Source organism: Sciurus carolinensis, chromosome 10 (assembly GCF_902686445.1).
Source record: "Sciurus carolinensis chromosome 10, mSciCar1.2, whole genome shotgun sequence".
NCBI lineage: Eukaryota > Metazoa > Chordata > Mammalia > Rodentia > Sciuridae > Sciurus > Sciurus carolinensis.
In genome coordinates, this window is record NC_062222.1 from 7392268 (window position 1) to 7464356 (window position 72089).

Consider the following 72089-nt stretch of genomic DNA (forward strand, 5'->3'; position numbering starts at 1 on the left):
CTATTTAAAAACATTATTTATGTATACAGGACAGCAGAGTGGCACGATAGAATGGTGGACCCCTAAAAACTGATTTCTGCACAGAAACAAGTAAAAACAAAATCCTCACCATGACTCAGGTGAGCTAAATTTCAGAGACCACTTCAGGCAGCTCGGTCCACAGCCCTTCTTTCCTTATGGCGTTGAAGACCGACCAGCTGGACAGAGGCATCCATTACTTACTGGTGGGATAATGACTCCCCGACAAAACAGGTACTAATCCTTGGAAACGGTGAACATGTTAGGTTACGTGCCAAAGGGGAATTAAGATTCAGAGGAGATGAATATCACGACCACATGGCCTTCGGTTGGGTAGGCTAGCCTGGATTTTCAGGGTGGACCCAGTGTAAATACAGGCCCTTCAAAGTAAAAGAAGAAAGTGTCACTGTGTGGCGATGTGGGAAAGGCTCTGCTGGCCATTGCTGCTTTTCAAGTTGGAAGAGGTCATGAACTGAAGAATGGAGACTGCTTCTAGAAGCTAGAAAGACCAGACAATGGTTTCTCCCATGGAGCCTCAGGAAGGAAGGCACCCTGGGGGCACCTTGATAGTAGCTCATTGAGAATCGTAACTGTGAAATAATAGATTTTTGTTGTTTTATTTCAATTTCTTATGACTGCAGCAAGAAACTTACAATATAGAGTCTCATTCCTACTCCCAAAGACCCTCCGGGATCTGGTCCCACCCAGTCTTCCCTGCTGCGCCTCCCGAGAGTCTCCAGCAGGGGCTCCCGCCCTCTCCACACTGCACTGGGCTCACTCCTGCACCCGTTATTCCCCCTCTGCGGGTCTCTCTGATGGGGGAAGATGGAGATGCTTCTGGACTCCCTCTCAGGTAGTTTACACTGACTAGTGGAGGAGACACAGAAGTGGTTACAAGCAGCCCACCACACGCTGTGACTGAGGTAGACTTAGGGCACTGAGGAGGGAAGAGCAGGAAGGCCTGCTGCTTAGTGGGCTGGGCACAGGCCTGAGGTGGGGTTCAGGTAAGACTGAGAGGAGGGTGCTGGGGTCGGCTGGCGAACGATGAGTTTACCGGGCAGCAGAGGGGCGGGCGAGGCTATTTCAGGCAGACAGCAGCTAGTGCAGAGGAGAGAGGCGTTAAGATATGTTTTATGCAGGGATCACACGTTTTCTGACATCATGATGGGTGGGTAAGGGGAGCAGGAGAAGAAATGAGGCAGAAAGACAGGCAATCACGTGGTTTTATGGTCATGCTGAGGGGTTGGTGGGTTAGTGGGCGGCCCGGAACTGCAAGGGAAGAGAGCGCTTCCCTTGGGAGAGGTCCTCTGTTTTCACAGGGAGACAGATGGGAAAGAGTTGAAGCTAAAGGCAGAAAGCGAACAGTGGTGAGGCCATGTTCTAGGGAGAATTTGGGGGAGAATTAGCAGAAAGGAGGCCGTAGAGCTGGTGACGAGGCAAGTGTTGGTGCCACTCTGCGATGACAACGTTGATTTTGTGAGGAAAATCAGCGGTGTGGTTTAATGTTGAATGTGAAGTGCTCAGAGAATAGGAAGGTGAACTTGCCCAGCAGGCAGGTGGTACCAGTCTGAAGGATCTGCCTGGAGACAATTTTGGAGTCATAGTGTCTGTGTGATGTGCAAAACGAGAAAGAGGGCACCATCATGTAAATATGTAGGATGGGAATAAGTGGCTCAGGGAATTTTCAGAGACCCAGAGACAGAGGTGTCCCTGCCTCTCAGTCAGCTTGGGCTACTATAGCAAAAACACCACAGACGGTGGCTGAGGCAATGGAATGTGCCTCTCATGGTTCTGGAGCCCAAAAGCCTGGATCAAGGTGTCGGCCTACGTGGTTGGTGTCTGGCGAGGGTCATCCTGCTGGTCTGCAGATGGCGTCTTCTTGTGTCACATGACAGAGAGCAGAAAGGAAACAAGTCTCAGTGTCTCTTCTTTTAAGGACACCAACCCCATTTCAGTGGGCTCTACCCTCACGACCTGACCGCCTCCTACCTTCTTATACCATCGCATGGGGGTTAGGATTTCAATGTGTAGATTTTGGGGAGGTGTTCAGTCCACAGTGCCCAGGAAGAAGGAGGGTGGCAGGGCATTTCGACAGCTTGGAAAGCCACCCAGAAGCCAGGCAGATGACAAATGTGTTGGTTACATTGAGTGGCCTTGCTGCAGGAGCTTGGTTGAGGTCATGGGAGGAGGAGTCAGAGCTGAGAGGACCCAAAGAAGTGGGGAGGCCCAGGCTGGACTGTGGGAAGTCAAGGTAGAGAGCTGTGGCCAGTGGACCTGTCTGTGGAGAGTGCTGAGGGGGAGGAGAGGGAGGAGGAGCTCCAGGAGGAGGGACAAGGAGGAAGGCAGTGGATGACCCAGGACAGGAAGAGAATTAGCTTAGGATGAGAGGAGGATCCCCACTGAGACGTGATGTGGGCAGTTCATGTGTTGGGAGGAAGAGTTGGGTGTAACAGGGTGAAAGAATTTGTAACCAAGGGTGGTCCTGTAGGAATTGTGGGTCATTTTCAGGGGCACAGGTTTGGGGGAGGAGGCCCAGCAGCCAAGATGACTCTAGGGTTTGGTCCCCAGGCTGAGAAGGAAAGCAAGGTGGGGGTCACTGGAGTCGGGAAGTCAAGGGTTTGGAGTTTCAGGTAGCTCAAGGGATGTTTATTTTGCCCACACTGATGGCAACACTGGAGTGGAGAGGAAATTGGTGAGTTAGGTGCGGGTGGTCTCAGGGCTGCATTCAGATGGGGTCTTGTTCACTTCTGTGGTCCCTCTCAGTAAGGGTGACTGAGGACAACCCCAGCCTGTAGCCTGCTTTGCTCACTGACTTCTCTAACAGTGAGGCCGCAAAGAATGAAGAAGACTCGTTGCCTGCGACTCCCCGACTGGTGTGGGAGATGCAAACTCTGCACTGCTTGTACTTTTCCATGGAGAAAAAACATTGCGGACTGGTAGACAGTCTCTGTTGGCCGTTGCACTGAAAACTTGCTTTATTTCAAAACTAATTTCTACCTGTTGGGAGGTGAGAGCAGAATTTTGGAAAGGTGGAATTGTTGAAGGTAAGCTTGAGAACTTTGTTCCAATATGACCAAAAGAGAGAAAACTCTTTCATTTAATGAACTCTATATTAACTGCCTGGGGCTTGCCTAGAGGTACACACCTGGAATCCCAGCTTCTCAGTAGGCTGAGGCAGGAGGATCACAGGTTCAAGGTCAGCCTGGACAACTCAGCAAGACCCTGTCTCAAAATAAAAAATAACTGAGGGTCTAGCTCAGTGGTAAAGCATCCCTGGGTTCAATCCCTAGCATCAAAAATGAACAAATGAACAACAAACTTCCTGTGGTTTCTGCAATAAATTTCTATAAACTTGCTGCCTTAAAATAACACTGTGCTGTCACAGTTCTGGATCAGAAATCCCAAATCAAGGTGCCAATGGGGCTGTGCTCACTTTGAAGGTTCCAGAAGGATCCTTCCTTGCCTGCTCCCTTTTGATGACTGCCACGTCTGTGTAGACTTCTCTGTTTGTGTCTTCACCTTTCCTGTTTCTTATAAGGACAACTGTCATTTGGGACTCACCTGGATGATCCAGGGTGGGCTTACTGCAGGATTCTTAACTTGATTATACACAGTTTCTGGATGGGCATACCTTTTGGGTGGGGCAACCATTCAACCTACTACATACCCCCAAAGTCTTAATGCTTTTATATTTTTGATCAATGAATAAGAATACTTCTGCAAAAAACATTCGAAAATTTTTTTCTGAACACCTTTCCCTCTCCTATGAACAAGTGAACTCTGGGCTCTGTGATTAGGTTGGGGCTTTCCTAGATCTCATGCTCAGAAAATAGGTGTGATTATAAATGACAGTAATTTGGTAATGTCTAGGGTCTTCAGCAGCAGGCTTCATCTACTGATTTGGTTTGTCTCTACTTAGGAAGCTTGAAGGAAAAATCCTGAGGACAAAAATATCCAAGGTCTCTTAAATTTCAATGATGACCTAGGCTTAGGCCATAAATCTGAGAAAGGCTTTAAGATCTTTGCTTTACTTTTGGAAACAATAGTTGACAAGATGTAGCAAAAGTTACAGAATAAAGATGGCAGCATGACCCAAAAGTCAGAGAAGGAGCCCTGGCAACACTGCTCCGGGGACACCAATGTAGCTGGGCCAATGCAGCAGTCCCTGGATGGTTGTGTATGTGGACAGACCAAAGGGACTGGGGCAAGCAAGCGATTCCAACAGAACACGCCGATTGCAGCTGAGCGTACTGCTTCTTCAACACTCCTGTAGACTAACAAATATTTAATTAGAGCAACAAGACACCAAAGCCATTTCCTATTCATGATATTACAAAAATCTGCTTCTCTTCCCTTCAACTAATAATTCCGTTTAGGATTCTCAAATGTATCTATCGCTAGGCACTAGGTCTCATGTTTACTAGAGTCTCATATTGAAGCTGCTTACAGGACACTTATCTTTAGAAATTCTGCCCTCACATCCATGTATACATGTCCAAAACCAAATTAATTTTACCCAGGAACCTCAACAACCTCCCCACAACTCAGGTTCTGGTACCGATGTTACTTGTTGGTGATGGTGTAGTCCCCGAGATTTCCCAAATTGAAAGCGAGTTACAGCAGAAAAAAGTCTGGGGTTGCCGTGGAGATTTGGGATTTTGGATTTCACCACTCGGATAATGTCAGCGAACTCACACACACTTCAGCATCTGTTTGCTTATGGGCAAAACTGAGGGCCTGGCTTCGAGCTGGGTGACTCAGTTGTTACTCAGCCACGGAGGAGGCCTCTACCACCTGTGGGTCCTGAGCAGAGCCCAGCGAGTGTCGCCAGGCAGCCCCAGGTCCTGATGTCCTGGGCGGCTTCGCTCACCACACCTGCTGCGCTCATCTCTCTCCACCCCCGTGGATTCCGTGCCCGCCTGTCCCTCCCTCGGCCCCTCTTCTCTCTCTTGCACTGAGGTCGCTGGGCCAGGTGGTGCCACAGCCTCCTTGTCTCCCAGCAGCCTCCCCCCCGTGGGGCCCTGCTGCACGGTCCTCTCGCCAGGGCCTCCCCCGGAATCCAGTGCTTCCTGTTGCTTCTTATAAGTCACGTCCCACCGTTTCGGATCTCCGTCAAGGTCTTCGGCAACCCGTTCCCATCTTCGTGGGGTGCGTTCTGTTTTCTGCAAGAAGCCCACCTTTGTTCACCCAGTCTCCTATTCTCCCCTCTCCCAGGCTGCACTTGCTGGGCTCCCTCCTGGGCCACTTTCCAGGGGATGCAAGTCCCTCCCTCATGCCCTGTTCATCTTCCAGGCCCCCTCAGCCTGTATTTCCCATGTTTTGGACACGTGGCTGCAGAGTCCCATAGCATCCTCGCTTGCTAAATATGTAGGTCTTACAGCTTCTGCACACTTGGGAGTTCTTTAAGAGCAGAACTAGCCTGAGTCCTGGAGCCACAGCAGAGGTCGAGACCATGAACTCCTGTGTCTAGCTGCCCATGTTCTTAACACGCTGTGTGACCATGGGTGAGTTACTTATCCTCTCTGAACTTCCATTTCATTATTTGCAAAATCGGGACATCACTCTTACCTGCCTGTTACTCACCAGTTAATGTGAATAGTTACTAATTTCTCTTGAGTGAGGTATGCACAGGTGTTGGTATGTCGTATGTTCAAGAAGTGTCAACTATTGTTATTTCATTGGATTATTCTGCAAATTAAATGAGATAAATCATATAAAACTCCCAGTGAGTTACCTGACCTTTAAAAAGCATCAAGTTATCGTTATTTTATTTAACAGATGAGAAGGATTGTTGGAAAAGAAAATGGCCACAGTGATAACCACTGTCAAAATATTTAAAATTCACAAGCTGGCACTCTAGTGACTCTATTTTTAGGGTTGGAGACATTGAGTGTCTTGACAAGGTCACACAACTAGAAACGAAGGGAACACCCAGACGACCTGGCAGCAGCAGGCTTGCCATTTATAAACTGTTGCTCCTGTGCTTCTGGCCCGGGGCCAGCCCGCTTCAGGGGATTCAGATCTGGAGGTGAAAGCCAGCGTGGGATTTGGCTTCCTCCGTCCTGATTCCCGTCCTGGCTTTGCCACTTACCTGGGCAGGACATTTGATCCTCAGAGCTTGCGTTTCCTTGTCTGCGAGATGGGGACAGCAATACCTCCCCGTAATGATGGCGGTCGCAACCGATCAGGTAACTTAAGTAGGGCTCCCAGCCCAGGCCTGGCCTTGGGTGGGTATTCAATACCTCTTACTCTCCGGCCTCTTCCCCTCGAAAACGTGAGCTACAGGCTGTATCTCTTAGTGCCTTTGGTGAGTCTGTGGTATGGATTAAAACTCACGCAGTGACCAGAGGGGCGGCCTGCAGGGGGTCACCGGTAGCCACACGTGGCTGGCAGTCAGGACTCGCCAACACCTGGCTCGGCTTGTCAGAGCCCCTGTCCACCGGCTCTTCCCTCTGATGGAGTTCTTTATCGGGTTGTGACCGGACCTGACAGGGAGAGGCTTTGCCGAGCAGGGGGCTGTGTGGAGACGTCGGGCTGTGAGTGGCCTGCCTGAGGGCTGGCGGGAGCAGGGTCGCTGGGGCTGAGCAGGCCGCCCGGAGCCCCTGGAGGCACATGTGCCTCTGACAAGCGCCTGCAGGGCTTTTCTGAAGATGGTTTCACTCCAGGGTGGGGACTGAGGTGGTGGGATTCAACCCCTGGCTGGAAACAGCGGGGATAACTTGGTGAGAAGCAACCATACCACCAACGACATTGATGAAGCCAGCGTCCAGGAATCCTGGAGAGCAACGTCCTTTCCACACGTGCAGATTCCTGAGCAGGCAGGAGTGACAGGGCCCTTCTGGGGCCAGCGAGGGCCGTGCCTGCTCCTCCTCCTGTTGAAAATTTAATCACGGTGTGTGGCCTTTCACGGTGTGGCTGCCCCCACCCCTTGAGGTCTCTGCTCTCTCTGAAGGACAGCTGCTGGCCGTGGCTTCTTGGGTTTCCACGTGCTTTCCTGTCCCATTTCCCATCTGCGCTCCTGTTGCAGGGACACCTTGTGACAGAAGTCTCTCCCAGTTCATGGGATTAATTTAAGAATAGGATTATTTCCTAGATCTGTGCTGCTTGATTATTTGTATCCACATATTTGAAATACTCCACAGTGGATCTTCAAGAGTGAAACCCCCTTAATAGCTATGTGAGAAGACCATGGGGAATTTTATCAGAGAGACTGAGCAAGGGGGACCCCACAGTAGGGCAGTATGAGTTCAAATTTGACTGTGCCACCTATTAGCTCTGAGTCTCGGGAAGTCACCAATCAGTCTGGGCTCACAGAATTGTCAAGCGATGATGGGAGATGATACAAGGCCATAACACAAACCTCTCAATCAGTGTCAGCTATTTCAATCATTGTTTATATCTTTTTTTTTTTGCGTGGTGCTGAGGATTGAACCCAGGGCCTAGTGCATGCAAGGCAAGCACTCCACCAACTGAGCTACATCCCCAGCCCCACGTGTCAGCTATTTTAATCCTTGTTTATATCAATGTTATATGGGTGTGCAAGTTTGGACTTTCTGAAATAGACATGAGATACCATTTAAAAAGCCCCTAGGGCTGGGGTTGTGGCTCAGTGTTCGAGTGCTTGCCTAGCATGCATGAGGCACTGGGTTTGAGCCCCAGCACCGCATAAAAATAAATATATAAAGTAAAGGTGTTGTGTCCATCTACAACTAAAAACCAACAAAAACACCAAGAGAGGAGCCTACGAAGGCCTGGGCACTCAGAAGGCCTGGCCTCCTGTGGCTTCTGCTGGGCAGTTTGCAAAGGCAGATACAGCATTGTAGCAGGAACTTGTGAGGAAGAGAGGAACCTTGTTCACCTCAAGGGGACTCCTGACTTCAGAAGTGAGACTGGGCGAAACTTGCCTCGCCCGGGGAGCAACAAACCCAAGGAGGCTCTCAGAGGCCACAGAGCATACTTCCAATTGGCTCCCATTAACAGGGTGTGAAGAACCTGGAAAAGGTCTTGTTGGGATTCAGTCCCCTGATAGAAAGTGACCCTTCCTGAGGAAGCGCAGGACGGGTGTATTTGAGCACAAAGCTGAGTGTGGCAGCATTGTCCAGGACCTGGGAAGGGGCAGGCGCCATGCCCAACCCTGGTGAGCGTCCCCAGCAAGAGGCTGAAAGGAGCGTCTCAGACCTCGTCCCTCCCTCTGACCCCAAACAGGGAAGCCTGTCACCCGGTTGGGGCGTCAGCAGCTCAGAAAGAATCAGTTGGTGTAGAGCCTCCCCTGAGAAGAGGCCGGAAGGGCCAGGGTGCCAAGGTCCTTGAGCCGCGCCATCCACCTGACCCCCTCTGGGAGTCAGATGACCTGAGTCACGGTCATTACTTTTGCAAAGACACATGCTTTGTTGGCTTTAAAATAAATGAAATGTGGAGCTGGACAGCTGTGTCCTTCGGGACTGTGGACAGAAGCCAAGATGGGCAGGGCTGGGCAGCTCCTTGGGCACACATTGATCCTGCTGGCTTCAGTGGACCATGCTGAGGTGAGAGGGTGCCAGGCCTCCTGCAGCACCTGAAGGGCTCCGGGACCGCGGGACTCGCTGCGACAGGTGTTAGTTACTCTGTGTGGGCAAGTTAACTTCCCGTAAGTGCTTCTGTGAGCCTGTAAAAATGGTGACGGCAACATTTACATCAGTGTTCGTGATATTCAGTTATCTGATGGGGACCAGCATAATGCTTGCCAAAAAAAAAAAAAAAAAAAAAAAAAAAGATGCACTTCCGGGGCTTCCCTGCTGTTAGGGCCCCCACCCTCAGGACACAGCTAGGACACGGCTCTCCAGGGATCCATTCCCAGGTAGGACAGCAATAGCATTTACTAAGTGCTTTCCACATGCCAGCGAGACCAGCTGCTGCCACCTCCTCTGGTTCACTCTGCACGGGAAGCCCACCAGGCAATCGTATCCGCCCCACTCACAGGTAAGGAAAACGAAGCGGAGGCAGTTTGGTAGCTTGCCCACGTTGGCAGAGCTGAGGGGATCAGAGCCCCTTTCTGTGGTGGCCTGTTCTGGGGCAGGCTTGGCCAGTCACAGTACTGTGACAAAGCGCACATGGCAGTCGAGGACGCCAGACACGGCCTTCTCCTGTCCTGCGGGGACCACTGTGTGGCTGGGGTCAAGCGAGCACTGAAGAGAGAAGATGCTATGATTTGGGCGTCGGGTGGGATTAGAGATTTGTGGACATGAGGCATGGACTCCTGGGCAAGGAAGTGGGCTTTTCAGGGACCGGCAAAGAGCTGCGTTCTGCAGCTTTATCGTTATTATTACTACTGTTTTATTTTTTTGCAGTACGAGGGATTGAACTCAGGAGCACTCTATCAATCAGCTACATCCCCAGCACTTTTTATTTTATTTTGAGACAGGGTCTCTCTATGTAGCACAGGCTGGCCTCAAACTTGGGATCCTCCTGCCTTGGCTTCCCAAGTCGCTGGGATTATAGGTGTGCCCCCCTGTGTCTGGCTGCATTCGGTGGCAGCATGGTCAAGGTGAAGGGTATGCTGAGCGAAGGCCACTGGGGAACCGTCCACAAGCACAGAAGTAGTAGCTACCGTGTGGCTAGAAAGGTGGGGCAGGTGACGTTGTGCGGTTCTTCATTTTTCAATTCATCACCGTGACTTGTTAACGGGGAGACACTGTTGTTGATGGAATCTCATCTACACCCTCAGGCACAAGAGCTGGGCATTTAGATGAAATGCTTTTAATTCTCTTGCGGGTGTTTGAAAAATCTTTTGAAGGGTCTCTGCTTCTCCCTGTGTGTTCTCCATGAGAGTCCAAGAACTCAGCGAGGCTGGTCCACTTGATCCCTGTGGCCTGAACTTGTCACAGTCGCCACAAAGTAGTTGCTTTTATTGCAAAATCTCCCTTAAAGTTTTCCTATACTTTTAGCCTCTAGTTTGAGGAAAGAGTCTGGGCTTATTCTTTATTTCCGAATTAGAGATGATCATGGTTGTGTTCCTCGATACCAAGGAAGTTCCTAATCAGACGGTAGGTCACCCCCTTCCTAGGCCTGATGCCATGCCAGAGAAGGACAGGATCTGAAGGAAGTGAGCCACAGTCTGGTACTCAGGGATGTTTACATGTAAATGAAAGAAGAAAAAAAAAATCCAGAACACTACTAGCTGAGATTAATTGCTGTTTTAAGGGTTAAGATCACATCTAGCAAAATGGAGTCAGTTGAAACACTTTATGTGGAAACCCATGACATTTCACTGGCAAAATTATTTCAACATTTACAGGTATAAACTTTTGACTTTGGATATCAACCCAACTGAATTTTAGGAACTGAGAATGATGATTAGTTACCATTTCACCAGAGTCTGAAATGTTTAGGAGAGATAAAACAGGCCTCTGTTAAAACTGAACACATTTACTAGTAGATTAGATGAGGGGATAAATAATACATAATAAAAGCAGTAACTGAACCCGATCCATGATACAGAGGAGCAAACAGTGCTGGTTTGCTTCGGCACCACCCAGAGGAGTCAGCTGCTGTCTTTGGACTCAGGAAAAAACATTTAAAACAAGATCGTTGGAAGTCCACCATTCACCAGGCATTTGCTAACTTATATATGTCTTTTTTTAAAAAAAAAAAATTATTTGTATATGGACACAATACCTTTATTTTGTTTATTTACTTTTTTTATGTGGTGCCAGGGATTGAACCCAGTGCCTCATGCATGCTAGGCAAGCTCTCTACCACTGAGCTGCAAGCCAGCCCTATATATGTCTTATCCTTTGGTTCTTATTGTAAACCCATGAGGTAGGTATTATTATAACTGGTATTTGAACCCTGAGGAAATTATGGTTCATAGAGGTAAATACACTTGCCCAAGGTTACATCAACAAGGTTAATCAACAAACCCAGAATTCCAAGCCTTCAGTCTCTGACTTCAAAGCTAATATTTTTGACCAATTCTCCCCTATGTTTTGTGGTAGTTGGGGCTTGTTGCTTGCAGCAAACCTCAAACACCTGATCCGAGAGGATGAATGGCGAGCTTGGATGTCACTCCTCTGGGGCGAGTGAAGCTGCCTCTCTGGTCATTGTCAGCCCCTTTGCCTGCATCCCATGGCCACAGTTCAAGGCTGACATCTTGAACTCAGCCAGGTGCAGTGGACCGAGGGGCCCTGGCTCCAGAACTGGAACCCAGAGAGAGACTGTGGCTGCTTGGCCAACCGTCTCTGCCTGTGCGCTCTGGTCTTCCGACTCAGCTGGATGATGTCTGCAGCCAGAAGTGCTTCTCAGCCTCCGGTATGTCTTAATTCAGTGGAGAATTTCACAAGCATCCGAGTTAGAGGCAGCATCAACGCGTCTCGGAATCGATCCCTCTGTGACGCGCCTGCCTGGTTCATCTACTTGAGGCGTCTGTGGATTAAGCACTGTTGCAGAATTTTGAAATTATTTTTTTCATTCTGTATCCCGACCTCACCCCACCCGCCCTTTGATTCCTCCATTGTACCCTTTAAGGTCCTTCTCGTTGGCTCCCTCTTGTTACGGCCTTCTTTCCTGGCAACCTCTAAGGAATGGTGTGGAGTGATTTTGTTGGCACCATCTCAACACCCAGGGCCCTGAGCAGATTTCTTCATGGCTCCTTGAGTGGAGACGTGCCGGAAATGCTAAATATACCATGCGGGTATTTGGGCTTCCCATGAACACACTTCAAACCAGCAGTCCCCGAACTCGGTGGTTCACACTGGTGTTCAGGCCTGAATACAAATCAGACCGCCATGTTCTTCCAAAGGTGTCAGCATTCATGAAAGTTGAATATGAGTGAGCTACTCTTATTTTTATAATTTCATTTAAATAATATAATTTATTATCATAAATTTACATGTTACTCTACTGCAAATTAAGCTATACCAGGCTTAGCTCCAAGCACAAAGTATACCCCTTATGAATATTATTCTTTTCATAGAGACTCCTAGGAAGGACATAGATTATATTTAAATATTTTAAGAAGTCATTTATTTTCAGGGAATTTGGGAACTTGACCACCGGGAGTGTCCTGCCTTCCCCCAAGCCTGCAGAGCAGGTGAGGCTGAGCTAGTTGGGTGATTCGACTTCCTCATAGTGGCCAGGTCTTTGCTGAGGACTTCCAGCAGCAGGCCCCGTGGTGTGTCCAGGCAGTGGGGACAGTGGAACTGGACTCAGAGCCCTGCCTTCACAGTGGCATGTGTCCCACCTACTGCAGAGACCAGGTGTCCAGACGTAAGGCCACTCAGCAGAGGACAGAGGGAAAAGGTCTTCTCACAGCGTGACTGATTTGATTCGGGAGAGAGATTAATGAAGGCGACAGAGCCTGCTGACACCCTGGCTGCTCCGGGACTCCTGGGCCACCCGCCAGGAGCGACCTTTGACTCTGAGCTGGGTGCCAACACCCAGAGGGCCACAAGAGGGTGCTGTCCTCCTCCCAGGTTGTGGCTCTTTGAAATGCAGCTCCTCACACTTGGTAGAACGTGCTTCCTGGGCCCTGGGAAAGGCGGTCCTTTCAGCGGGGGGCACAGGGGCTTGGTGCCAGGTGAGAGGCGGCCTGAGAGGTGTGCTTCCTATTTCTGTCCCTGTGTGCGGAATGTCTCCGCTGAACTGCAAGCTCTGGGACGTGATCTTGCCTTTCTGCTCATATCTCTTTCCTGTGACCGGCTGACTGTCAGGAGTTCCTAAGTAAATATTCCTGATTTTAAAGAACCCATCTTGACTTCAAGTCCTCGCTCAGAGGCCTCCAGTGGTGCGCCCGTCAGAGCCATCGGGCCAGCCTGCCCTGACACGCTCCTTCAGAGGTCTGGGGGGGGCCGGGGTGTGATTCTGGGAAGCGCTTGTGTTGCTCTGACTTGAGAGCTGCAGGCCAGCTGTTCCCGTCCAGCACACGGCTGCCTGGTGTCCCTCCGCTGGCTGTCAGTGGCTGGTGGGCAGGAGGCGCATGCCCGTGTCCTGGCCTGCCGCAGAGATCCCTTCCACGTGACCAGCCTGCTTCCCCCTTCCTGTTCCTCTTCTCTTGGGCATCCCTCCTGTCAGCCAGGCCCAGAGGACGATGGACGTCCCCAGAGACACCTTCCTGGGCCATGCAGCACAACAAGGAGAGCTGGGTTTCCACCCACAGGTTGCCCCTTCTGCAGGTGGGCACGCAGGGACCACCACGCTCACACGGAGATGACGACTCAGATGCACAAGGATGCTACCACGGAGAGCCCCCCAAACTTGGGGTGGGGCTTTCTCTTAACAACAGAGGCCAATAACAGATTGCCTCCTGAGAAAGCCTGTTGTCCAGATTTTTGAGCAGGACACTCCAGGGTACTGTGATGATTATGGAGAGAACAGCATTTGATAAAGATGGATCCTTTTAGGGCTGGGGATGTCGCTCGGGGGCAGAGCACTTGCCTAGCATGTGCGAGGCCCTGAGTTTGATCCCCAGCACCTGAAAGGAAAGTCCTTTTGTTTGGGGGCTTGGCAGTGCAGGAGCGGTGTAGGTGCACACAGCTGGGCCCTTGGGGTCAAGGGTCTCTGAGCAGAGCCCGAGAGTGCATCTCATCCGGGGTGAGTGTGGACAGGTCTGTTAACCTCTTTGAGTCTTAATTTTCTCATTGACCGTGCTGGAGATTAACATCCACTTCATGGGCTATACGCAGACTTGGGTTCAGTCGTTGCAACGTCGTCAGCGTATTTTCAATGTCAATAGAAGAAAGAGCTTTTGAAACTTGTATTTGAAACTCTGTTTCAGGATGTGGCAGAGGAAGTTATTTTGCTCATCATGTCCTCACCATTGGAAGGGTTCTCACTTGGTCTTTCTGATGGACATAGTGGTTTGTGTAACTCACTGCTGGTGAGGCCGGAGCCCAGCCCGGGGTCCACGGGCATCAAGTATGTGCATCGCCATGAGTACCGGGCTGGCCTCACGTGTGGCTCTGTTTAAACACTTGCTGTTTAAAAAAATTTACTCGCACTTTTCATTTATGTTTTATGTAGTAAATATTCTTGTCAGTTGTTTCTTGATCTTCCTGAGATTAAAAGTAATTTCTGAGACAGAATAAAAGAAAAAATACATTTGTTATTACATAACTGGGCAAGCATGTTAAAAAGCAGGTCCCTCCGTGCCTGGCTGGTTGGTAGTCAGCACATAGTGTAAAGGTCAGCTTTACATAAACAAGTCTCATCATCCTCTGTGAATCCGAGCTGAGCCTCATGGGTCCTATTAGAAGGGTGTGGTAAAGTGATTCTCATCGCAGACAAGTTTCCCAACCTGAAAGGTGTTCTTGCTTAGGTAACAATCAGGTGCAATTTTAAAATAAGCTGCAGGCCCACTAGGTTCAATTTCTGCACGGAACTCCCTAACCTCAGCCCAAAATAACCTAAAACTTGTTCTAGTCTTTGCACGAGTTTCTCAAAGCACATCAGGGGGACTTACTCTTTGCCAGCCACGCATGGTGATATCTTGCTTTTTCGCCTTTTCAATTCCTTCCGCTCTGGGTGGTGCCACTGGCCAGGCTGCTTGGGTCAGAGGCTCCTGTTTTCTCACGCCTCTCTGGATTTCTTTCTCACAACCCACTCTCTGATTCTCTATCATAAAAGATTTATGAACCAGGCTGACAAAGACAATTCTTCTGCTGTGGGTGGGTTGGGAATTCTCACATGTTAATAAATCTTCTCTGTCATCTAGGAAATAAAAAGGGACGATCGTGGTGGAGGAGAATTCTGGAACGTGGCCTTGCCTCAGGAATAAGCGTGGGCTGTGGGGTTTGAAGGGGACGTGTTGGGCAGTGTTTCCAGAGCTTTCTTCTTCTGCTCCTGCCTCTACCCACATGTCCCTTGCCCCAGGGTATGGGATTTGTGACCTCCATAACCTGGAGGGAGAGTCGCCAGGCCCTCGTATCAGACAGGCTGAGGGTGTCGGTGCTAGTCAGGGAACAGCTGGGGGAGCCAAGGACCCTTCCTGCTCTTGGTTTCGTGAGGTGTTGGAATGACCACAGCACCACACCACCGTCCTCAGTGTGACCTAAGGAGGAGACAAACAGATTCCTTATAGCCAATTTCCTGCTGGAAAATGGAAGTTTCCATTTACTGAGTTATGTCCTTGCTCCAAGAAATCCAGTAAGTAGTATGCTTATTTACTGCTAACCCTTATGCTTATACATGTGACACCAACTTCAGGGTCTCTGATCAAGCCTCTGGTGTAAGGATCACAGTTGAAGAGAATCAGAAATAGGTAGAGACTAGGTCAGAAGATTGAGTCACAGAAATATTGACCCAGTACCAGGGGTTAATTAATAGGATCATTTGAATTGAACTTATGGATTTTCCTTCTCACTTTATATTCTTTTCTTCAGTGAATATTTATTGAGTGCCTGCTACTTGTGAGTTCTGCTAAGTGCTGGGAACATTACGATGATAAGGCATTGGCCTCTGCCACCCAGAAACCGTGTCCTAGATAGCAAGGGAGATGGATATGTACAAAGGATGATTGGAGCACAGCATACCCAGTGCCACTGTTGGGGTAAACCAGAATACGATAGGAGCCTGAAGAGGGACTGCAGAGTCAGGGAGGGGATCCCTGGGGCCAGGATTATGCTTAAGAAGGAGTTTTCTCGTTTGCTGGGGTTACATTTACCAGGTTTTAGTTTGATCACACTGCCTCATAAGTATCAGAAAACATCTTCTGGCCAAATATGGTCTTAGCATTTGGTCTTTTGGTTCTGCAATTAATGACAGACCACGGTAGCATCCCTGGAATGTTCTTCTGAGCTGAAGAATGTAAAAGATGTCATACAGAGTCAGAAGCACACCACACCCCTGGGGCTTAGCAGATAAGTGCTCTGATTTGTTAATAAGTTATGGGGATTCTCACTTGGGTTGCCTAGTTTTGCCTTTTTGTGCTAATAACACCCTGTAAAATACACAGTAGTTTTGGGAAAGATGATCATTTTGAAATGTTCATGTAGAATCTCCAAGTCAGGCTGAATGGACAGATGTTGCTGTCACCAGGGAGCATTGGCAGTGACTTGGAGTGACTTAGCACATGGTGGAAGTCCCTCCAAGCATGAGTGAATTTTTTGGACAGAGCTTTAAGCCGGGGGCAGCCCACTCACCACCAGGAAGGGTGACCTGGTGGCACCATCTCTGTGGCTTGCGCCAGCTCTGAAACACATTTCTTTCCAGTTTTTAGAAATAAACTCTGATTTAGAGCTTTGTATTTCTTTCTTAGTGTTTGTTATAAAAGTGACCGTTAAATACAAGGTTTTAGTGACTCAAACAGTTGGAGGCCACAGTTGGGCTGACAGCTTTAGTAGAGTTTTATTTGCAATTTTTTTCCCCAGCCTGGTTTCAGCTTAGATTGTAATAATCATAACAAAGCTCCTCCCTGCCCTTAGTCGAAGCATTTTGCAGACTCGAGGTCTTTTTGAGACTGTTCGTGACAGAATCCCATGCCATTTTAGAGTTTCCCTGTTCCGTGGTGCGTGGCATTTTATGGGTCTTCGTTTCCTGCAGCATTTCAAAAAGCATTCTCTAGGGCACTAGAAAGATCTCTGGGAAGGACACAGCCCTGTCACTTCCATGGATGTGGCTCTCATGGGCTAGTTCAGGATTGGCGTTGGAGTCTTGTCATCTGGGTTTATTTTCCAGCTTAGTTATTCGCTAGCTGTGTGACCTTAGTCACTGCAGTGCACATTTCTATGTTACATTTTCCTCAGCTGAAGAGGGGACAATGGCAGTGCCCACCTCAAAGGGTGGTTAGACAGATCAACCAGTTAGAAGACTTGAAGCACCTCAAAGAGCCCTTTGTCCTGGCAAGGGCTTAATGAATGTTGGCTGCTCTTATTATCTTATGAGTTCACAAAGTCACCTAGCATAATCGAGGAAACCAAATGATCTAGTGGCCATAAAGTAATCCCACGTGGGTTGGTCTGTGGGTTTGTGCTTTTCAGTGGTGGGTAGAGGGTCTAAAACGCTGGGCAACCAACTCCATCAGTAGCAATGCAGAATGATGCTTTGCTAGAGACAGTGGGAGGTGGTGCAGCTCGGCTGTTTAGAGTCTTGGTTTGCAGTGAATCTCACCAAAGCAGCTCTGCTACTTACATGGCCTCTTTGAGCCTCAGTTCTTTCATCTGTAAAATGGAGCAAATTCCTTGTGAGACCATTCGAAGTACAATGTATATTAATTTTTTTGAAAACATACTGAACACTCAAAGCACTGTAGAGGGTGAATGGAGGAGAGGTTGATTAGGGTTAGGGTTAGGCCTTTTCTTTTATGGCTTGCTCTCTGGTACAAGTGACAGGGACTGGAGTTTTTCCTGGGCAGCAGGCATCCGGCAGAAAAGGGGAACACTCAGTCCCTTTTCAATTTAAGAATGTCGGGAGAAGTTACACAACCCAGAAGGACTAAGGGCAATTTGCTGTTGTCAGTATTATAAACACACATTGCGGGTGGACAGCTGAGTTCAGATGAGTCACTCTGGAGCTGCCCCGTCTTGCGCAGATGGGGTGACCTCAGCTTAGGAAAAGACCCGGTTTTTCTACTTACTGCTGGAAATAGTGGTGGTGGCCGTGCTATCCCAGGGTTTGTTCACTCTTACAAGGTTCTCAGACTGTAAACTCAGGAGGAAGACTTGCCTAAAGGGCTCCTGCCAAACCTCATCCCCAATAGATCCAGGGGCCTGCATGCAACGGGCTCTCTAGCTCCTTCCCATGCTGGTACTTAGAAGGCGAAGCTTTAAGGACAAAGTCAATGAGGATGGCAGAGAGAAATGTCCCTGAAAAAGTCCGTTGTCCCCTGCACTGGCCTTGTTCCTAGTGTGACGGTTTGCTCCTGAAAAGGCAGGAGCAAAAAAGCCAGTTCTGCTTTATTCGGAGCCAAAACACTGCTTAATAACCTGTGTTAATTGTTTCTCACAACACTGCATGGGGGACTTAATGTTAATTCCATTTGACAGAAGAGAAGTCAGGACACAAGGGAGATTTCTTTAGGGGTGCAATGTGGTTTGGTGCAAGCGTGAGTTATGGGCAAACATTACACAGGTCCTTCAATTTGTCCCCAGCCATCTGGGTATTGCTAAACACATCTGTTCCTTCTCCTGGAGAGGATGCTCCAGTGTCACCACATGATTTAAATTACGTCAAGAGAGGGGCTCCATTTGTCCACCTCTCTGGTTTGCAGGAACGGCTCAGGGGAGCCTTGGTTTCCGTGAGTGGCATTCATTCAGGGCTTGGGTTTTTAATTCTGAATTTTGATTTGCATTTGCCTGGGGTGGTATTCTGCCAGGGCCTTCCCAGTCTGTTCTCTGCTGCTTTGCTCCTGAAGATTTACAGCTAATGAAGGGATAAAGAAAGGTCACTGCGAGAGGCGGCAGCATGTGCTCGTGACTCACTGGCGGGCCTGGTTTGGAGCCAGTTTGGGTGGAACGCTTGCTTGACTGGCTGCTGGGCCTGTTTTCACGTGGCTCTCAGCCATGGCCCTGTAGGAAGCAGTTTCTCGCCTGTTCCTGGGCAGAGGGAGGGCCTGCTCTTCTGCCTGTCTCCTGCTGTTGTGGACTCGGGTCAATGCAATGGAGCCTGTTGGCTGTTTGATGAAGAATTCAACAGTCAGGTGCTCATCAGCTTAGGAGACCCTGGCTAGGCCAGTCCTGGGAGCAGCTGGGTTTAGAGACCAACCACAGCTACTGGTTGTGTGGCTATTGGGGGTGTATTAGCATCAGGGCAGGAAGAAGGTCAGGTGAGACTGCCCTGGCAGGGCCGAGCTTAGCTCAGCTCTGTTGGCGTTTGGGATTGGGTGGTTGACTGCTGTGCTGTTAGCATCGTCCCTGGCCTCTGCCACTAGAGGTTAGTAGCCTTCCTACCCTGCTTAGCTCTGGTGGAGACCGCTGTGGTGTGGGTGGGTCCCAGGCCTGGGGCTGTGCAGTGTTAAGAAGACCCATGCTCCATCATGGGTCCTCGTCCTCATTGCTAGCGGTTACTGAGCACTTACTATGTGGTGGATCCTCCCTTTTGCATTCATCATCTAAACATACAACAACGCTAAGATGCAGAAACTGGGATTGCTCCCATTTTATGGATAAGCAAACAGAGGTTCACAAAAGTTACTTGCCTATGGTCACACAGCACTGAGCATGAGGCACCCCTTCCCCACCCTGTTGCCACGTGGACTGGAGCCCTAATGCAGGGATCTTGCAGAAAGGCTGAGGTGCAGTCCTGTGGGCTCTCCGCTGAGCCGGAGGCAAGGCCCTCCCTTCAGGACTGGGATTCAGGGATCTAACAACAAGCCTGGTGGAGATGGTTAGGGTCGCAGATGAATGCGAATGCCAGGCAGATGGTTCAGATGAGATGCTCACTGCAGGGGGTCAAAGGTAAACCTTCACCCAGGCTGCCTGTCATGACAGCAGAACCCTGAGGTGCGACCCCTGCCGTGAGCCCAGACGTGCCTTTTCGCTTCTGCACACGCAGCCCCTCTGGCTGGTCTCCACCCAGCTCCCATCCGTCCCCGAGGACCAGCCTCTCTGGGGCAGCATTCCCGCTTCTTCCATCGACACCCAGCGGCCTGGGGCCAGGTGTGCCTGAGCTCTGAGTGGACGGAAATGACCAGACACCGACGATCACCAATCACCTCTGGCACGTGATGTGATCTCTGGCGTGTGTGAAGGACTTTGTGGGCACTGACGATTCTGAGCTGAAGCCTGTGGGCAGAGCTCACCCAGGGGATGTGTGCCCAGCAATAGCTGCACTTTTCAAAGGAAGGGTCAGGGTGTCTCGTGTGGTTTCCTCAGTTAATAAGGGCGCCAGGCAGAGGCCAGGAAGATATTTCCTGAAACCCAATTGACAATCTCTAGTGGGGCTTTTTTCCCACAAGTGTGGTAGGACGGATTTCCGAATGCATGGTTATTTGGGAGTCTGGCCGTCATCTAGAACCAATGGACTTGAATTTGAAAAGTGGCCCAACAGCCAGCATTAGCTTCAGTGACGTGGACGTCTTTCTCCACGTTCAATTCATTAGCAATCCAAGCCATGTGCAGGGTGACGCCTGGGAGGTACTTGGCAAAAGAGAAAAACTCCAGCCGAGTCGTGAGGGGCCTGCTTGGGTCCTGTGGCAGTCGGGGTCCTGCTGCTCACATGCCTGAGAGTCACTGATGTCCCATTGAGCTCCTCAGGGTGACATTTGATTCAGCACAGTCACTGGGCAGGCTTAAGCATCTCCAGGAGTCTGTGGCACTGTCTCTGTGACTCCCTCTTGCCCTCTCGGGGGGTCTGCCCTTTCTTGAGGATATTGTGGTTGATACTTGTTAGTTCAGTGACTTGTCGTTGGAACATCAGAAAACAGCAAGGCTTCTCATGGGGAATTCTTGCCTTTGCTCACTCTGCTTCTACCTTGGCCTTGTTTTACTTTCAATATTACAAAATAATATGTGCTCACTGAAGGCAAATAAGACAATGTGAAAATACCACAAAGAAAAGGGAAAAAAATCACCTTGTACTCTCACAACGCAGATGCAGCCACCGTTAACACTTGGACTCCTTGTGTTTTTGTTTTGCTTTTAACAAAAAGAGGGGCCGAGGAAATCGTCAGAGGCATGTGGCACTTTCTTAGTAGAATTCTCAAAATGATGCTTTAAGAAAATCTTTTGATTCCCTGGCAAATAGGAATCATCATTGATAACCCTCGATGATAGGCATGGTTTTGGAAATCTAGTCAGAAATGCCATATTTCCTTCTTGCTGATGAAGGGTCCACCCAGAAGAGAGAGCGCACGCACGCGTGTGTGTGCGTGTGTCTGTGTGCGCGCCTGCCAGCCAGCATATGTAAATGGACTCTCTGTGTCTCCTGAAAAAGAAATTCTGTCGCTGGATTTGCTGACTCACTGCCAAGCTCTGCTGCTAGCAAGGAGCAGATTCTAAGTTATTCGAGCCAAACATTTGGCCCTCATGGTTTATTGGCTACTGTGACAGACTTCTCCTCACACCTCACCTCCTCGCTGGCGTGTGGACATATCAAGAATTTTGTTCATTTTGCCTCTTGATCTCCTCCTGTTTCTTTCCATTCCTCTTTAACAATTAATCCCAGCACTAGCCCAGCTCCCTGATGCACAATGTCAGGAACAGCCAGAGGCTTCCCTCCTGAGGTCGCTGCAGGAACCCAGGTCTCCAGTATGCCTGGCTCCTGGGGAGGGGTCCTAGGGACGGAGTGCCGCCCACCCTTGCAGGTTCACGGTCACTCAGAATAGCCCCCTGTTCCTCTTCCATGCCCAAGGTCAGACCACGACGGACAACTAACCTAGAGCTTTGTGGCACCCTGGGGGGACAAGGGAGGGGTGCTGAGGAAGAGCTGTGCTGTCACTGGAGAATTCCCTGCCATCCGGGTCAAAGACGGTTTGGCACAGACTGGTATGACCAGGAAGGCCATTTCTTCCAAGATGCATCACAGGGTGGTAATTCCAAAAAGTCAAAAAGAGACGTGTTTAACTCTAACTGGCAAAAACTAGGCACAGGAGGGGATGCCGTCTGCAGCCTGAAAGGATCACAAAGCAGGAAGGAGACTGGACCGGCCCCGGGCGTGGCAGGAAGAACTGGTTTTCCAGCTTTGCAGTATCTTCCCATGTCTGCTCCCAGGGTTTGGGGTACGCCATTTGAAAAGTCTGCAAGGGACTAAGTTAAGAGAAGGCCATGGATTATTAGACCTATGATCACATGGTCACCCATTTAAACCCTATGGCAGCCCCTTTTTTTAGTGGAATTTTCAAAATGATGCTTTAAGGCAAATAGACCTTGATAATTCCCAGTGATATACATGGTTTTGGAAATCTAGTAAGAAAAAAGGAGCAATCTCTCTTGCTTCACAGATGTGAAAACAGAAAGACTTTAAGAAGCTTACCCAAGGTCACATAGCTGGCAAGCTGCAGGGGCAGGATGCGGGCCAGGAAAGGGTTGAGGCTTTGGGAACCTTACTCTCTGCCCTGAATCCTCCTGCACTGAAAGTGGTCATAGTTCTCTGAATTATGGTCAGAACTCTGCTAATAACTGGCTGCCTTATCTCAGACAAGTTACATTACCTTTCTGGGCTTGAATTTCATCATTTAGGGGAAAATTCCTATAACTCTATAGATGTGTTCTTGCTGTTCCCTGCCCACTCCTACAATTCTTGGAATCTTGGATTCTGGATAGAGAATTGCAATTTGCTTCAGAGGAAACCCAGACTGGATTTCGCATCTAGTTCTTCTTTTAGACTTGATCACTTTCTCTGCAGGGGACTATTGCAGGGTCTCTTCTACAGGCAGAGACACCCCCTTGGGGCAGCTGATTCCACTGCGGGGTAAGTTACACTTAATGATAACCAGAATTTCATTGTGGTCTTCCCATGAGAGATTTAAGACGGGACAATTCAGGGATATGGAGACATTCTTCAATGTTTCCAGAAAAAAAATATTGATCCATAGAGAAGAGACATGTTTAAAAGGACACAGAATACTGTTTGAAGGACTTAGCACCAGGTCGGCCGAGGGAAACACCCTTTCCAACTGACCCACCACGTGCTCCCAGCAAGTCATTTGGCCATAGAGTCTTCTGTTTCCTTGTCATGGTAAGACCTGAAGAATCACCTTAACCCTCTGCAGAGATACCTTCTGGTGATCTCCTCAACCTTGGGAGGTGAGGTGTCTCGGCACGTCCTCTGTCAGTTTGCTGGAGTCCCGTGTCCCTGCCCCCTGCTGATGCAGCAGTAGCTTTCTGGTCCACCTTGGTGACCCAGCCTGACCAGCCAGCACTCGGGAAGCCTGGGTGTGCAGAGCAGCTGCAGGTGGGAAGGCCGCCGCTGGCCTGGGCGGCACTGAGCGGCACCGTCTCTCACAGTTTGCCTCATCCAATGACAGGCTCTTCTGAGGTTGAGCTCTGTGACATGGTGATGGCACGTGGGGGCTGGAGCAGTGCGGGGACCGTGCTGACTTGTCATTGTTAGAGCCACTGTGTGAAGCCGGTTCCCCTCTGGGTGTTGCGGTGAACTTGGGAACAACTTTCTGATTCTCTATCTCTCAGGGCAGAATGCGTCCCTTTCCTCTTGACCCCACGGATAGGTAACCAGTACTCACAGCCACATGTTCTAGTCTTCAGAAAGAAGCATTAGCACCTCAGTCTCCTCTCTCGGTCCTTTACAAGGCCTCTGTTTTCTGGTGTTTGCTCCTTTCACCCCACGACTCATTCTCGCACCTACTTGGACCCTTATGGGGGTCTCCCAGGTTCCACTTTCATTAAATGACATCATTCATTCCGTACATTTTAATCCAGTTCCTCTTCTGGCCCAGGCAATGGACCCAGGAAGGGAGCAGATCTCTGTCCTGACATTGGAGAAGCTCAGCGCAGACATGGCACTGACGCAAGGGGCAGAAGATGATGCCAGAGGGGAGACGGAGTCCCCCACGTCACACAGAGAAGCCTAAATTTTATGTTGTGAGCAGAAGGAACATCATGCAAGAGATTTATGTATTTGTTTTTCCACAACAAACAGATTCCCATGAGAGCCGCATCCTTGATGAAGTTAAGGTAGGAAGTAGTTCAGCACAAAGGTGTGGTCAGCCCCAGTTCTGGGTTGTGCTCTGTAGGGGATGCTGGGGACAAAGAGGGACAAAGCCTGGCTCTGGCTCCCTGTGAGGAGACTGGACTACACGTGATGCAGGACGACATGGATGACCGACACCAGCAGAAGTTTATTCTTCAAGCCAAAAGAAGGTTTTATGCAGCAGGACCATTTTTTTAAAAAATTAAGTAAAAATAGCCCTGCCTTGGTGTGGAGGGTAAACTTGCTGTTGACTTTAATTTCCATTCAGTGTCAGTCGCCATCATTATGAGGCTGATTGTCATCAATTTTGCTGCTTTAATCGTGTGACCTCACACTTTGGGAAATCCTACCTAACTAGTTTCTAGTTTCTGGGATTCGATAGCCAGCACCCACTTGGACAGATGGATCCAAATGATGCTACCAAGAGAAAAGTCAGTTGGTGCCTGGCCAGGTTCGTTTTACATACCTAGAGTTCTTGCCCATTTCCAAACGTCCTGGGTAGATGTCGATTATTTGGAGATGGTCCAACTCAGACTTCTCAGGAATAAAAAAAACGTTGTTATAATTAAAATCTTTCGGGCCCAAGTTACCTTTTGCCAATAATTCACTTGTGATTTATACTTGGAGACATATATAATATCAAATTCCCTAAGTGGGGAGGGAGAGGGCAGGGCAGAGAAACAGCTCTGTTGTAAGGATCAGTTGTCAGAATATTGCTGACTTCATAAGCCACTCCGGCTTTTTTCCAGGCAACAGTTGATCTATTTATAGCCTTGTAATTCGGTTACCTATCACTTAGCTTATGTGTGAGTCACCCGTGAAATATATGCACAGAGACCAAATGTACTAATTACCAAGGCAGAGTGCAGGTGGGAGGCCTCTGTTAAGACCCCTGTTTAACAACAGTGGCAAATTGTTGGGAAAGGATCATTTATCATTAAGTGACACTAAGACTCATGGCAAAGCTCTGGAGCCTGGTTGAGAGAGCTGTTCAGCTCTGCGCCTCTCCCGCAGCCACGGCCTTCCAGTGTGACTGACAGCGTGTTTCCTGGAGGGGGCTGCGGGTGGCAGGGCGGGGTGTCGGTGGGTGGGAAGGATTTGCCATCCGGAGGGGGAGTAGCTCTTGGGCTCGCTGAGCTGAGTCATTTGTGGTAACTTAATTTTCCTTCAGAAGTGACATTCTGACATAGCTGTCAGAAATGACTTTTTATTAATTTATTTTTTTAACTCCACATTCCCCCCACCCCGGAATGATTTTTCATTCCAGACTGAGCCTGGTGAAATCTTGTCCGTCTCACAAAACTCATCTCAAAAAACATCTTCCCTATGGAAACTCAGGCCCTCAGTTTTCTTTCAAGCAGACATTAGCATACTAAATCCAAATGGAAGGAATTCTATTTAGGAGTAAGAGAAGCTTCAAGTTAAAACTGAGTGCACAGTCCTGGGTTACATTTAAGGCCGTCTCCCTCAGGAGGCCTGAAACTTTCTCCTGTGAACTGTGAAGTGCGGTTTCACCTCGCAGGAAGCGGAAGGAATTGGTTCTTTCAGGTATAAGATGACATATTTTCCTCTCCCTATGCTGATCCTTAAACAGGAAGGAAAGAGAATAAAAAAGCAAAAGAAAAGAAAAAAGAGGCAGGTGTTGGAGAACTTTTTAAAGCAAAGTAAGTCCTCAAGAGCTACCTAGGGGCCTGGAAAGGGAGGTTGCTCTGCTCTGAATTTGTTTGAGCATTTCATCTCTCGACTTAGCTGTCTGAGTGGACCGTTTCACCTAAGGAAACCTACCTTCAATGTGTCTTGGCAGCAAAGAAGCCCAAAGGCAGGTTAATTGCTCAATTACACACAGGCGGCCATAGCCTCTGAAAGAAGCTCAACACGAAATAACAATTCCCTGCTGTTAAAAGACTCACTCCAAATCCCCTTTTGGAAGTGGAATGGCTAAGTATACCCTGACCTGAGCAGAGGAGAAGCCCCCTTGGCCTTGGACACTCTTGTGGAGCTGGAGTCATCCTGGGACACAGGGAGGGTGAAGTCCCTGCAGCCTGTGCTGAGCGTGGAGGTCGGCAGGTTGGGGTACCCGTGATTCAGAGGGAGAACACTGGGAGAGATCCGGAAACATGGCCACTGTCTGACTTCAGTGCTCTTGGACTGGAAAGACTCAGCCACATCCAACTAATTGCCCCACCGTTCCTCCCCAACACAGTCCTCCGCTGTGCAGAGATTTCCTTGGAGTCTTAATGGCTGAAATTGAGCTGTCATTCATTATTCATCCAACAAACCGTTTCAGGTGCATATAAATTCTGAGTACTGAGTAGGTGTGAAAACAGAAGTAAGATTCATCTCCACCACCGCGATCCCATCCAGGCTAGTATGGCGTGGCTTGCTCTTGGGGAGCTCACAGAGGATCCTAGGGCTTCCCAGCAGTTCTTTCAGAACTACACTCATATCATTTAAAAAGGGGTTTCAAAGGATTTAGGTAAGTCATGAGCATGGCTTAAAACATCAAGCAGTGTGGAAGGGCTTATGCTAAAAAGTGTCAATAAGATGTCCCACTCCTCACTTATTAGAAGTTCCCACCTGAAGCCATTTCTGCTTTTAGTTCTTCTGGAAGGAACACCTTTGTCCCTGAAAACATGCTCCCTATGGATTCTGGATTCATCCACTATAGACACTCTACATTGCAGCCCAGCTGTGGCAGATAGAGAATTCACTCATTCACCATCTTCTTTGTAATATAATTATATCACTATTTTTAGTTCTCCTAATGGTTATTTTTGTTACTCAAAATAATATGCTTTCACCTCTCTTTTTCAATTGACTATTGACATAATCTCTTGACCATCCACTTAGTAAGATGAGGATATTGATATTTTCATCTTCCTGACACTTTTTTCTATACCTCCTTCACCCTCTAGCTTCTCTCAGATGTAATTTTGCTTTCACGATGTCAAGGCTGATGATATTTACACTCTGTTCTGTAACAAAATTATTCTCAAAAGTCATTTAAAATGATCCATTGTAGGATTTTCTGAGGACTTCAAGCCCAGTGAATCATCATTTCCGGAAAGAGCCCCTCTGAATTTTGGAACAATAGTCTGGCCTCTTTCCTACAGATTGTGGTTCCTCAAAGGTTATTGATGATAGTTCTGAGCTCAAGCCCAGAGATCCCTTTATACCTTGCATTAGAATGTGTCTGGCTCAGGGTTTGGAGTTAAAGTTGATTGATGATGGTCTTTTACTCTCTTCTCTCCCCGTCTTCTTAGCCCTATTTTCTTCCTGAGGTTCTTATCTGGCCACTCTTGGGGCCACCCTTGATCAAGAAGAATCCTGCCACTTCCTTTTACTGTTTTTTCCCTTCTTTTGGTGCTGTGCACACTTCCATTGGAGTGACTTTCCCTTCCTGTCTCATCTTGTCTGAATAGGACTTCAGATATTCCACATCCCACTCCTCAGTTCTTTCTTGCGAAAGCGAAGGTTCAAATTAATTGTATGAAAAATTGGAGTTTGGGTTTTCTATCTTTCTGGATTCGCACCATGAAAATAATTACACTATCAAAAAAACCCCTTTTTGATGCACAAAGTAGTTTTCCTACACTACCCCATTTAAAACTTGCAACACTTGAATTCAGAGAGGTTAAACAGCTTGACTAGATCACAGCCAATACGTGATAGTGTCAACCCATCCTTCAGAACTGGGACTCTCTTCCTTTCCACTAATACATGCTGTTGACACAAGTTCTCATCATCCAGAACTTTCTGTAAGTAACCAAATCACACTTGCTATAATATGAACCAATTTCTTTTTGCTCTATATTTGATTGATTAAAGAAGGCTACTCTATCACCCTTAAAGGGTTATTTCAAAATGGTAGATTGACCTCATACAGAGTTGGAATCATAGGAACCTAAGAAGAAACTACTAAAGAAATTGGTAAGTTTCAGAAGAGGCTTAAATTACAAGATCACATTTTTCATTTCCAAGAAAAGTGTGTATGTGTGTGTGTGTGTGTGTGTGTGTGTGTGTGTGTGTGCGGTCCATGAGCCTGAGGTGAACAAGAGAGCCCACTGGCTATTCCTTCTTCCATTTCTATCCAACATGGGAAATCTTTTCAACCTAAAGTAGAAAACTACAGTGAAGAACATAGAACTGCAAATCTGGTCACTCTGAGGTAAGCTAAGTTCCTGGAGGAAATAAAAAATACACTTCTGTTTCTGCTCTTGGATTTCCTACATGGTATCTTCTCTCCCTGGTTTTCAGTGGCCTGTTCTTCCTTGGGCTGACCAGGTGTATGATCTGAAAATGGACTGGGACTCTGACCAGGGAAGAAGTTTCTAGAATTAGTAGCAGGATCTGGTCAGGACTCATGCTGGGTATGGTCAGAGTGGCTGACAGGTGCAAAGTTCGGGAACAAGAAGACTTGGGAATTGGGGCCCTAACCTGGAGATAGGAGAAATGTCCCCAAACCTCTTGAAATAAATCAGTCCCTTTTATTAGGAAGCAGCTCAAATTTACACTTCAAATGCCAAATGGGAACCTGTTTGTTTGAGGACCTGGGTTCTTCCATTGGTTTGACTGTCCAGCGAGGGACACCTCTCTCCTGTCAGACTCCCTTGGTGCTTCGTCATTGGATAATTCTGGGCTAAGTGTGTCCATGTGTCTTTGAGGAGCTCAGGTCTGCGTGTCGCCTGAACTTGGAGCAGGCAGCTGACCTGGGATCCTTGTGCTTTTCTTAGTTGTAGTTTTCCGGACCGGAAATGTTTCAGTCCCTGGATTGAATGAGCCTGGGCAGAATCCTGAGGCTGAGCTTTGACGGCTCTGACTCTTCTCCATAGAAAGAAAGCAAGTTCTCTGGGCCAAAATCAACAGGCTTTAGGTCATAATTGACTTTGTGAATTCCAGGAACAAGATTTAATCAGCTTTTTTGAAATTAGGATTTTTGTCAAGTTGTACCGGATGAAGAAAACATCAAAAATGTGCATACTCAGGTAGAATCACTGTGGACCGAATGTTGATAGATGGATTCACTTATTCTGTTCAATAGATATTTATTGAAGGCCTGATACTGGAAATGGAGGTAATAAGAAGAAATAAGGTATTTTTTTCTTTTCTGAAAAGGCCCACAGGAGCTGAGGAGGCATCTCATTTACCATGGAGCTTGTGCTAAGTACTCTGGATGATTCGCTTTACTTTAGCTCTACAGTCAGTCTCCAGTATGTTCCTATATGGTGGTCTAAACTGAAATCTCTTAAAATGACCAATCTGATATGCTGATTGTCAGTTTGTTCCTTTAGGCTAACATCACAGTGTATGGGTGTTATGGTTTAGATATGAGGTGTCCCCCAAAAGCTCATGTATGAAAAAATGTAAGAATTTTCAGAGATGAAATAATTAGATTAAAAGAACTGTAACCTAATCAGTGGACTAACTGGGAGTTAAGGGTAGGCAGGTAGGGTGCGGCTGGAGGAAGCAGGTCACGGGGGTGGGGGTGATTTTCAAGTTGATATTTTGTCTTTGGTGAGTAGAGCACTCTCTCTGCTTCCTGGCTACCACATCCTGAGCTGCTTTCCTTCAACACTCCCTTCTGCCATGATGTTCTGCATCACCTCAGACCCAGCGCAGTAGTCTGCCAGTGGTGGTCTTGAACCTCTGAAACTGTGAGCCAAAATAAACTCTTCCTCCTCTAAGTTGCTCTTGTCAGGTATTTTGATCACAGTGACACAAAAGCTGACTAACACAATGGGTGTCTTGATCTATGTCAAAAACAAACCAAGTGTCCCATATCCCAAAAGGGACTAAAATTGGGTGACTTGTGTTCCCCACATCGGCTTAGAAGCTACTGATGCTGAATATTGTTAAATTTGAAGTGCGAAAAATTTCAGCTTACAATTCAATCAGCCAATCTTAATTTCTGCTGGAAGAACTCGATTCTAAAGATATTCTAAAGATATATTTTCTAAAGATAGAATATCCCTTTCTGGAAAAACTCTACTCTTTATTAACATCAGTGTTTCACAGGTGACCAATAAATTGTTTTAAGTTTGTTCCTATTTCACATAGGTTACTGAATAAATATTTATTTTGAGATGTGAGATGTGCCCATTTCTTATTGGAAGCCCAAATAAGAGTTCAGTGTGTGTTTGTGGGTGTGTTGTGGTGGTAAGGGTGGGGGCATCCTCATTGCCAGTGCATCAGTATAACTCCTTATTCATTATTATTCACTTGGTTCCTCTTACAATATGAATAGAAGAGGAAAAACATTTATAGATCACTTAAAACATTTTACTAGAAGAAAGGGAACAAATTAGCCCACTTGAATCACTAGCTTTGCAGAGGAGAATGAGCAGAAGATATATTTAATCTTTCATCAAAGACTTTATTTGAAATTACTAATATGCAGTTCCACTCAGAACAGCGCTAAATGAGTTATTAGAACATTTAAACAAGATCATCATTGTTTTTATTAGCAGCGTTATTCCTTACTCCTTTTGTTAGAGAAACACCCTGCCGTGTGTGCAGATCTGTTTAATTGCAATGCTTTTATATTTTCCCTCAAATGTAGTTGACTTATTTTATAAATATTTCAAGTACATAATTGCTATTTTGCTTTAATGAAAATCACAAATGTATTTCGATAATCTAAGGGGTTAGAATACATTTGCTCCTGTGTCAGGCTTCTGGAAAAGGTAAGTATGACTTCCTGACTGTCTTGACAGTGACCCTGGGAGAGGGTCCCTCACCTCCACAATCTCCTCTTGTAATGAAAACTTGGTGTTAGGCAGACGGGCTTCCAGCCCAGTTCTTCTGTTTACTAGGTGGATTAACTTAGACAAATCCTTTACATTCTTTGAGCTTCTGGAATGTTTTATGGAATTTATTGAGTGTAATGATTTTAAACTTGTCAGACTGATATGAAAATAAATAGATAATATTAAGCACTTAACAGAGGACCAAATAGTAAGCACTCAGTAAATGTTAGTTTCCCTGTGGTTGACTACTTGTAATTGATAGGCTAGGTTTGCCAAGGAGGTTCTTAAAATTCTGATCTCAGTTGTCAGTAATGATTCATCTGCTTTGGTACTTAGGTTAAGAGACCCTGGTTTTAATCAAGGACCAATCCCTCTCTGCTATGCCAAAGCATAGCACATCCATCCACATCCATCCTCATCTGTGTGGCTTCAGAGTGATTACAACGGCAAACGTGAAGAAACTGCATTCATCCAGGATGAAGGAAGGAGAGCAGATGTGGAATCCAGCCAGGGCGTGGCTAAGGGTGCCAGGGACTCTGCATGAGGTGAACTGACTGGGAAACAGGAAGAGCTGGTGTCTTAACCTGGGTGGGGTCTTGGTGGAGGTGTGAGGTGGCCCAGGGACCACAGGACACTGTCTTTCCTAGTGGCTCAGAGGCAGCTCTATGTATCTGCAAAGACTCCGTCCCATAGCCAGAGGCTGATATTTTTGAGGAGATGCTGAGATGCTGGGGATGTAGCTCAGTGGTACCTCACCTGCTTACGGTGCTCGAGGCCCTGGGTGCAACCCCCAAACTCCACCACCCTCCAAAAAGAAAAGAACTGGGAAATTATCCATGTTTTTTTTTTTTTTTTTTTTTTTTTTATCACTTAACCCTGCAGCTCTTACTCAGTGCTCACTAACAGTTTGAAATGGAACTGGTCGCTTTAGTTGATGGCACCGTCAGGTGACTTCCCTGACAGATACATCTTTCTTAAGTTCTGTGCTAGGAAGGATGAACTGGCACGAGCTCATATGGCTTTCATGTGATGCAGTCCTGCAGGCTCAGGAGTGACCTTGCATCAGATGCATGGCTTTGAAAATGTGGGATGCACACACTTTCCCTGGTACGGTGGCCCAGAGAATGAGCAGGATTTACACGGTCACTGTTGTCTCATGCTACTTTCCTGGGCCAATTTTCAGCCTAACTTGGAAGCCAAATCTTGACTGTCTAGCTATCATTTCTGAGGTCTGGAGACACCAAAGGCCAGCCTGGGGATTTCTGCAATTTGGGGTGAGTTTATGGGATCTCAGGCCCTCCTGGGTGGAGATGGACGTCCTATACTTCTCACAGAGTCCAGACCACTGTCTTTGCCCCACGATAGTTGCTCAACGTGGATCCACTTTTTGGAGGAAGACAGGTTTCCTTGGGATGACTTTTTTATATCTGACACTGTGCTTGTGGACAGTGGTGCTCTGCATTGTTACTGTTATCATCACCATCACTGAAATCATCACCAAACAGGAAACAGCTCTTCAGCACTGTCCCAGGGGTTGCACAGAGAAAGGGCAGTAACCAGTTCCTCACTGACTCTTTGTTCCTGTCACACAGTAGAGGCACACAAAACCGTCAAACGACGATTCCTGAAAGGTGGATGTGAACAGTGAAATCAGCAAAAAGGCTGTAAGACTGGAGGGCACATTTTATACCCCTATTTCTCTATTCTATCAAAGCAGTTTCCTGACACTCCCATCCCACACCTGAAAGAACTGCTTTTCTCCAGTTTGAGAACGGAGTGCATTTTGTATCTCAGTGCTACTACTTGGATCTATGAAGCTGAGCACAGGACGTAGCACAGCGGTGATGTTAAGATTTTGGCTTCCTTGGAATTTAGAGAGAAGAATTCTTCCTAATTCTAGACACAGATCGATGTCCAGCACCTGCTCTTCCTCTGGGTCTGGAACACCCACTGAAACCAGGAGGAGTGGGGGTGAGTGTGGGAACAGGGGAACGGGGGCCTTTGTCTGTTAATTTGAATTTCATTCTGTCATTCCACTCTGAAGATGATTCTGAAAAATGAATGCATTTGTAAGGCTTTTCATAACCATATTTCTCTCCTGATCATCATGATGAGGTCATTGATTAAGGGCCAGGCACCTGCAGCTTCTGTCACAAAACCCCAAACAGTTTTGCTGTCCCCTCTGACTGCACGGAGATGCTGACTGGTGAGCTCAGGGCACCCACTGCTCACTTCCCCTGCCTTGTCGGTTGATTTAAATTCATGCTGAAAACTCAGAGTAAAGTTGAAACTAGTATTCTAAATCATTAAAGTCATTCTCCAGATAAGGAACAGTAAGTCAGCTTTCCCTTTATTGGTCTATTCCCAAGGAGGGTTTTTATGGTCAAAATGTCACAGTTGTGTTTTTCATCTGTTCTCTCCTTCCATCCTGGTATCCTGGGATTGTCATTCACTGCAGCCTGAAGATCTTGAATACGTTCATTCTCTCCATTGTATTTACTGTGAAATTGTTCCATATCTCTTGGGATTAGGTCCAGCCCCTGCCTGCGGAGCTGAGGAAAGGCCACACCAGGCAGGGTCACAGGTCAGACCGGAGTGTAGACCCTGGGAAGTTTTAACGAGGCAGGGGGCAAATTGCCCACCTCACAAAGCCTTTGTTTCTTCATGTGAGAATGAGAATCATAGGAGAACTGCCTTCTAGGTTGGTCATGGAGGTTAAAACAATCCTGGGACACTAAAAGTGCTTCAGCAGATGGTATTTTACTGTCACGATAAAGAGAAAATAGTCCCCAACATCCAGGAGCTGGATGACCACGTAGAGGGTGCTCTGTTGAAACAAATACTTCACAGGAGATTCAAGATGGCCAGCTAGAGGAAGCTGCATTCCTAGGTGCTCTGTGACTTGGGATTCATCAGCAGGAGAACTCCTACTCAGACAGGTGGATGAAAGAGGGATCTCACTAAAACTCCATATTGAACTGTCAGAGTAGAATGAATCAGACGTGACATTCCTGTGTTCATATGTGACTACGTGACCGGTGTAACTCCACGTCACGTACAATCACAAGAATGGGAAGTTATGCTTTGTGCATATATGGTATGTCAAAACACGTTCTACAGTCATGTGTAACTAAGAAGAACAAATAAAAAAACACTGGACTGTCAGAGTGTCTTAGAGACCCAGAAATTTGGACACATTAAACAAAGAAGAAAGAGTACATTGCAGCTGAGTTGGTTGCCGTAGTGGTAGTGGCACAGCTTCAGCACAGAGGGAGGGAGAACACAGAGAGAAACACAATGGATAGATCTGGCATGGCAAAGCCTGTGGATCAGAAAAGCAGCTTGAGTTCAGCTTATTCAGAAGCTGCACTGTGCACTGGTGCTTGAAAAGTGCTCTGTGTTTCTCAATGGGTTGAGGAGAGCTGAGGTGAAGCCATCTTGAAGTGGCCACACTGCAGTTGCTGCTATGGACGCAGGAGGTCACTGCAAACATTGCTATACTGTCTTGGCAAGCTCCTACCAAGTGACCTAGGGTGTACCTAAAACATGAGTGAAACAGGCACAAAGATTGCACCTGGGGAGATTCAAGTTGGAAAGTGTGGGGGAGCCCAATTTGCTTCTCCTTTGAGTCAGCTCACATGAACAGCTGCAGAGGGTCTGGAGTCTGAAGAGACAGGTGTGAACACACTCATGGACTAAGCCTGGGAAGGCTGCGTTTGTGCACAGCAGATTGTGTGTGGATGATTGACTCGCCTGCCCCATGAGTAGAATTCTTGGAAGGCTCTGAGATCCAGACTCCTGACTGAGATGGACAACTGCCAGGGCCTAGGGGTGTGCTGATCAAATCTCTCCACAGCAGAAACCACCCAATGAAGCCCTGAGTCCTGATTAGACCCGGGTCCCAGGCTCCAGAGCTCCACTCACAGAACTCTGCAGCAGTCCCGTCCTGGGAGTGCAGTGATCTGGTCTGTGCAGACAAAGCTCTAACTGAAAGTACATCCCATTTCATCCTCCTTCATATTGGTGGGAAGGGAAGCTGAGAGCTGTCTTCGGTCTTAGGCTGCTACAACTGGCAGTTTGGTGAGCAGCACAAATTGAGGCTATGCTCTCAATGCACAGCCCAAGAAGAAATGGAAGAAAGGACAGTTGCATGCAGTGACCATCCATTCTCGTCAACTGTTTTAACCATAACCATCTCAGTGGAGACGATTCTTTCGTTTTTCATTAAGAATTTTTTTCCATTTTTATTTTTGCTGTTCTTGCTGTTTTCATTTCTTTGTGGAACATATACATATACATATTTGCTTATTTTTTTCTCATTTTAAATGTACATATTTTTCCTTGCCTTGTCTTTTGAAGATTAAGATTTTTGGGCTTGTTAATTTTGGCTTTCTTTTGTTTTTATGGTTTGTTCTCTTGTTTCTCTTTCTCTCATTTCTTCTCCCACTAGTAGCCAAATTCTCTTGTTCTCCCTTCTTCTCTTCCTTTACTTTGTTTTTCCTATTTTTTTCCTCTTTATAACCATCATCTGCTATGTCTCTTTTGCATTCTCTCTGCTCACATTTTGAACATTGTAAATTCTCTTCTATCTTCCTATTACATTCTCTTTTCTCTTAATGAACTGTATTTTTATTGTTTTTAGAACTAATTGGTTTATATAACTCCTGTCCCCACCGTTTATGCTATTGCTATTACTACTGCTGTGGATGACATAGTCAACACCTATTGTTTTTTTCAATGCCAGTTCTAGTTCATGGTTTTTTATTATTTTTGCTGTTGGAAATTGCTGACCTTACCATTCCTGTTTATGTGGTAAAAATTAAAGTTGTAGACATCATAGTAAGAACTGTGTATTTATTTTGAGATTGTACATTGTTTGAACTCGCTGTTGCTATTGTTTGTTTCCCTAATTTCTGTGAGGTGCTTGGAACCTACAGTGGACTACAAGTTCACAGGGTAGAGACTCTGCTGTTGAACTAGACTCAGTCAAAAGATGGTTCGCCTTGCTCCACACACAAATTAATGACACTAAAACTTTAGCTATGCTTTAATACAAAGAACAGACGAGACAAAAATCCAAACTAACAACAAAGTTCCATGTAGGAATAGCTAGAGTGAGTCATCAGGTCCCGTTCATGGGCATCTACTGCTACAACAAAAACAGAATTTACACAAAGGCTCTGGATACCACACCTGTGGGGAGGGGTGTCTCAATATAGATCATTCTAGGACAGTTTGGCAAGAGAGGACTTGCCAAACGAGTCCAAACATAAGAGTGAAAACATAAGACCAAACATAAGAGTGAAAGAAAAATCCATACCAATGGATGCATAAAACCCAACAGAATAATACATAAAACGAGGTAACATGACACCTTCTGAAGTTTATAATTAACCAGCAACTCACCTGAAATATCTACCAAAAGAAATTGAAGTAAATGAAATATTGGATAAAGAATTCAAAAGAATAATTGTAAAAATGATCAATGAATTCCAAGAGAACACAGAAAAACAACTGAATGGATTAATGAGGTTACTACAGGATATGAATGAGAAATTCAATAAGAAGATAGAGATATTGACAGAGAATTAAACAAATCTTGGAAATGAAAGATATATATATTTATAAAATAAAAAGATCAGTTGAAAATCTCTCTGATAAGAGTAGATGATGATGAAGACAGAATCTCAGAGCTGGAAAACAAAGTGGCCAACCTTTAACATTTGGAGAGTATTAATGAAAAGAAAATAAGTTCCCATGACCAGAATACACAGAACTCTGGGACGACATTAGGAGATCAAATTTTAAAATACTGAAATTGAGGAGGGTTGGGAGATACAAGAAAATGGCACAGATAACCTCTTCAGGGAAATAATAACAGATAAATTTCCAAACCTTGAAAATGAGATGAGCATCCAGATACAGGAAAAATTCAAAATCCCAAATAAACAAGATCAAAAGAAACTCTCCATGACACATTATAATTAAAATGCCTAATACAGAGAACAAGGATAGAATTTTAATAGCCTCAAGAGAAAAATGTCAGGTCACGTTCTGAGGAAGTCAATCAGAATTATTTCTGATTTCTCAGCAAAAGCTATAAAAGCCAGGAGGACTTGGAATGATGTATTCCAAGTCCTGAAAGAAAATAACTATCAAGATTGCTATATCCAACAAATCTATCCTTCAAAATAATTAAAGAAATAAAAACCTTTCAAGATAAGCAGAAACTAAAAGGATTCCTCACTACCAAGCCCATACTACAGAACTTATTTAAAGAAGTACTCCACATATAAGAAATACAAAAATACACCCCAGAGCTCACAAAAGAACAATTATCATTTGAAGACTAGCTAAGCAAATGAGAAATAAGATCAAATTAAACATTAGAAAGGAATCAGTAATCCCAGTGACTTAAGAGGTGAGGCAGGAGGATAGCAAGTTCAAAGCCAGCCTCAGGATATTAGTGAGGCCCTAGACAACTTAGTGAGACCCTGTCTCAAAAGGGTTGGGTACTTACCTCAGTGGTAAAGTGCTCCTGGGTTCAATTCTCAGTTAAAAAAAAAGAAAGAAATCAAAGTGGCAGGGATTAATAAACATCTCTCTATAATAATATTTAATGTAAATGGTCTCAACTGTCCAATTAAATAAGCTGACAGATGGATTAAAAAGCAAGACCCAACTATATGCTATTTGCAAGAGACCCACCTTATAGGCAGACAGTCACAGGCTGAAAGTGAAAAGATGGAAATTGGTATACCATGTGAATGGAGCCTAAAAACAAGTGGGAGTAGCAACTCTCATATCTGACAAAGCAGACTTCCCAAACCAAAATAAATCAGAAAAGACAAGGTCACTTCATAGCAGTAAAGGGAACAATCCAACAAGAATATATAGTAATAATAATGTATGCTCAAATGTGGGTGGAACTAATTACATAAAACAGATGTACTTGAATTAAACCCTCAGATAGACCTCAGCACAAAAACACTGGGTGAGTTCAACACTAACAGATAGGTCATCTAGAAATAAACTCAGTAAAGACTCATCAAACCTGAAAAATATTGTAGATAAAATGGACTTAGTATACATCTACAGAGTATTTCATCCAATGACAGCTGAGTATACTTTCTTCTCAGTGGTTCTTGGAACATTTTCCCAAATAGACCATATTTTAGGCCAAAAAGCAACTCTTAGCGAATACTAAAAGACTGATATAATTCCATGCATCTTTCTCAGATCATAATTGAATGAAATACAAATCAATGTCAAAAATCCTACAGAAACTATATAAACTCATGAAGATTGAGTAATGAACTTATAAATTGATGAACAGATGATAGAAAAAATCAAGGGAGGAATTAAAATTTTCTTAGTATCAAACAAGAACAGTAATACAACCTACCAGAACCTCTAGGACTGTATGAAGTCAGTTCTAAGAGAAAAGTGTGTAGCTCTGAGTACCTACATAAGAAAATCAGAAAGTTCCTAAATAAATAACCTAATGATGCAACTCAAGGTCCTTAACATATTCTTTTTTTAAAAAATATTTTGTTTTAGTTGTAGATGAACACATTACCTTTATTTTATTTTTATGTGGTGCTGAGGGTTGAACCCAGGGCCGCGCATATGCTAGGCAAGCACCCTACCACTGAACCACAACCCCAGGTCTCAAGGCCCTTGAAAAAGAAGAACAAACCAACTGCAAAACCAGTAGAAAAAGGGAAATAATTAAGGTCAAAGCTGAAATCAATGAAATTGAGATAAAAAAACAATACAAGGAAACATACACTTGATTCTTTGAAAAGATAAACAAGATTGATAAGGCTTAGCTAAACTAACTATAATGAAAATTCAAATTAATAATATTAGAGATTTAAAAAGGAGAAATCACCACAGACATCACAGAAATCCAGAGGTTCATTAGGGACTATTTTGAAAATTTATACTCTCATAAATTAGAAAATCTAGAAGAAATGGATACTTTTGTAGACACATACTGCTGAAATTGAATCAAGAAGACAGAAAAACAAAACGGATTAGTAATTAGCAATGAGATAGAAACTGTAATAAAAAGCCCTCTAACAAAGAAAAGCCCAGATCAGATGGATTCTCAGCTGAATTCTACCAAACCTTTAAAGAAGAACTAATGCCAATACTCCTCAAATAATTCTATGAAATAGAAAGGAATGGAACACTTTCAAATTCTTTCTACAAAGCCAGTACACACTCAAAAAAACACACAAAACAGATAAGGACACATCAAGGGAAGAAAACTACAGGCCAATATCTCTGATGAACTTAGAAGCAAAAATCCTTCTTAAATTATTAGCAAATCATATTCAACAACATATTGAGAAGATCGTACATCATGATCAAGCTGGTTTGAGCCTGGAGATGCAAAGATGGTTTAGCATATGCAAATCCATGAATGGAACTCAGAGCTGGGGTTGTGGCTCAGTGGTAGAGCACTTGCCTGGCATGTGTGAGGCACTGTGGGTTTGATTCTCAGCACAACATATAAATAAATAAATAAATAAATAAATAAATAAATAAATAAATAAAATAAAGATTCATTGACAACTAAAAAAATTTTAAAAAATAAGTGCAATTCATCATATAAATAGAGTTAAGGACAAAAATTTCTTAGTCATCTCAATAGATACAGAGAGGAACTTTGGTAAAATTCATCACCCAATCATGATTAAAAACACTAATAAATTAGGGATAGAATGAACATACTTCAACATCATAAAGGCTAAATATGAAAAACCCAAAGTCAGACTCAGTAAATGGAGAAAAACTGAAAGCATTTCTTTTATAATCTGGAATGAGTCAAGGATGTCTACTCTCACCAATCCTATTTAATATGGTACTAGAAATTCTAGCAAGAGCAATTAGGCAAGAGAAGGAAATAAAAGGGATAAAAAATAGAAAAGGAAAAAGTAAAATTATCACTGTTTGTAGATGATATGATCCTATATGTAGAAGATGCAAAAAAAAAATGCCACCAAAAGACTGCTAGAAGTAATAAACAAAATCAGCCAAATAGCAGGTTACAAAACCAGCATACAACATCAATGACTTTCCTATTTAGGGGAATATCAAATATGCTGAGAAAGAAATCAGGAAATCAATCCCATTCACAAGAGCCAAAGGAAAAATAAAATCCCTAGGAATAAATCTAACCAAGGAAGTGAAAGACCTCTATAATAAAAACTACAGAACCTTGAAGGAAGAAATTGGAGAAGACACAAGAGATGGAAAGACCTTTCACATTCATGGATATAAAGAATTAATGTTGCTAAAATGGCCATACTATCAAAAGTATTATACAGATTCAATGCAATCACCCTCAAAATACCATTGACATTCTTCACAGAACTAGAGAAAACAATCCTAAAATTCTTTTGAAGACATAAAAGATCCAGAATAGCCAAAGTAACTCTAAGCCAAAAAAGCAATGCTGGAGGCACCACAATATCTGACCTCAGATTATATTTCAGAGTTATTGTCACAAAAACCTCATGGTATTTGCATAAAAACAGACACATAGACCAATGGGAAAGAATAGACGATACAGAGACAAATCCACACAGATATGGTTATCTGATCCTTGATAAAAGTGCCAAAAACATATACTGGAGAAAAGGCAGCCTTTTTAACAAATGGCGCTGGGAAAACTGGTTATCCACATATGGAAGAATGAGACTAGACCCTTATCTTCCGCTCTGCACAAAAATCAACTCAAAATTGATCAACATAGGAATTAGATCAGAAACCTTGCCATTTCTAGAAGAAAACGTAGGATCAGCATTCCAGCATGTAGGCACAGGCAATGACTTTCTCAAAAGGACCCCTGAAGTTCAGAAAATAATGCTAAGAGTTAATATATGGGATGGCATCAAGTTCAAAAGCTTTTGCACAGCAAAGGAAACAATTCAGAAAGTGAAGAGTGAACCTGCAGAATGAGAGAAAATTGTTGCTAGCTACTCTTCTGACAGATGATTAATATCTAGAATATTTAAAGAATTAAAAAAAACTTATCACTTCCCCCAAATAACCCAATTAATAAACGGGCAAAATGAATTAAACAGACAATTCTCAAAAGAAGAAATACAAATGGGAATTAATGAAAAAATGTTCAGCATCATTAGCAATTAGGAAAATTGAAATTAAAACTTCACTCAGATTTCTTCTCACACCAGTCAGAATGGCTCTCATCAAGAATACAAGCAATAGCAAATGCTGGAGAGGAGGTGGAGAAAAAGGAACATGTTTACACTTTTTGTGGGATTGTAACTTAGTACAACCACTCTGGAAATCATTCTGGAGATTCCTCAAAAGACTAGGCACGGAACCACCACAGGACCCGCCATCCTGCTTCTTGGTATTTATCCTGAAGAATCAGTCATCATACTATGGTGGTACCTGCATACCCCTGTTTATAGCAGCATCATTCACAATAGACAAACCACAGTGGATGAAAGGATAAGGAAAATGTGGTATAGATACACAGTGGAGTTTTACTCAGCCAGAAAGAAAAATGAAGTTATGTTATTTTCAGTCATTTGTATGGAACTTGGGGAAATTATGTTAAGTGAAATCAGCCAAACTCAAAAAGTGAAAGATGGCATGTTTTCTCTCATATGTGGAAGCTAGACAGGCAAAAGGAAAATAAAGGTGCGTGGGGAGGGGGGATCTCATGAAAATGGAAGGGAGACCAGGGGAGTAGAGGGAAGGGATGGGGAGGGACGGGGAGGGAGGAGCGGGAGAGCGGGTGGGGGGACAAGCCCTGGGAAATGCTACTGAACAAAGTGTACTGTTTAGTGTGCACAGTACAAATACGTAGCAAGAAATCCCACCGTCACGTGTGACAATAGAGCACCGAGCAGAAATTGTGGGTATGGGCGGAACCTGTGCACCCCCCCCAAAAAAAAGTATATTGCAGGTTTATAAAAAAAAAAAAAAAAAAGGAGAGAGATGCTTCAGGAGCATCACCATCGGTCAAGGCCACTCTGTGACAGTGAAGACTTAGAAAACAAGACCACTGTGGAATCACGTTTGGACACAGAATACAAACATTGCCTGATCCACAAAAATATCCAAATGGCCCTTTGTTCTGGCCACTATGGGCAACTCCGGATTCTTCACCAGTTTTAGTTTTAGCATCTCTCTCTACTTCCCTGTCTAGACAACACTTACTCAGATGCTCCTACGTCCTGACGGCTCCCAATCCAGGGCAAGCCCACTTCCTTGATCCCTTCCCCAAATCATCCACCGCAGCCCTGAGTCTACCCCAAGTCCTTCGTGACACTTTCCCACTGCCACTCCCCACGGGTCCTGCCAGCGTGTTCTCTCTGTGCGACACTCGATGCCAACTCACTCAACTCCAGGGGTGCTTCCCGTGACCCCTGGCTGGACGGCATTGACAGTCATTCCTTCCAGTGACCACAGATCACAGGACTTAACGTCATCCACTGGAGTCGTGGAAAAGACACCTTGCAACCTCAGATGAGTTACTGAGGGTCTTCGTTGTTTTTCTCATTTATTAGAATTAAGGGAGTGGGCCCAGGAATTCCGGGGTCCTTTTCAGCCGTGCCGGGCTGTGGGTCTCTGTGCCAGACACCCACACCAGGACTGCAGTGGAACAGAAATCACAGACGACCTCAGAAGCTCCTGTGAGAGAATCCCATAATTCCTGACCCAGCTTCTCCCCTGCTTCTACCTCTCTGTGCAAAGGAGCTTGGTCTTTAAGGGACATAGGAAATATGCTGTGCAGAGAAGGAGAGGATGGAAAGAAAACCACCCGGCTGGGGTGAGGAAGGAGGTCTACTGGGGATGCTAGAGGGTGGTAGAGAGAGATGTGGAAACACCAGAGGAAGTGGGTGGGGAACCAGGAGAGGACTGTGCAGACGGCGCGTTCGGACTCCCTTCGCGGTCTTTTAAAGGAAGCAAGTCAGTAGAAGGCTAGATCACTGAGTCACTCACTTGTCGAATTATGCTTCCTGAAGGGAGCGCTAATAAAAAAAATGAGCCACGTGGGCCTCTGAGTTCATTAGGATTTATCAGGTAGTCGGAAGACCCACCGAGGGAGGCCTCCTTCTCCTGCAGGCCCTGCTGCTTCAGTGTGAATGCAGGGACAGAGTGACTTTTTTCCCAGACATTTCCAGCAGGACCCAGGATTTCACCATACCCAGATCTCCCCGATCTCCCATCTGAAGGACCCCTAGGGTCCACCTCCCTGTGGATGGGTAATGAGAATAGACCTCGGAAGAGCTGGGATGTGGCCACAGATGGGAGTGGTACACAGGCTGTCACCTGCTGAAACGTTCATGAGGCTCAGCCCCTTAAAGCCTTGAATTTGTGTAGATACCCAAACAAGCCCATCTTGGTCAGGTCTGAGCAGTGAGGTCGCCAGCATCCTGGAGTGCCCCTGTCTGTGGGGCTTCCCAGGGTGTGGACCGTCCAATGCTGGAGCAAGGACATTCCTGGTCAGCTGGGATCACTTAGCACTTGTCTTCCTCCTGGGCTTTTCTCCTGTGTATTCTGCTGTTGACGGAGTGCTTCTTCTCAGGTGCTCCTGTTCCACCCGACCTCTGCTCAACAACGGAAGAGATCCTTAGACCTCATCCGGTCATCCGCTGCCTCCAGTGGTCCGTTCAGACTGACCACCCCCAACCATGTGCCAGGTAGGAGGCCACAGATGACGAATGCTTTTCTATCGTTGTATAATCCTTACTATTTGATATTTGAATTTCTTTCCCTTTACGTAGTTTCCTTTACAAACGATTACGTCATTAGATGTGGCTGCCCCACACCTCTTACGAGGATGTCCCAGAGTTGAGAATTGCAGAGTTCCTAAGAGTAAAAGGAGTTGTGGTTTGGGGGGGACATCACTGCTCTGTGTTGGAGAATTTAAACAAAAATTTCCAACAAATATGGGTATAATCTGAGAATTCAGTGTTCTGTGGATTCCCCCAAACTGCTGTTAGAGCTAAAGGAGATTAGGAGTCATTCTCAGGCAAGCAAGTTGCCAGTGTTTCAGATCCTGCTGGTTTTGCTTAGATGTGCTTGAATTCCAATCCTCAGTTAATTTTTTATATTTGATTTTCTCTTATATCCTACTCAGATGTGTATAGCTCTTTGGTAATTCTAAAAGTTCAAGAAATGAAATCAATTTTTCTTTTTTTTTGTACATATGTTGGTGTGTGTGTTTTTTTTTAAATCACAGGGGTAGATGATCTGTCTGATTTCAGCTGACCAGATGACTCCTGGGTCCCAGTCACCTTGGATCAGAGGTAACTAGACAACTGTTTTGGATCCTTTGTAGGAAATTCTATAGACCACATTCTGGATCCCAAACCTTGGCTCTGGGAAGACTTCAGGACACAGCTGGATATGGCATGTATATTTGCTGTTATTATAAAAATAAATGGTTTTGTCCCAAGTTATAACCAGCATATGGTCACTACAGTAAATTTGCAAAATATGAAAAATAATGGGAAGATCAAAACGTTACTCAGAATCCACCTTAAAAAAGCAAAACAAAAACAAAAACAGCTTTGGGGATTATTTCCTTCTGACCTTTATTTCTATGTAGAGTCATTTGTTTCTCTACAATATCGCACCCCGACTTTTTGCACACACGGTTATAACAAGCAGTTTTCTGTTTTACGAAGAACTCTCTCTTCATGACATTTTTGAGGTGGCATGTCCTTCTGTGGGGTGCTGCTCCATCGCTGGAGAGTCAGCTCGCATGGTGCCCCCACATGGTCAGGCGAGAGGAGAGACCCGGTCCCCTCCCAGCCTGTGTCCGTATGATGGTGTCATGGCTTGTGCTGCTTCTCTCCACAGCAGGCCTCTGAATCTCCGAAGGCCCATAACCGGTTCACCACCCTTTTATATCCTTCCTGGAAGAATTCACGGGACAAACTATGCCATTTGGTTGAAGATATTTATTACAACATTGAACTTCCCTGGAACCCAACTCAGCAAAGAATTAAGTAATATTCTTGTCTTGGAGGATGTGTCAGGTATCAATTTTTTGCTTCACAGTGACAAATTCACTCTTCATTGCTGCTCTGAGAAAATGGATATGGGCCTTTTGAATATTTTCTCTTTGTTTCTTGGCATCGTATTAGACTTTGTCAGTAAAGGGCGCTTTGAGAGACACTGCAAGAGGCAAGGGTTTTGTTTCCTAGGCAGGCTGCTTAGTGCCTGTGGCTTCTCTAGCACCTGGCTCCTGTCATGCATGGTAGCCAGGAGCATACTCTTTCACCTCTTCTCAAGTAATTGTTTCAGTACAACCAAGTCCCAGTGTATGAGAACCAACCCCCAGGTGCAGTGAGATTAAGAGAGGCAGACATATCCAGGATTGCACAGAGTGCAATTTATTGGGGACTTACAGGCAGAAGTGTGGTAGCAAGACCCATGAATCCCCACAATGTGGGTCAGAGGATGGATCTGATATCATGGTCAGGACAAAAGTGACTGCATCCAAGCTGCAATGTACCTGCTTTATCTCCAGGTAATATCAAGAACATTAGGCATAGTCCCTGCTCTGATGGCACCAGAGTCTGGGTCATAAAACTCCACGTAACACTCTGGAGATTTTGTCTATTCATAGTATGCTGGGAATCAGTGGAGGAAACAGACCAGGTCCCCCTGGGACAATCATGGTGGCTGCAACTTATGATGATGGCAGTCATGTCAAGTTGAATCCCTACAGTGCTCTTGAGGTGGAATCCCTCCAGCGAGATGTCTCCCTTTGAACAGATTTCTGGACCTTCAAGAGTGGAGTGCCAGAGAGTAGGTTTCCGGCAAGTTTGCTCAGCATGACACCATAGTAATTTCTCTGCAATTCACTGAGCCACGACTATGCCTTCTCCAGAGAGGTCTGGATTTCAGCCCCAGGTTGGGGAGAAGTTAGAGATCCCTTCTTGGGCATTGTATCAGAGCTCTGAGGGTGGATAGCTGTTCCTATTCCCATGTCCTTTTGAGTTCTCTCTCCTTCTTATAGCCAATTCCTGCCACTCCACTCTCCAGTTGTAATTAATGGTTCTTTATATTAGACATTCCTGCTCAAATCACCATGTGTCATCTTTCTCTTGATTGGACCCAGACTGGAAAAGAGGAGGAAAGCAGAGTTAAGACCCCAGCTATTTCTGGCTGTAGTTTTCTAGCATGATGGAGAGGCTACTTATTTTTGCAATCTACTCTTCGAGTTCCAGATTTCTCAACTGCAAAAGAGCATTAATTATAGTACCTGTCTCATAGGATTCTTGTGAGGGTTAAGAGAAATAATACATAAATTATTTGATATAGTGCCTGGAACATTTAAATGCTCAGTAAATGTTATCTGTCAGTGTGAATTAATCCAGGTGATCTTCAATGAGTTTGGATGGAGGACCAAAATACAAATTCTATGCCTGACAAAAGCATACACCATAGTTTACTTAATCATTCCTGCATGGGTGACATTTTGGTTGCTTTCAATATTTTACTGTAATAAAGAATGGCACGATGAACATTTTCATTTACTTTGGGATTTTATTGATGAGGGGACATGGAAAGTCATTTATTCTCAGGGAAGTGCTTCAGTAACAGGAATAGGTTCTGGTCTGACCCAATAAGGGAAGTAGAATTAGAAAGTATAAAATAAACCATGTTGAGGATTCCAGTGAACTTCAGATTTTTACAGCTTCTCAAAAACCTCTTCTAACTGCTCCTCACCATGTGAGAAAACAAAGGCTTTATTTTTGAGGGAATATCAGTCTACACAGCAAGTCATCTGGTCATAGTCCTTAAAATGTTCCTTGACTCTAAGTTGGGCACCTTTGAGGGTCCCACTCTCAAATAATCAATTGAGTTAATCTATAATTAAACAATTTTGGGATAGAATTTCAGAAAGCTCTCTTCTAAGTGCCTAGGATGCACCAGTGGGGAAAAAATTCCCTGACCCAAAAGAACTTATGCGTTATTACTGCCGTCATGAGGGGGAGGGGACAAATAATGAATAGTGAAGATAATTCTTAAGTAAATTGTGTCGCGTGTTGAAACATTGTGACGTGATGGAAAACACAGACTTGGATAAGGAGGATCAGGTGTGCATCGAAGGAGTGCAGCTTGTTTAAAGGGTAATAAACAGAGTGAGAGAGGAAAAATGGTAAGAGATGAAGACAGTAAGTAACAGATCCCAGATCAAGTTGGATCTTCGAGGCCAGTGTCAGAACGTTGGCTTTCACCCTGAGTAAAATGTAGAATCATGGATGCTTTTGAGCAGAGGAAGGATATGACTGGATAGCTCTGGCTCTAGAGTGAGGATAAACTCCGTAGGTAGAAGGCAATATGGTTTCCCCTCCTCTTTCTCATTCCCTTCCCCATGGAGGAGAAAACATAGCAGCTAAAAACTGACAGTAAGGGGATCTTGGAGAGCCATGCAGAAGCCTGGGCTGGGTGGGGATGGGAGAATGTGGGGCCTGAAGCTGAGGACAGTGTGCAGGGGTGGTGGTGGCATGGTGGTGGTATGGGTTTAAGGGACAGCTGGCATGGCAGGGAGCCGATACTGAGCAAATAGGTGGATTGAGTGCATAGATAAGTAAGTCTAATGAGGATAAGGGAAGCCACGTTTCTCATTTCTGCAGAAGGAATTTTTAAGCACAGAAAGTGGGGAGACCAGTAGGAGCTCTGAAGTGTTGTGGGAACTGGAGGTGTGTGGTGGTTCCTCGCAGTGGTCAACTTGATCCGATTAAGAGATGCATAAGATTAAGAGGCTTCCTGTGGGTGAGGGAGGGTGTTTCTAGAAATGTTTGGCTGGTGAGATAGCAAGTTGAGAGGACGCCCTCCCTAAACATGGGCAACATGGTATAATAGGTTGTGGGCCTGGATGGAACAAAAAGATGGAGCAATGAGGAAGCAACAGCAGATGCCAGCTCCATTTTTCCTGAGCTGGGGGTTGCTGCTGTGATCACCTGAGAACACCGAACCCTAGCTCCTTCCCTCTTCCAAAGTGGACTGTGATGGATGACTCTCCAGGGAGTTTCCAGGTAACCAAAAGACCTGACAAGAAAAAGGTGTCAGCATGAACTAATGATTTTCTGTCTACTGTTTATCTATTTATCTATGTATCTATCAATCATCTAATTATATATGTATAAATTTGTGTTGATATACTAGGTAAGTATACATATCTTCTAGTTCTGTCCATAGAGAGGGCTTAGAAGCAAGAACACCCTGGTAACAATAAGTATAATAAGCATCCAGACACTGGTTTCTGAAAACCATCTTTAACTAAAAGAAACCAGGGCTTCTTGGAAAAATAACTAATGGTTAATTCCAGGATGGGGGCTTGAAAAGTGCAAGGTGAACCTAGAACATCTTCTTGTGCTGTAAAATAAGAAAATGCTCAGGGAATGGTGGGAACATTACAGAAGATATAGGATCTCTCATGGTCAATCAATGATAATTGTAAGCATAATACATGATAATAATGGATCACAATTCAACGAATAGAACAGGAATGTGTGAGTCTATACTGCTTTGGTTGAGCAAATAAAAGAACAAAGGAAACAAACGAACAAGGAGGGATTTCCTTACCATAGAGTATGGACTAGTAAAGGCAGACAGAATAATGGAAGTAGAGGATCACCATTTGGTAACCTTCAGTATGGATCATTTTGACTGAAGTTGTTGATGGAGGCTAAGTGTGAGGGTGAGAGTTTCATGAGGAACAGGTATTTTGAAATAATCTAGGAATATTGCCCCCATAACATACTCATTAATTACAAAGGAAAATGTCATTTTAGATTACATTTGTAATTTTTAAATCACAATTTTAAATTTGCAATTTTTACATTTAAAATCTAAGTTGAGAACTCTAGTGGTGCAGGTCCTGATACCAGAGAAGAGCATGATGCTGTTTCTGTGGAGTCCCACCTGAGTCTGGTCACGAGGGAATACGGATCGGATGCTGTTACCCGCCATACCATTACACAAGCTAAGAGCATCGAGTCCATGGAAGTGGGAAAAGACCGAAGTGCTATTTCAGATGGAAGGACTCGGAAGATATATGATAAGGAGGCACAGCATGTGTTCCTCAAAAAATCCTGGACCACAGAGGGAAAGAGATATTTTTGGGACAACTAGTGAAACTTGAATGGGATTGGATGGTAGTGTCAATATTGAGTTCCTGATTTGAAAGTTGTATGCTGGCTATCTAGGGGAGTGTTCTTGTTTTTGAAAAATATGCATTGGATACTTTGGGGCTACAGGACTTAACTCTTGAAAGGTTTGGAATATATAGTTAAATTATTTAAAAATTCTCTTGTTTTTAAAGAAGGCTATTGGAGGTAAGAGATAATGGCGACTCAGACTAGGGGTGAATAGTAGTAGAGGGAGATGGTCACTTTCTGGATATATTTTGAGAATCAAACCAATAGCACTTCTGGGTGAATTCGATATGGACTACAGAAGAAAAACAAGGTGCAAGAATGACCCCAATTTTGGCCAGAGCCTCTGGAATGAGGGACAGTACCGCCACCTGCGTGTGAACTGTGGCTGGGGCTGGCTTTTAGGGACGGTGGTGAGTTCTGCTTTGGAGGAGTTATTTGAGATTCACAGGACATCCTAATGAAGATGTCAAGTATTTAGCTATCGGAATCTGAAGCTCAGAAAGGGAATCGGGCTGGAGATTTAAATTTGGGAGTTGTCAGCAAGCAGTGGGTGTGAGATCACCAAGGAGGGGAGGAGGAGGACTAGAGCAGATGCAGAGGACTAGAGAAAACACACGCTCAGGACCGCCCGCCAGAGGGCTTCGGCCCCGGTAAACTCTCCAAAAACATCACTGAAAAATGTCCACCCACGTAAAAATCCAGGGCTAAGACCCCAACATTCTTTATCCTCAAAGTGACAAAAGTTTGACTCATGATATGAGGATTGACATAAAACCATAAAGCTCTATGCATTTACCTTTTCATTTTATTTGCTATGTGCCAGGAACAAAGCCAAGTTCTTTACGTGGCTTATCACATTTGACCTTCAAATCAACCTTAGGAAGGACATAGTATCATTTCTTCTTTTCATGCAAGGAAACTGAGGCTTATGGATCAAAATACCCTGGCAGCACCTGGCAGCTAGTACATAAGGAGGCGGGGCTCATACGCTTGCGAGCGGGTGTGTAGACTTCCAGCTGAATGGCTCCGTTATCCTGCCCTGAATGCAGGAAAAAGACACAGAAGCTTGTCATAGGCTCGAGAACCTGGTGCAGTGTTAAAAAATTCATCTTTTACATATGTGCTTTATTTTTTCAATTTAAAATTTTATTTTGTGTAGCCTTTGTACCCGATCTCAAGGGCAGCAGGACAGCGAACCTCGCTAACACCTGTGGCGGGTACTTGATGTGTGTCACTGTGGAGCCGACCCTGGTTACATGTCAGCCTCTCCCATGTGGTTTGTATACAGAGGTCGTTTTAACAACCAAACCAACACACACACATGCACGCGTGCGCACACACACACACACACAAAACACACCCACACACATGTGTAACTGAAGACTTCTGAGCATTCGAGAAAATTCCACTCCCCACATGGATTCCCCCTCACTTATGGAGGTGCACCCTCTGAGAGAGGCCCTGGAAACTTCCGTGTGATGGAGAAAGGGCTTGCTAGGGGTCAACCCACACCCAAGGACCTCAGTCTAACACAGACAGTGCGCTGTATCCCAGGGTCCAAAAATCCTGGGTTCTGAACACCACCGACCCTGTGTTGTTAAGAGCGCTGTCTTTCCAGAAATTCCTTTCTTTTGGCTTGCTGTTATTTGCCACTTTTACAAGCTACTGAACCACATCACTGGTGTGAACAGTTTCAAAGCTTACATATTTCTTTTTGTAATCAGTTTAGTCGATCTTGTAACTATAAAGAGAGAGACGGTAAATCCTAAGCTCCCATTCTGAGTCAGAATTTATGACAAGAACAACGTGCTTGTGCCCAAACAGAGCCATGCATGTATGGTAATATGGCTCTTGAAATTTATGTACTTCCTTTTATCCAAGGAACAGAAAGTGCTTCTATAAAATGGATTAAGAGCCAACTGTCTACAGCCGGCAATGAGAACCGTTCAAAATAGGGCTGCTGAGGGAGCCGTTTAATTTCCGTGAGGCCAGAGTTCAGGCTAGACAACCACGTGGCCCGTGTTCTATGGAAGTGGATTTCAGGAGACCACTGCCATTTCAACCCCTGCTGCATAGTCATGAATTTCCCTGCCTCTTTCCCACAAGTGTGTGACTGAAGACCTTCCTGTGGCCCTGCTGTGTGGTGCTGGATGCCTTGCAGGACTAGCCCCGGGTATTAGGAGGAGATGGCTGGCAGAGTGCGTCCCAGACATTCCTGCCTACTGACTCACTGGTTGGCTCTCTTTAGTAAGGACAACTCTTTAGGATTCTCTTTGTCAGTTTAAAAAAAACCCTCCAGTCTTATAGATAAGCCAGAATTTATAGGCCCCTAGAGTATAATGGCTTCTATTCTTTAAGTGCCCACACTTTGATAGGTCCCTGTATTAGTTACCCATTGCTGCGTAACAAATTATCTGGAACGGACTTCAAACAACATTGTCATGTCTCAGTCTCTGTGGGTCAGGAGTTCTGGGGTGACTTGACTAGGTCCCCTGCTTCAGGGTCACCCTTAAATTGTTACCTGGGGCTGTGTCACCTCCACGCTCAACTAGGGGGACAATCTGCTCCTAATCACAAGGCTTTTTGCATGGTTCTGTCCCTTGTGGGTTGTTGACCTGAAGTCCCAGCTCCTCCACTTGGTCAGAGGTCCCTCTCTGTGCTTTGCCACATGAGCATCTCATGGGAAGAGGGAAAAGGAGAGTACTCACAAGACTGAAGCTGCAGGCTTTGTTGCTTTGTCACGGAAGCACAGCCTATTGCCTTTGCCACGTTCTATTAGTCAGAAGCACGTCAGCAGCGTACACTCCAGGGCCGGGTATTGCACAGGGCATGAAAGCCAGGAGGGGGATCCTGGGAACCTCCACATACCTTGTCTCACTTTGTCCTGGGAATAACCCTCCACTGCAGTGCCGGTCCTTCCATGTTAGGATGGGACAACGAGTTCTCTGATTCCTGAACTTGCAAAGTTCAAGTTTAGTGATGCAGAATGTTCAGTCATTTATGTGTTTATTCCATAAACACGTGATACATGACAAGCTGGTAGCCAAGCTGCCAGTTTGTATTCTTGGTCAAATATGGGAGTATACCAACATCCTAGTAGTTCTTAAATAAATGTTCCTTGTGAGAAGGAACTGTTCATATAGTGTCTGATTTACTGTTATACCAATAAGAGATATTCATAAGATATAAGTACTGTGTCTTTCATATCAAAATATAAATATTCTCACAAGAATTGTTAATCCACCTACCTTTATAATTTTCATTGATAGGATCCAATCATTTCCATTTCAGAGATGGATGAATAGGGTTATGATGTAAATAGCGCTGCAGGAACTGAAATGGAGAATTTCCTCCCAGTCCTATTTAGATCAACCTTTCTGTACAAACCACATGGGAGAGGCTGACATATAACCAGGGTCGGCTCCGCAGTGACACACATCAAGTACCTGCCACAGGTGTTAGGTTCGCTGTCCTGCTACCCTTGAGATCAGGTACAAAGGCTACACAAAATAAAATTTTAAATTAAAAAATAATGCACATATGTAAAAGATGAATTTTAAAAACTGTGCTGTTTCCTTAACTCAGAGGAACCTACCATGTGGCAAGTTCTGAAATGAGGAATTATTCATAATATACACATATGTATTATAGTGTTTGCTTTATGGTGTTAGACTAGTCCTAGATATTCATTTTCTAGAGGGGACTTGAGCAGGGGGGGTTCTGTTATCTGCTGGGGGTGCTGGAACCAATCCCCCGAGAGACAACTGTGATTCTTCACTTCTTATGTTTTGGTGTGGAAGCAGGCCTCTCTCATGCTGAGCATGCCATCTACCTTTGAGCTACAGCCCCCAGTCCCCTTTGAGATAACAGAAGATACTCTGGGATTTTGAAAGTCGGTCAGGGGAGCTGCCGGTGGGGAGTGTGTCTTCACTAACAGAAAGGCAGGGGTTCTTCTGGGGCATCCTCAAACGATCCAGATGCCACCTAGAGACAGGGATGTGGTCATTTCTGATCTATGCAATTACTCCGAGCCCAAAAGGAACGACACGCCCAGTTTAATAAAACCCAACAGCAGGGATCTGGAGAATCAATAAATGTTGGTTGATACCCACAGGGCAACTTGGAAGCCAAGTCACTCCACTCGGGAAACCTTTCACAGAGTTATTTTTGAACAACACTCTAAGATGTGTAAAAGCAGAAATTGAAAGGACCGAGGCAGGAATCTGACTAGCTACCTCGAGACCCCGAGTGTCCGTGGCTGATCTGTAGCTCTTTATGCTGTGGTCAAGAGGCCCCGTGATTCAAGGCCTCTCCTGGGATGGAGCGACTGTGCTCAATATTCTACAGAACCTGTGCTCTAACTAGCAGGCTTTCCAGCAGCAGTACAGGCAGGAGGTAGCTGCTGTGGCTTGTCTTTTACTTTTTCCCTCTGAATACCCAGATTTCCAAGTGATGAGAAAACAAACACCAAACCCTTATTAGAATTTTGGATTAAGGACAGTTATCTGTCTTATCTTATTTTTGATTCAGCAGCTGATAATTGGGCTATCGCTGGGTCTAAAAATAACATACAGTACATTAAAATAATATTCCTTGGCTACATTTCCAAAGTGGTATTCTGGGACTTCTGTGCATTAATCCTGTAACAATAACAGGATTTGCGCTTTTAACTCCCCCGGCGTAGCTTTGAAAATCTAGCCTAAAGCAGCTAATGTTGCCGTTTAAATCATCCTCTCACCATCCACGGGGAAATGCCGAGATTAAAAAATGACAGCCCGACTGCTCGGGTGACCTATACCTGGGAGAATAAGAGAAACAACCTATTTCCTCTCAGGAACTGGGCCGATCAATATAAATATTTCAAAAGGACCATCGTGCAATAAAGGCCTCAGAATCGGTGTCCTTCTTCAGAACACCCTAGATATTTCCACAGTGGTCTTATCAGGTTTTCCACCGGGGAGGGAGATACGCTGACTGCTGAGTAACTGGAACTGAGCTGGTCGCCCCGTGTGAGTCTGTGTGTGTGTGTGTGTGTGTCTGTGTGTCTGTGTGTGTGTGTAGGGAGGGAAGGAGAAGAAGGTGCCTGTATATGTTTCTGTAAACACTCTTTTTTTATCCTGTTGAAACTTGGGCGTATCCCAGAGATTAGGTGTTCCTAATGGTGTTAGCTTAAAAGATAAATTACCCTAAAACGTGCACACAGCTCTAAATTGAAGTGGCGGGAGTTTTTCAATGATACCATTAATTGCATTTCATTGATGAAGAGAAGCTTTTGTGCGGCCATGGTTGTGACGGGCTAGATGTAACCAGTGCGGGTCCCACTAACAGGCTGGCAGTGCTTTGGGCCTGCAATGCCTTTGAAATTCTAAAATGGAAAAGGAGGCCAACACGCTGAGCAATTATTTCGGAACAGATTGCCCGTTAACATTTTATAATATCACTGAAATGCATCCTTTCGGGGACAGAGTCTTGCTTTGGCCACAAACCTCCGAGAGGTGGCAGCACCCCCTGCTCTGTGGGCTGGCCGCGGCGGCCCTCCAGCGAGCTCACCGCAGAGGCCTCCTCATTGCGTCACCTGGAAGCCAGTTTGGAGGGCGGAGGTGGGGGAGGGGAGCTGTTCTTCTGCAGAGTTCAGGAAACAGCTGCACGGCTTATTTTAAATGGATTTGAAAAGGTTTCTCTTTTCCTCTTTTCCCTTGAAATCCACTGGCCTCTGTGATATCTTTCTATGAAAACCACATGGGCACCGTTAGGCGTTCCCCGGTTCACACCCTGAGGGAGGAAGGAAGGGCTTCAGTTGTCAGAGATCCCCCGGGACCTCATTTTCAGTTCCCCGAGCTTGTCTGTTGTACAGACAGGAAGGTGGGATTAAGATGGCATTATGGATGCTTATTTTCTGAGCACATGTGTGTGCAAGGCACTTAAGGCAGCACCGAGACGTGACACTGTCCACCTAGGACAGCTTTCTTCCTCCCCAACTATGCTCTCAGCACCCCACCCCCAATCTCATGCTAAAAATATTCTGCAGAGCAAAGAGCTGTTGAGACAGCGTCAAACCCTGCACAAATAAGTGACAGTATAAACTGCCAGGCTAAGTGTCAAACGCCCGAGATGAAAAGCATCTGGTGTCCTACTGGAGGAGTGTCAGGGCAGGCCTGGTGGCCAGCACCCAGGCGTCTGTGGAACCTGGTCCCCTCCACGCATGCCCACAGGTCTGAAGGTGAGAGAGGGTGCCCGCCAAGGTGACCTTGCTGACGGGGTTTATTGGCAGGACCCTCCAGGGACGCTAGGCTCCAGGAAGCTGTAGGAAGCTGGAGCTGGGAGCGGCGGGATTTCCACCCAGCGCAGCTCGGCCAGGGGACGGCCCAACCTCGGCCTCCCCAGCAAGGGATTTGCCTCTGAGTCCCGGCTGTTGGCTGGCCTCTGACTCTGAACCTCTTCATGAGCTCATTTCCTTGGCTCAGTCTCGACTTGGTCACCCCTATCTTGTAGCTTTCCCATGTGACACGTGCTCTCTGGACACATCTTTTCAGCTTCAGGTCCCGTGAACAACTCGTAATGCGCTTGCTTATATTTCCTGGTCAATTTCCAGCGGGAGGAGAAGTGTGAAAGGGACCACGAGGCAGACCCTGGGATCCCCTGGTGGCGTCTCCAGTCTATCTGGAGAGAAGGTTGGAGGCCAGGCCCAGGAACTGAGTGGGGCTGTGACTGGCCACCCTTACAAGGCCCACCTGCCCTGAGGGGGCTGCGGACATGGCAGGCACTCACTTTCACGTGGTGTCCCTTTCTCCACATGGAGGAGGAGCAGCTGCGTTGTCCCAGGCTCAGGGACGCTGGCTGTCATGGTGTCTAGCTACTGCTGCCCTGTGGGTTGCCTAGGCTCTCGGGGGACGTGGCTTCTTAACTTCTTATTTATAGGAATTCAGCGTGCAGCCTGGAGAACACACGTAAGGTGATGATTCACACCCAATCCTCGATGATTCCAGAAACTTAAAGAAAGGTGTGCAGAACCTCCATTTGGACCCTGAAGTTGCATCGTTTTGTACAACACAGGTTTATCTGGGGTGGGGTTGGATTAGACGCCAGTGTCCTTGTTATAAACTTGCACTTCAAAGCAAACACAGAGTACCCCTCCAGGCGCCACCACCAAGTGCCATGGGTAGGCTGCAGTGGCTCCTCCTTGGCTGCTCAGGGGGCTGGCCCTGCCCTGGTGGGTACGGCCCAGCCATCTGGGGCAGGGAAAGGGCTCATGGGACAGGACGCCAGGCAGCTGCTGCAGGCGCACAGCCCGTCTTTGCCTTCCTGTGGTCCTTTCCCGTTGCACCGAGGGCAGGAGGCAGAGCAAGGCAGGCCCGCAAGGCCACTAGCTTGCGTCTGGCTCCTTCGTCTGAGCCACCCAGCCCCCGAGGGGCCTCTTTCGCTGCTGGCCCTGACGGCTTGCCTTCCTTTCCATCGGTCCACTGTGGCCAGCCTCAGCCACACAGCACTGGCAGGAATGCGTAAGTAGGGTTTGAAGGATGGCCAGGTTTTCAGAGGTGGCCCGTGCCTTCAGCCTAACTACCAGGATTTCCATACGTGGTGAACTTCGACACTAACTGTGCTGCCTTGTGGCATCACACGTATGGTTTTTCTCAGATTTTTTCATTACCCGATGTTTCCTGCTGGTCAGTTTGAGAGGCATGATAGAACCTGGTGTCTTTGCACTCCATCCTGCCTAGAATGGGAATCCTCCCTCTATCCGGGCTACGTATGCTCCCTGCCCTCCTCTCTTAGTAACCCTGCCAGTTATGGGACCAACTGGGATCAACCACGGTGGTTAATCAGTGCGCTGGGCACTGATTTTTCAGGAACTCAGAGTCCCAGGCTCCTTGTGGGATTCAAAATGTCCAGCTGTCAGCCTTTCTTTGTACTTTCTACTTCTCCTCTTCCACACCTTCTCCTCTCACGTCGTGAGAAGTCATGCTGTGGGAACGGTGGCTTTCATGCCTCGGTGGGATCCCGCTTGGCAGGGGGCTCTGGGCGTCCATGGACCGTCTGTGCTGGCCATGTGAGCAGGTCTCTGTGTCAGGAGGAGACCCAGGGTGATGGTGGGTCCTTTAACCTCAGCCAGGCCTTCCGCCAGCCTGGCACGCAGCTCAGTGGATATTTCAGTAGTACAGCAGGTTGCCTGCCATTCTTAACCTCGAGGGGATGGAGGAGTACTGCCCTTGGGTGGCCCTGGAGAGAGGAGAACCTGAAACACTGGCGACCTCGGCAATGCCGACCACACCTCTCGGCGGCTTGGACGCAGCTGCCCCCCAATCCGGTGTTTAGCGAGACACAGGAATAAATATGAACTCTTTATGCACCGGGGCCAGCAGGGATTAAAAACAAAATAAGCCTGTAATAAAGATGATTTAAATCATTAAAAATGGCTTTTCTATATTAGATAAATGTCAAGGTTTTCCCCCTCCAAATCAGTGATCAGAGCAACCAGTTGCAATGGTTCCTAGTGCCATCTATCTGTGCACGGTTCAGGTTAGTCATCGACGCGTCTACACTCGCTAGGCTTGCTCACGTTCTGGATGCTTCCTGTACCTCACCAAGGCCCGTCCAGCAACTCAAAGAGTCCTTCTCCACAGAGCAGAGTCACCTGAGCTTGCTCAGCTGTGGGATCTGATCTTTATTCCCACTCTGGTAGCTGGTTAGACTCTGTTGATCATAATGCAAGACCCCAGGTTCTTCCCAAAGCAGAGGGTGTCATCTTGCCTTACTAAGTGGTCCTATGTTCCCCACTCACTCAATAATTCCCCTCCCCCTAAAATATACAAATATATTATTTTGACAAGTTTATTTCCAAATGCAATGAGCTTGGTAGCCAACTCTTAATCAAGCCAATGCACCGTTATTATGATCTACCAAGGAAGAGCCAACCTCAGGCTGATTGAGGAAGACTTTGCATTAGAATCTGGGGTTCCAGCTCTGTCATGCTCTAGCTGTGTTACCTTGGAAAAAAACGCTTGGCCTTTCTGGACCTTCAGTGGTGAAACTGGGATAATTATACTTACCTTCCAGGATGAAGTTTCCTGTCGATAAAGTGTAGTTATAATACCTGCCTCTTGGGGTTGTGGGGATGTAAATTATTTTGACAAAGATAACTTCTGGGCAAAATATATTTGTGTGAGTATGTACATCCCAAGCTGGGAACTTCTTCCCTCCTTTTTTGCTTGCTAATTAAGAGTCATAAATAAAATGCTGATGAGCTGCAGTCTGCCGTCTGTGCTGTAGCTGGAGGGCTGTTTTGACTTTGCCTGACAAATGGCTAACCAGCCGCTCCCACCATGCCCCGCTCCAGTGTTCAGCACTGAGAACTCCAGCTACTGCCAACAGCATCTTATAAACTTGTCACTATTTACTTATTTGGTGACAGTGTTTTTGTTCAGTAATCATCCCTGCGATGTCACCAGTCAGGGTGTGTCTGTTTCCCTCAAAATGCCATTTAAATATAATTCTTTCCCGAACCACGTGAAAATAGTGGACAGCTCTAGGTGAGGCTTGGGCCTCTGGTGTCTGTCCCCATGACTCGCAGGTGTCTTTCCTGGGCAGTAGCTGGACCTGCAGAAGGCTTCATTAAGCAGATATGCACTGTCAAGCTGCTTCCATTAGCCACTAGCCAAGACTTCCAGGTGACTGAGCAGTTGAGTGCCATGCTGGGGGTCTCAGACCAGCGTGGGGAAGCCGACGATAACATTTCAGGGCATGTTATAAATGGTTGGAGTCGCGTTGGTAGACTGACATTGACCACCGTGGGAGTGTTCACAGCAGGAAAGTGGCAGACTCTACAAATCAGGCCTTTTCTCCTGGAGGGCTGCTTGCTAGACATTTACTAGCTCACCACCATATGGATGACCACGTCTTGGCACCTGGGTCAAGCCCAGATGTGTTTGGAACGGGAGAAGGGGCATCCCAAGTCAGAAGTGTAAACACCATCGGGGTACTGGATGGGGGAGAAAGGGAACTCACTTGCGTTTGGCTTTCTTGTGTGCTGGGGTCTCTGTTAGCCTGGACTGAGATTGGCATATATAGGAGGTGTCCAGCCAAATGAGGGGGGTGGGCCTGCCAAAGGTATGTTCTCGTGGCAGATGGAGAACCTCCCCGAAGCTGGATTCAAAGCTGGGCACGGGGGACCCATGGTGCATGTCATTCAGGGACAATCCAGGCCCAACCAAGGCTCATAGTGGGCGAGCCGGGAGGTTTTACGTCCAATTGTAAAGGCCTCAGGAAAACTGACACGTGACATTGCCGTGGATTGGGCACCTAGCTCGCTCCAGGACTTCAGCTGCGGCAGTGTGGGGACAGCAGAGGGTTGGCCCACCCCTGGAGTGCAGTGGGGTGGGCTCACTGTGAGCCTTTCCCAAGAGAACTTTGCAGAGGGCTGCCGACTGAGAGGGTGGGGCGGCAGGGAATTTGTTCCCGCGGTGCCCTGTGGGCCTTGGGCTGGGAAGGCGGGGGCGGGCTGGTTGCACGCGCATTTTCTCACCTTAGCCTCACAACCACAGGCACTTCATAGATGAAGAAACCCAGGAGGGGAGTTGATGCTCCTGTTGGGTGTCCCAGAAAGTACGCGGCAGAGCTGAGGCTCACAGCTGGACCGTGCGATGGCGGGTCCTCTGTGCCTCCTTGGACTGGAGCCTGCAGTGTCTGGAGGAAGCAGGGTCTCCTCCACCCCCGCACGAGCGCCCCACCTTCCCAGTACTGCGGGGCATCTTTGGGAGGCGCCCCCTTCCCCAGGTGAAGCTTTCTCCCCTCTGTCCCGGGGAGGGCGTGCGCGTCCTGCTGGTCCTCTCCTTGGCCTCCCTGCTGCACCCAGCACAGCTTGGTTCTCCTTTATCCTAGGAAATCTCTGCTTCCCGATGCCAGACTTGCTTTCCTGCTGCAGCTCCTTCCCTGGTTACTTCTCTGGCTACTCTGGCCCTGCTCCCTGAAATAAAGGCCTCGCTCCAGGGTCTGGAGCCGGCTCTCATGGCCACGGTCACTCTCTGGCGCTGTGGTTCCTCGAGGCCTCAGCCCTCCACGCAGACAACCCCAAATCAATACGTCTACGGGTCTGACTGAGAATGAAGAGAAGTGACTCGGCCGGGTCCCCAGGGCTGAGAGCAGTCTCTGGCCTGTGCTGGGCGCTGTCAACACAAGGGACTCCTGAAGAAAGCGCGCTTGAGCAGGGCTGGGGTGCTCGCTGCCTGACGGGCAGGTCACGCCCCTCAGACTCCGAACTTCTCAGGAGCGGTGGCTTTCCCCAGGTTAGATTCTCGGGTCCAGCATGACGCCTAGTAGCTGTTCAGTAAGTATTGACGGATGAGTGAGTTAGCCCAAGTTTGGTATTCAGTGGGCGCCAAACTGTGGCAGTCCTTAACCAGGAATTCAGACTTTATTCTGCAGGCCGCAGGCTTGGAGCCATCTAAGGCCTTGTCTCGTTGGAGGCGCTCCGTGGGAGCTGTGCTCTGGCCACAGGCAGCTTCCAGAACCTCCATTCTAATCGGGGGTCCTATTTTGTTGATTTTACCTCAAAATATGGCTGCATGGCTTTAATCTGTGCTGCTGTTTCCATGCTCATGACTGCCTCCCAGGGTCGGCCCTGGTTACCTCTTGCCCGATGTCAGCGCTGACCTCCCCCATTCCAATTGCCATTTGTCCCTCTTCTGTGCCACAGGCTTTGGCTCCTCTACTGATGGCTGATTGATAAAAGAAGGGACAAAGCTGAACTGACTCTGGAGGAGCTGGGATCAAGAGGGCTGAAGCGACTCTCCGTGATCTGCTTTAATCCCACAGGCGCTTAAATCTGTTGACTGCCTTGGGTTTGACCCTTGAGCAGCTTGAGAGGGAGTCATCTCTCGTGGCTCCTTGTGACAAAGACTGGCATCCAGCTCCACAGCAAGCGGAGGTGGAGGAGAAGGAAAGTGGACCACTGGAAAGTCCACTCTGCTGCTGAAGGGACGAAGGGCCTGGAAGAGCAACCCTGTGGGAAAGGAAGAACTGGAGACAGGACAAGGAAAGAGGAAAGAGAGGCCTCTGAGAAAATAGAAGGAAGGCAGAATGAAAAAAAAAAAAAAAAGGAATAGAACTGAGCCTGACGCTTTTCATAAATAATTATGAGCAAATGGCCTTTTCTGAAAATGTTTTCTTATTACTTTGTGAGTCCAGAATTTATCCTAATACGAGAGTGAGCTAATGGACTTCAGGGACTGTTAAGCTTAAGGAATTTAGGTCAGTATTGTTCAACGTGTGATCTGCCTTCTGCAGAGAGGTAAGAAATGGCAGCAAGTGGCTAGAAACCTGGCAGCATGCACGCTGCTTGCCCTGGAGGTGGTTGGCACTGGGCGGAGAGAGTCCGTTGGGGCATTTCTTCCCATTTCTGCGACTCAGTCACTCCTTGTTGGTCGCTCAAGATCAGTCACAATGAGAGGTACTTTTAACACAGAAATTAGCAAGTGCTGCACATCGGTGTCCTCCCACCCCCAGAACTGGGTACTAAGCCTTTACCTGCACATGGCTATGTGGCTCTGCTGCCCATCTGGTGAGGGAATACCATGGAGCAGGGTTTCGTTGGACCTTCTTGGCAAGCCTCTTGTGTCTGAAGCTGCCTACCAGACCTGCACAGGAGGGTCAGCCATCTGCTGGCAAGGGGACAGAGTGGTGGGTCCTTGGCCCTGGGGATTTGCTCTGCTCTGCCATAGGGCACCTCCAGGGCGTTCTAGAGAAACCTTCCAGCAGAGCAATTCATGATAACCAAGGGGAACAGACCACTGTTTCAGAAGCTTGCTCCCTCGGTTCCGAGTCCTTTAAGACAGTCAGGGTCAAAGACAGCACAGGGGAGCTAGGTGAAAAAGCTGGAGAGGTGTGTGTCAGTTTGTTGGGGCTTCTGTGACAAAACACAAACGGAGCAGCCTCAAGAGCCAGAGTTCTGTAGGCTGCAAGTTCACGATCCAGGTGCTGGCAGGTTGGGTTTCTCCCGAGGCCCCCATCCTTGGCTTAAAGATGGCTGCCTTCCTGCCGAGTCCCTGTAGGGTCTTCTCCAAGTGCAAGTGCCCCAGTGTCCCTTCATCTTCTTCTAAGGAGGAGGGCCCTACCTTTATCACCTTATCTAAACACAGTCTCTTCAAACTGAGTGGCATTGCAGGTCAGGGCTCCTACGTATGAACCCAGGAGGGTGCAGCCCGGCGCACGTCAGTGTGTGGACTGTGTTTTAACCATCTGGGCTCCCTCTCCATTCCAGCCAAACAGGCTCTGACTGACTGTGGAGCCGAGGAGGACTCTCCAGCCCGGGGCTATCCTGCTCGCTGGCCGTGTGGCCTTGCAGTAGGTTACTCTCCCTTGCCCCCGCACTGCTTTGTCTGAAAGCCCTCCCCTTCCTGTCTGGTTTTGAGGGTTAGGTGAAACCATGCAGGGGAACTTTCAGCACAGTAGCTGGTGTTGATAGGTGCTTAGTTAAGGGACACTCTTAATTTATGGTGTTGCTCTATTGCTGCGAATGTCAAATGCAGTATTCAAAGCAGCCTAGGGGCAGAGAGCTGAAGGAGGAGGTCTCGTCTTATCTTGTAGGTCCCCAGCCTGCGATCTCCTTTTCCAGCATCTCGGGCAAGCAAGGGTCAAGGGTATTCAGTTTGCACATTCACTCTGCGCTTGCTAAGGCCTACTTTGAGCAATAGATTTTTGAAGATCAATAATGCCAAAGAACCCAAAGGCATCACTTGTAAATGAGCGCACCAGTGACCTGGATTGCTGTGGGTATGAAGCACAGAGAAACACACAAGAGCTGAGAGCCTGTGCACGGGGAAGAGAACCAGCCCCTTGAATGGGCTCATTTTTCCCTTGTGGAAATATATTATGTAGATACTTATCTGTGCATATTTATATCCTCTACTTCTGCAAGTTCCTTTGGGGTGAATTTATTTGACTTTTACCCACTAAAGGAAGTTTTGTTTAAACAAAATTTAAGAAAATCTGGGGAGGAGTCAGGGGAGGGGGAGACAGGGAGACGTTGGTCTGTGAGTGGAGTGGATGGAGGAAGAGGCACCGTGTCTGCTGAACACTGGGGTGTCTATAGTTAACAATGACATCGCACACTCCCAGCGAGACCAGGGGCTTCTAACAGTCTCACCACAAAGGCAAGGTAAATGTAGGCGATGACGGGTTTGCTAATGATCCTGATTTGATCATTACATAATCTCTGCATGCATTCAGTCATCACATTGTACCCTGTAAATATCTATTACATATCAATCAATCAAGCAATCAAAATCAGGCAGTCCAACTGTTGTACTTTAGAAACACAATGGGCAATTCTATACATATAGAAATTGATTTTTTAAAAAAAAAATCTGGTATATCAATTTTCAGACAAAAAAGGTTTTTTAATTAAAAGTACAAAAATAAATTTCTGAGGGGAAATATAAATGGTATTATACCTGGTTTGATTTTCTTTCAGATAACTAAAAATCTTAGTGACCAAAAAAAAAAGAGGCCGGGCTTCTATTGCACCAGCCCCACCGCCTGCCAGGCCCTTCCTGCCTGGCACCACCCACCACTCCAGAGTCTCACTTCTCTCGGAGGCTCTTCCAGTGTCTAGCCGTCTCCAGCGCATCAAGGACTCCTCCTCCTTCAGTTCCTACCAAAAGTCCCATCTGTCTGATCTAATGTCCCCTGAGTCCTCCTTTTCCCCAGAGAAGTCTCCTGCATCTGAATCTCTCCAGCACTCTTGTTCTGACTGCGAATCTCATCTAGGTTTGCAAGGCTTTCCTGGCATCTGGAGTGTAGAGTTGCCTGGGTTAGGACTGGCCTTGCTGAGCTGCAGGTACCAAGTGACACAGACCACATCCTGGTCACATAGCGAATTGACCCTTCTCCCCAATTCAGTAAGTGTTTAGCAGTGTGCCTTTTGAGGAGCAGGAAGTCAGCAAGTATCATAGAGGTTACCTGCTTTTTCCTGAAGCCGTTAAGGTTATGGCACATATGAGTGTATGAATGTTTAAATCTAACACATCACAGTAAGTCCTGTGGCTGTTAGTGTGGATGAATACCAGGCAGGAATTCTCAAATTGGGTGTGCCATTGTTCTGGTGAGTTCTAGTGATTTTTAAATTTGGTTCTGGTATAAAAGAGACTTAGGTCCAAGTTCTGGTTTGGTCAGTTTCCAGTTCTCTGACCTTGGGTGTTATTTGACTCTCTGGGATGGTTAATTTGAGGTGTCCACGTGACTGGGCTAATGGGCACCCAGATAGCTGATGAAGCATTATTTCTGGGAACATCCGTGTGGGTGTTTCCAGAAGAGATTGGCATTGGAGTCAGTGCACTGAGTAAGAAAGATAAGCCCTGCCCCAGGGTGACTGGGCATTACCCAATCAGTCGAGGGCCCAGAGAGAACCAAAAGGCAGATGGAAGGGGAACTGTTCTGTCTGGAGCTTCCCCTGTCTGGACATTCTGGCTCCAGGTTCTCTGCCTTTGCAACTGACTCTGGCAGCTGCCCTGGTCCTCATGAGATCTTTGGACTGGGACTGAGAATTACACCATTGGCTTCTCTGGTGCCGAGGCCTTTAGGCCTGGACACAACCGCGCTGTGGCTTTCCTGGTCCTCCAGCCTTCTGACTGCAGATCCTGGGGCTTCTCAGCTTCCATCATCACACAGCCAATCCCCCTAGTAAATCCGTTCTCATCTGTTCTCTTCTGTTTTATTCATTGCTTCTCCAGAGAGTCCTGATATACTCTCTAACGCTGATTTCTAATCTTTTAAGTGGGAATAATAGCAACACCTTATCTGATACAGTGGTGGCAAAGGAAAAATAGTACCACAATAAAAATTAGATTTTTGTCATTAATAGAATTGTGACACAAAAGAATGAATAAGAAGACCACCTTGGCTGTCAGTGCCTACTTGTCCGAGCCAAGAGTAACTCTATATAGAGAAAGCCTTGTACACTATTGAAGGCTATTTCTGTCCCTGATAAAGAATACTGAGAAGAACCTAGAAGGAACATCTTACCATCCACGAAGAGTTGACTTCTAAACCACCTTTGGCCCCATGTTGTCCTCACCTCCCCAGATCCCACTTCCCTTTGTAAAGTATAAGCCATTTAAACATTTACACGAGGCATTTCCGGTGCCTGCCAAAGAGTATATTTTGAGTTTTGTTTTTCAAAGCTGGCCAGGTAGGCAGGAAGTATGGGGCATTAACTGGAGATCAGTCAGCAGACTTACCTGAAATGAATGATAAGATAATGTCAAACCTTAGCCTATGGTTTTCAGAGAAAAACATCAACTCTAGTGGAAGAAAAGCAAAAATCCCTCTTAGTCTTCTTATAAGGGCCAGAGCGCAAACTCCAAAGAGTTCCTGCAGGGAGTGCAGGGAGGGGAGAAGGAGGGAGAAAGAAAGCTGTGTTTCATCAGAGCAGAGGCCCCCAAAAAGGTGCAGAGTGGCTTGTCAGCTCTTTTGCATGTTCTAGCAAATTAGACATACATCCCAAAAGGTACGCTGCAATATTAAAGTCCATTTATGTACGCTCTAAAGTCTCCCCTGTGCATCCGGCGGGCCCATGCGTGGCTGGGATGGATCTGCAGGTTGATTCCTTTGTGAATTAGGTGGAGCTGACACGGTTGAAACCCACAGCCGCCCCAGATGAGGATGGGAGGAAGCTCGTGCTGAGTGAGGGGCGGAGGCCCCTGTGCCTAGGTGATATTAACCCCTTGGAGCAGAGTGGTGCAGGATTATTAAGGCTGCTCCCCAAGGAAACCTCTGAGACAGGACCTAATGAAAACGAGGGTGGTGTTGAGTTACTGGCTTTGAAAAGTTGTCCTGGGGCAGTTCTTCTCACTGAGAATCTGGATGGGTCACTGTAGAACCAAACACAGTTTGGGCCATTCTGTGGTCCTTCCAGGGTCCACGCTCAGTGTGGTGTTCTTGGGCCTGGGGTCCCTGTGGAAGTCTTCAGGGATACCCATTTTGGTCATTTCTTGGACTCTCTGGGCTTTGCCTCCTCCCTTGCATCAAATGGCCTGGGGCCAGTTCACCATTCTGAGCCTCCGTTTCTTGGAGCTGCTTTTGCGTGTCCTTGGCCTTCCCTCCGGCTCCTCTTTGCTGCTCTCCGTGCTGCGTCCTGCCCAGCCCAGGCCCCCTACGTCTCGCCTGGACCCCTGCAGTCTCCTCTGGTTGACCCTCTCTGCGGGGCACGGCGGTAGTAAGAGCTGATGTCACGTAAGAGCTGCCTTCTCTGCGCCAGGCCCTGGGGTTGACACGTCTCGTAGGCTCTTTCTAATGTTCGCAGTAACACTGGGAATGGTGTTGTTACTTCCATCACACAGCTTGGAAGGCCCCCAAAGGGTACATAATGTGCCCGAGGTCACGGTAGACAAGGAGGACAGGCTAGAGCTATGACCCCAGCAGACGGACCCCACGGCTCTTTTCCTTGGCGCTTAAGGCCGCTTGGCTTTCCCTGCCGCCCACCCTGCACTTGAGCCAAACACCCAGACAAACAAACGAAAACCCCTATTTTTAATTACACCCATGCTTTTTCTCCTAAGCGCTTTTTTATGTGCTATTTTCTCCTGCCAGGAGTAGAGACTGTCACTCTTTCCTCTGAATAAGTAAGTGTTGCCCAAGAAAACGTGGAATAGGATAGGGCTAGAGATCCATTTATCTTCTGGTTCACAAAGGGGATATTGGATCTTTATTAGATAGTCTAAAACGTCCTTTCAATAATGTTTTCCTTTAATATCTTTTTAAAAGACATTTAAAGTGAATCAGAAAGCAATGGAATGACAAATCGCTGCAGTTGGATTCGGCCGGCCTCGGCCCCCGGGATGCTCCCTGGCTGATGAACCTCCGTTCCCGAGCTGTGTGGTGCAGGACGCGGTGACAGAGCCCGCCTGGCCTGTCACATGACTGATCCTTGCTGTCGTGAGCCATCATTTTCTAACCGCAAGCTTTCATTTTCAAAGCCCTGGCAGGATTTCAGGAGCTGTAAACCCTCCTGTGAGTAAGTGAGCAGTAAGAACTGGCAGTTTTTCAATCTCAAGTCTCTTTGACTTTAAACCCGCATTTAACTGGAATTTTTTTTTTCTTAAGTTGGACATTCTTTTTTTGCTGAATAGTTTTTTGATAAATAAAATAGGGTGGAGGTAAAGTAGACTGAGACAGATATGGGTTGGTCCATTTAGGACCCTGGGGGTGGGAAAGATTGAATCAGCCCCAACATTCATTCCATTGTCAGAGGAGGTGAGAGAGTCGATGAGTGTCTAGGGATCCTAGTCCCCCAGGATGACCTTGGGCTCGGGTCTAGGCACTGGCATGCCCCTGAAGGCTTTGAAGCCACTGGTGGAATTGACCAGCAAGGCCAGCTGGGACAGGTGTGGCTCTCGATGGCATGGGAAGGCGTGGGGACCTCTCCTCCTACACTAAGTCTGATGGAACAGTGTGTGGGATTTCAGGGAAGGATTGTCTTTGGGAAAATGTCTTGTCATTGTAATACTTACGTGATGGACTACAATTTAATGCAGTCCTAAATTAGTAACTAAACTGGACCAGGTGATTCATATTATTTACATTAATGTTTATAGGTGATCTGAAAATAAAAATGGGCATGTTACACAAAGGGCCTTCTCAAAGACTTGTTCCTGCCTATGGTTGTATTTTGGAGTTTATATATCAAATGTCTCATTACCCTCTTTTCTTTGTATTTTTTTAGGTTTCAAGACATATCCGCACTACCCCAGGAAAGAAGCGAGGGAGAAACCCTGCATACCACCGGAGTGCTATCCTCGACAGCATTGTGAGACATGTCGTTCATACTTAGATTTTGATCATGGTCTGTGTGTGCGTGTGGTGAGGTTGTTTCTTCATCTTCATCTGTAGCAAATAATTATTGACCATCAAATGTCCTTTACGGCACCATCTTAGGAAATTGGATATAAGGAATTTATATGGAAATTTATATTTCTATAAGTAAAAAAACTAGTGTATGGAGCTCATTTAGAATTCAGTCGTGGACATACAGAAACAACAGCTGATGTTTGTGTAGCACTCAGTATTTCCCTGGCCCGGATCTCAGTAAGTCACATAATATTAGCCCATTGAACCCTCTCACAACTGTGGGGTAGGTGCAATCATCCTTATTTTGTGGGTGAGGAAACTGAGTTACAAGAAGATTAAATGATTCATCTCTAGTCTCATAGCTAGGACATGGTGGAGCCCTGGGTTGAGCCAAGGCAATTCCGAATTCAGAATAAAAAGCAAAATCAGGAAGAAACTTACTCTTTTCAGGCACCCTAAATGTAACATCACTACCAATGAACTTTAAGTGGCAATTAGAGTGGAATTTGAAGAAATAGAAGAGGAATTGTTTAGAGAGATGGCAAAAGAGTGAAAAATGAAGAGAGACGCTGGCGAAGCAGTCTTGGTGGGGCTGAAGTAAAGATTCCGGAAGAGCAGGTGGGGTAAAATCCACTCTTCTGTGCCAGGGTGGGCGGGGGTCAAGAGATGTGGCTGGCGACTGATTCCTCCCATGCATGTGGAGACCGATAGCACTGGCAGCTCTCTCTGGGCTCCCATCCATCCGGTGTACACCACTTCTAGTCTGCTTTCTGCAAAAGAGTCCAGTGGTGTCCTTTCTGTTCAGACCTCGTCCCATCTCTGAGCACTGAGGACAGGGCCTACCAACCTCTCTCTGAGTCCATGGGACCAGCTAGGTTGGGCAATCAGAATCTTTCAGATTGTAGAAAGGTCAAATGGAGCATGTTGCACATACAATATTTCTAGTGGAGTCTGGATCAGCACCCCATAATCAGAGACCTTCACATTTCTGCCACAAAATGTGTATGTACCTTGCCATCCTGACTAGGGTCAATGGTGACCATGCAGAATTTCACATCAGGTTTTGTCACCAAAGGAGTTTTTGTGCCAAATGTATGAAAAGCTTTCGATTGCGGGACTTCTTGGATTCTGCACTGGAGGGCTGATTATGGCTTTCAGCACTAGTGCCTCCCCTCTACCCAGGGGGGCAAGGAGGAAGTTGCTTCCTACGCTTCCTCTCTGGCTAGCAAGAGTGGCTGGGATGGAGCCCAAAGAATCAGAGTTCCAATCTCATTCCACATTTTGGTTGGGAAAGTGGACAGGAACCAGAGTTAGCATCTGCAGCCTATACCCCCTGTAGGTTTGGAGAGCAAAAGGTAATAAAGACAATACAAACTCAGGCAAGAAAAGACTTGGCTTTGTTGTTGTTGTTGGAAAGACCTACTTAAACTACCAGAGAGGCCTTCCCCTGCTCCCCTGGGGAGCCGCTTAGTTTAGCTTGGAGGATCACAGATTAAAGTGCAATATGGCAAGTATTGTTAAGAACAACCTGTAAAAATGCATTAGCCCAAAGATTTAGCAGCTAATTTTCTGTTGTCTTTACTTCTTACATCATCCCCCCACCCCTGCCCAGTATACAACCTTCTTCAAATTTTATGTCCTGCTCTCAAATTCCTTCTGGGTTTTAATGACTAATCTCTTTGTGTTTACCCTGATGATGCCTGTAGAAAGAAAATCGTAAATTAATGGCATATGTTTGTAGCTATAAACAGGGGATGGATTCAGAAATATACAAACATGCCTAGTAACCTATTTCCTAGAATTGCAACGCTCAACTTCCAATTAACCTTAGATTTACAAGACTAATCAGACGCCCCGGTCTGTCCCCACTGAAGAGTTGTGCACTGAGTATCATCTTTCACTTGACCTAAATCTGTAGCAAACCTCGGAAGTACACTCTGTGTAGCCGGTCACACCGCTGGATGAACCGAAAGTGCCCTTTCAGGGCGCTGGGCTGTCACATACAAGGGAACTGTCTATAGTGCTTCGCTTTCGAGGAGGACTCTGCTGACCGCAGGATGCATTCTGTGTTCATAGAAGGCTGGGCTGAGTCACTTCTTTGTCCCCAGGTTTCCCCTGGAAACTGTGTATGATCTTGGAAGATAATATTGGCAAATATTTACCTACCACCTCTCTGGCAGCATTCCTGTAATCTCCTCCATCTTAGCAAAGGGGGAGGAACCGTTGCAATCACTATTGGGCACAGAGAAGTTAGGTGAATTGCCCAGTGAGCCTCCGTTGGTGAATGGGTGAGTGGGACTCTGACCTGACCATCTTTTCCCGGGCTCTGTCCACTCCTTCCTGGGATACTGCATGGCCTACAGTAAAACCTAGCTCAGGGAGGTGGAGCCTGCTCCTTGGACTTCATTAGAATGTTCTGTTGCTCAGTGTCTCCAAGCTGCTGGACTCTGCGGAATCTCTGATAGTCATGGGAATGAGAGGTAAAAGGGACTTGGACCACCATACCCTCTGTGGGCACCGAGGTGTCACCTGAATAAGGAACTCAGCAGCCCACAAGAAGTTCAAGGCTGCAGCTCTGGACGAGGAGCCAGTTAGCTCACACAGGGGTCTGAGCAGCTGCAAAGAGAAATGGGATGCAGACACCCCAACCTACCAAGGTCACAGTGTGAGGTCAATGTGGATTCCAGCAATTCCATCCCAGGGTGAACTAGAGGCTGGGTATGGGTGAGTCCATGGGGTGGTGAGACCAGGTCAGGAGCTGTCGAAGCAGAAGGTGGAGAACACCACCCAATCCTAGGGGCCCGGGGCAAGGTAGAGGCAAGGGTGACAGGCAGATCTGGCGTGTGATGAAAGACAGTGGTGGGCAGGGCCGAGGCGGGAGCTTGCCCTGTGAAGTTCTTGCTGAGTGTAGTGCACAGGGAAGTCAAGGGTCTTTGATTGAGGGAGGGTCCAGAGAGCCAGGTGGAAGCTTCCCATGGAAGATGGTGGACCACAGAGAACCCAGGGAAAGAAACCCTTGAGGTTCAGTGAACAAGGTCCAGAAGAATGAAAAGCTAGGATTTAATTTTCTTTTTCCTTTTTTGGTACTGGGAATGGCACAGCCTTGCATGCTAGACAGGTACAGGGCCACTGAGCCACTTCCCTGGCCTGCCTTTCTTCCTTTCTCTGAGACAGGGTCCCACTAAGTTGCCCAGGCTGACTTTGGACTTGCCATCCTCCCACCTCGGCCCCTGAGGGGCTGGAATGGCAGGTGTGTGCCAAACTCCACCTGGTATTTCATTTTTAAAATAAAGATTATGAGGTTGGTAGAGCAGAGACAGCAGAGGATCACCCCAAAGCCTTAATCAAGCGCCTCGCCGTGCCCTTGATTGGGTGCATTCAAAACTGGTTGGGTGACCTTTATCCAGAGGTGCTGCCTCATGTATCACCGTCAGGCAGGTGTGGCCTCGCTCAGCAACCTTTGCTTTATAAAGCAAATATCCTGACAAGTCTCTGAGAGTCTGTGTTATCAGAAATGGTGTTCTCTCCTTTGCCCTCTGTGTCCATTTCTTCACCGTGTAATTGGTTGCTAATGAGGAGTTCCTGGGCGAGCCTACAGGGTCCATGACACCTCTGAAATTAAGCTGGAATTATCTACTTAGATTACTGTCCTCTCACTAGACTATGAGCAACCTACCCCAGGATGCGCAGCAGGTTGGAACTGGAAAGAGACATCAGTGTAGTACCAGTTCATGCCTGAGCCGTCATCCACTCTTCCATCAATGCTTGCCGAGGATCTCAGACATGCTCACAGCGGACCCTGGCACACAGGCAAGAGGGACACACACCAGCAGACAGCAAGATAAGACTGACCACTATGGTACTGTGCTGCAATTGAGGAAGCACCCGGGAGGGACGCCCGGGACAAGGGGTTCATGCTCCTGAAGGGGCACCTCAGATGCTCTGGAAGGGGACAGGGGAGTTGGAGTTCAGAAGGGACATGGAAGGTGTGTCAGAAACAGACAAGAAACCACATGGCAGATGCGCCAAGACACAGGTTGCCTGAGATGCCGATGCCAAAGGAGACCTGTGAGGGCTGAGGTCCATAGGGCCTAGGAAGCCAGACCCTGAATTCGGATTTCATCCCCAGGGCTGCCGGGGCCACTGGAAGGTTGAGAGTAGGAAGTGACCTGACTGAATTTCTATTTTGGAAGTTATGCCAGCAGCACGTGAGGATGCAACAAGAGGGGGCAAGGACACGGAAAGTTCTAGAAGCCTTCTACAACAATAAGGGTTAAAAACCATGCTGTCGTGCTGTTAGTAACCACCCAGGCTACACCACAGCAGGCACACCTGTTACTCTATTACTCTGGCTGCTGCTACTGTCACCACCACCACTACCACTGCGGGGACAGAGAGGGGGCAGAGGGACCGTCAAGGTCATAAGCAAGAATGAGACCACTGAGCATGAGAGAGAAGTGGCCTGAGGAGGAGGAGGAGGTGTGAACAGCTGAAGATGAGAAGGGCAACCCGAGAGGTCTCAGAAAGTCAGGAGGTGGGGATCTCCACGAAACCAGGGTGGGGTGGGGAGAACTGCCACCGTTGGGGCCTGGAGTGTCCCCAGAGGCTCATGTACTCGAAGGCTTGGTCTCCAGTGCAGCAATGTCCAGGGGGGGGTTGTAGGGAATCATTAGATCATGAGGACTCTAACCTCATGAGTGGATTAACCCATGTATTTGATGGATTCATAATTTGGATGGATGGGGCCCAGCGGGGGACG

General features: G+C 46.6%; 2 long non-coding RNA genes across 2 annotated transcripts; one reads left to right on the plus strand and one right to left on the minus strand.

The window, feature by feature from the left end:
• Positions 1 to 5112: 5112 nt before the first annotated feature.
• LOC124994662 (uncharacterized) lies at positions 5113 to 6803 on the minus strand. The gene is made up of 3 exons (XR_007110531.1): positions 6110 to 6803; positions 5602 to 5706; positions 5113 to 5180 (listed from the first exon to the last, which is right to left on the minus strand). It is a non-coding gene; the product is annotated as an uncharacterized LOC124994662 (long non-coding RNA).
• Positions 6035 to 43717, plus strand: LOC124994661 (uncharacterized). Its single transcript, XR_007110530.1, has 3 exons — positions 6035 to 6206; positions 42898 to 43012; positions 43555 to 43717. It is a non-coding gene; the product is annotated as an uncharacterized LOC124994661 (long non-coding RNA).
• Positions 43718 to 72089: the final 28372 nt, after the last annotated feature.